The 70,080-nt window shown below is 43.0% G+C and overlaps 4 protein-coding genes across 5 annotated transcripts in view; all 4 read left to right on the forward strand.

Annotated features, from left to right (window-relative positions):
* MALT1 (MALT1 paracaspase) overlaps window positions 1-17,117 on the forward strand; it is an 18,720-nt gene extending 1,603 nt beyond the window's left edge. The window contains exons 3-17 of the mRNA XM_057383468.1: window positions 520-751; window positions 1,153-1,303; window positions 1,425-1,603; window positions 1,845-1,941; window positions 2,626-2,658; window positions 3,050-3,076; window positions 4,181-4,216; window positions 5,058-5,261; window positions 8,460-8,637; window positions 9,207-9,281; window positions 9,667-9,794; window positions 11,018-11,167; window positions 11,840-11,997; window positions 12,193-12,318; window positions 13,066-17,117. Coding sequence (XP_057239451.1) covers window positions 520-751; window positions 1,153-1,303; window positions 1,425-1,603; window positions 1,845-1,941; window positions 2,626-2,658; window positions 3,050-3,076; window positions 4,181-4,216; window positions 5,058-5,261; window positions 8,460-8,637; window positions 9,207-9,281; window positions 9,667-9,794; window positions 11,018-11,167; window positions 11,840-11,997; window positions 12,193-12,318; window positions 13,066-13,524 — 2,233 coding nt within the window. The 3' untranslated portion in view covers window positions 13,525-17,117. The remainder of the gene's footprint in view (window positions 1-519; window positions 752-1,152; window positions 1,304-1,424; window positions 1,604-1,844; window positions 1,942-2,625; window positions 2,659-3,049; window positions 3,077-4,180; window positions 4,217-5,057; window positions 5,262-8,459; window positions 8,638-9,206; window positions 9,282-9,666; window positions 9,795-11,017; window positions 11,168-11,839; window positions 11,998-12,192; window positions 12,319-13,065) is intronic.
* Window positions 17,118-24,312: 7,195 nt separating this feature from the next.
* Window positions 24,313-54,543, forward strand: ZNF532 (zinc finger protein 532). Its single transcript, XM_057383497.1, is given in 10 exon segments — window positions 24,313-24,427; window positions 24,430-24,519; window positions 33,333-35,689; window positions 40,216-40,397; window positions 43,249-43,425; window positions 45,602-45,764; window positions 47,712-47,990; window positions 51,411-51,523; window positions 51,854-52,001; window positions 52,262-54,543. Coding segments are annotated over 10 exon segments (4,119 nt in total). The 3' UTR covers window positions 52,757-54,543.
* Window positions 54,544-61,558: 7,015 nt separating this feature from the next.
* SEC11C (SEC11 homolog C, signal peptidase complex subunit) lies at window positions 61,559-66,653 on the forward strand. The gene is made up of 6 exons (XM_057383489.1): window positions 61,559-61,664; window positions 62,344-62,453; window positions 62,912-63,061; window positions 64,218-64,337; window positions 64,908-64,965; window positions 65,353-66,653. Exons 1-6 carry the CDS (start codon window positions 61,623-61,625, stop codon window positions 65,404-65,406), a joined length of 534 nt encoding a protein of 177 aa, XP_057239472.1. The 5' UTR covers window positions 61,559-61,622; the 3' UTR covers window positions 65,407-66,653.
* A 147-nt stretch (window positions 66,654-66,800) lies between these two features.
* GRP (gastrin releasing peptide) overlaps window positions 66,801-70,080 on the forward strand; it is a 7,268-nt gene continuing 3,988 nt past the window's right edge. For both annotated transcript variants that reach the window (XM_057383486.1, XM_057383488.1), the window contains exon 1: window positions 66,801-69,759. In XM_057383486.1, the coding sequence (XP_057239469.1) occupies window positions 69,621-69,759 (139 nt within the window). In that variant the 5' untranslated portion in view covers window positions 66,801-69,620. The remainder of the gene's footprint in view (window positions 69,760-70,080) is intronic.

Genomic DNA, 70,080 nt, shown 5'->3' on the forward strand with positions numbered 1-70,080 from the left:
AACACTCAAATTACTCCTTCTCTACAGTAGCTAAAAACATCTTCAGTGCTTGAATTCTGGTAGTTGGGATCCAGATGATTACCGTGGTAATTGGCTTATCTRATTCCAAGGTTAAAAGTCAGCGAAGCCTTTGTGCAGTATTGTTGCAGACTTGGACTTTCCTGCATGGGTATGCTGGGTGTTGTCATTCCATCAGCTGACTGGGGTTTGGTGTCACCCTGTACCTTTAAATCCCATGATACTTACAGGGAGTGACAGTTTAGTGCTGAATAAACTGCAGGAAAATAAATGAAACTGAAGAAATTACGGATTGGATTTCTTAGAACTCGTTTGGAATGCTTCCTAGGAATACTTTAAATTTAAAATATCTGAATGATCTGTTTTAAATCTTTTATGAACTCGATYAAGTACTTTGAGCATGGATTTTGTATAATGGAAGACAATTTTKAATGTCTGAGAGGAATATAACTAATTGGAGCTGTGTATATATATATACAGTACAAACAAGTTATTTTCAAGTATATTTAGTGACAGAAATGTTCTTTGCTCCAAGGACAATTTAAATGCAAATATAAATTACAGACTTGTATTTTTTCATGACTTTCSTATGTATAAATTCTGTTTTAAAGGTATAAAGATTGTTATACAGCCAGATTCTCAAGCAGTGCTCTCTGGTCAGGTCATCAAGCTGTGTTGCTGGRCAACAGGACACCCATTCGTGCACTACCAGTGGTTCAAGCAGGAAAAAGAGGTAAGAGTTCAGTGAGAATGCAGAATTTCTAAATACTGAAAATTACACATAGTGATTTTAGATCATCCTTTTTTTAAGACTCATTCACAGTGAGAGAAGATTGCTATATATACTCATAAAACAAAAARTTTAAGAAATGCTGGATAATGATCCTATGAATGTGTTAAAACAATATGGTGATTCCTTATATTAAGACCATTTCATTCCTGGGGGCTGTGAATGTGGAATGGGACAGAAAGGAAGCTGTAAGTTCAGTTGTCTCTCAGCCTGCCAGTAACTTTTGAGTAAGTGAAGGAGTTGAGGACCGTGTTATGGACTTGGAAATAAATATTATAATGCTTGATCCTGGTTTAGATTAAACCAATTGAAATTGAAATATTTTTGRTTCATCTGTGATGCAGGTTCCTCATGGTAATTCTCCAGAGCTGGTTCTGGGTCCAGTGAGTGTAAAGGATTCTGGTTTTTACATCTGCCGAGTGAACAGTGAATCTTCTTTCACGTTCAGTCGTTGGGCACGCCTTGAAGTTCGTGAACTTCAGGATACATCTCATGGTGAGTAACAAAAATACCTTCTGAAAGTGCTTTCCTGCTTCCTAGAGGCACTTGGGTCCCTGTTGCTGTGCTTAGGTTGTCTCACTTCCTTTTCTTTTTACTTCCTTTTAATTTTTTTAAGGGAGCTTAATGGRTTTGCCCGAAAACAAGTTGTGCATTTGTATTCAGCCTCAGCCACAAAACCTGACAGTGGGGGATGCCTTGGTACTAGAATGTGGAGCTGTTGGAAACCCAATTCCTCATTACCARTGGTTCAGAAATGGATTTCCCTTGGCAAGTGGGAGCAAAAATGTCTACACAGTAAGTTATTGCAATGGGCCAGTCTTGGGAGCTGATGTGTAACTGTCTTGAACTTACCACAGAAAGTTTCCTTGAAGAAAGTAAATTCTCCAGAGCCTTGATATCCTCTAATGAAGTGCTCACTCCAAGTGCTTCTTTTAGTTTTTACTCTTTCTTGCCTGTGGGCTTAGATACAAGGCTTAAATATCTGATATAGGTATTTTTGAGGTCTTTTGGGATGATTGTGACGGTGTTTGCATAGGTAACTTACGTGGATGTGGAACATCAAGGAACATAYTGGTGTCACGTATTCAATGACCAGGAAGACCAGGACAGCAGGAAGGTTGAAGTTGTTATAGGTAAGAAGTTTTTCTTACACGTCAGCTCCTTTGTCCATTTTCCCACATCATTAACATTTATTTTTGAAGCTTTCAATATTAAGCCAAGCACATGCCTTCTATATTTTCAGTTTATCCATTTGTTAAAACATCTGTGTTTGCTTCCAGCAAATGGAATTTTAGGGCTTTGGGGTTTTACKGTAACCACCACAGAAATGTTACCACTTTTTGGTACTGCCAGCATATATGTGGCTTGTTAGCAGACTGCAAGCTGATTTATGCTTTTTGACAGCTAAAAACCACTTTAGCTCTTGCTGGGGACAAGAACTCTGTTACATGGAGTCCTTCAGCAATCAGGACAGGTGAGGTTGTTCATTTCAAGTAGAATGAATCAATAGAACACGTTTCATTGCATGTGTATTTGCAGTGAACTGAAGAGGAGCAGATCTGTTTGCATAGCTTCCAGATCTGTCTGGGAATACTATTATGTAATTTCCTAACCTAAGTAASATCATAGTTTAGAACTCCTGAGTTTCAGGAATAATTACTGTACAGGGTTRTGATCAATTCAGTTTTATACTGCTGTAAAGTAAAGAGCCAGATTGCAAAGCAGCTTGACAGTGACCTTTGTCTTCCACCTCATGTGTTAACCYTAGTAACTGAGAGCACTTGTCTTCCAATTTTTCCCCTTCTTTAAAATACAAGGAAGGAAWGCTATGGCGGTGGAGTGCACAGAAGGTAAAGTAAACCTTTAGTTGTGAATCAATTTTAAAAATCAGTGATTGGGGTGATGGGTTGTTGACCATGTTGCTGGAAGGCATTTGTGGGTTAAGAGCTTTGGTCTAGTGATGTTTGATGCAGCAATCCTTCTGCATGTGCTTCTCTCTCCTTTGGCTGGACACCATAATCTAGAGCACACTTTTTTTGCTTATCTTCTCTCTTCTCTTCTTGGAATAAACACAAAAGATTTGACTTGCAGAAATGCAAAGCCAAAGGTATTTTAGAAAGGTAGTTTGTTTTCTGTGCTCAGCTATGTTTAATAATGGCATGACACTTACATTTGGACTAATAAAGATGGAGTTTCAGCTTCTTGTTTAAACTATGCTTTTGTTGRTGTATTTTTTCACAGAAGATTTAAGTGATCTTCAGGAATCGGGTAAGTGATAAGTTTTGAAAAACTTTAATTTCGAATCTCCATTTTATGTTACAAGTCACTGAAGCCTARCAAGGTTGCAGTATAAACTTTACAGTATTTGCATGTATCTGTAACTGAGAATTGAATAGGACCAGGTGTCATCTTAAGAGCAAGCTTTCTAGTTCCAAAAGATTTAAATTGAAGTATATAGAGAATTGTAAGGGTGCTGTTATCTTTGTAAAGTCATCCAAGGCTAGTCTTCTACATTGCATGCATTGCACACAAATACAAAGGGAATTATCTTTGTTGTCTGTGGTTTCTTGGGAGTCTTAGTTTTAGCATGTTGCTGCTTTCTCACATGATTAAAGTGAAAAAGATGTAAGGTGTCTGGCTGTCACTCATGATATGACGGATGACRCATTTCTTAAAGTCATGTTGAAGTCAGCCAATGTCATGTGAAATGTGTTTAGTGTTTATTTTAGAGGTGTAGATCTGGAGTGTTGCTCCATAAGGGATTATGAGTGATACAGTTTTCCCAAAATCTCAAGTCCCAAAGATCATATAGTTTCCTGTGTTAGATTTGTTTATTCTTGCCCAGCCTTAATTTCAGTCACTGAAGGGGTTCTGTACTACTGTGTGATGTTATCCAGGTGTACCACTTGGGCACACTGCTTACCATTCCTCTTGGCACAGCATTGGCTCTGCCACTCCTCTGTGAAGTACAAAATAAAAGAATTAGCCAGATGATAATCCCTGCTGAGCATTCCCCACCTTGCATGTCTGCATTTTGTTTGGAGAGGATGAGCTGTTCAGATGTCACTGAAAATGCCAATGTGCAGTTTGTGAGGTTCAGAATTTTCTGTGAGCATCTATTCTTTCTTAATCCATAGAACTAGCTATTCACATGCTGTCAGGCTGTGTTTGCTGGAAGAGGGTGAAGGAAATCAGATAAACAACAACATTAACAAAACACCCCCAAGCCCCACCAAAACAAAAAAGAGGGCTTTGTCTTGCATTAAACTAGTAAAGTAGTAGACAAAGCAGTGCCACTAGACCATGGCTAAGGGGAACTTGCAGTGCATTTTCTGTAGTCACTGACATGCTGCTSTTTTTATCTGTTTCAAGCAGACCCTCAAGAAGAGTCGAGCGACAGGCCTGTAGGTAAGTAGTTTTGTACTGGAATGACTGTRTGTATTTGCCATCTAGGAAGCACTTTTTGCTGCTTCTGGATATTGATACTACTGACTCTGCCAGTGCAAGTGGGGCAAATAGAGAGCTGCAGGGAGGGAGATCTGTGGCTGTTTGTGTGGTCCTTTACAATGCTTGCTTGCCCTTTCAGGAGTAAGCTGGGCTGAGGGCACAAGTATTTTTAGTGGCTCTGTGAAACGTCTGCAGTTTCTCATGTGTTTCAGTTTACTGCTCCAGATTCCTGTGGCCAGCCCTTAGCCAGTGAGATACTGCATTCCTCTGAACACTTGGAGGCAGTAGGATTGGGATGATGTGATAGAAAGGATTGCTCTCGTGTCTGCTGAGGGAATGCTGTCCCTGCAAGCTTAGCTCTCCCCGTTCCCATTGCGTGGATGCYTTGATGCTGAGCTGAAGCTCGTTAGGAGACGGAGAGCACATACGCTATGGAGAATACTTGCTAGATTTGTTAAYCACATTCCTAAATTTGCACTGTGGACTTGAGTGGTCAGGCATGTCCTGTCATTGCTAAACCAGGTGGAAAGGCTGCTGGCCTCTGTCAGAATTTCATGGCTCTTTCTGGTTCATCAGTGTGAGGGGGACTGTAAGTGCTCCCCTCTCATGTGGGTAAGCCGTTTTCTTCGGGCTGAAAAGAGAGTTGAGCTGTTAGTRTGGGATGACTTCTAAAATCACATAAAATACTGTTGCTGAAGTGAGATTGGATGCTCTTTCCACTTTGGAAAACCTTAACTTTAATGGTGTTGAACCCATGGAATATATAAACATGACATGTTTTTTTCTCTCTGTGCCTTGGCAGCCACAGACAAGGTGGCTCTGCTAATAGGAAACATGAGCTACTGGAATCACCCCCAGCTCAAGGCTCCAATGGCAGATGTCTATGAATTGACCAATTTGCTAAGGCAGCTGGATTTCAAAGTTGTTTCTTTGCTGGATCTTACTGAGTCTGAGATGCGAAATGCAGTGGATGAATTTTTACTTCTCCTGGATGAAGGCGTTTATGGTAAGAGAACGTGAAATCCCTTCTGAAGTAGGTCAGTTTTGTATGTATCAAGTAGCAAGCATCTGGTGTTTGCCTCTGCTAAACAAGCTTCAGGGTAAATTTTATGTATGCACCCACTAGCATATCCTTTGACTTCAGTTAAAATGGTAGTTCCTTTACTTTTAGAACAGATCAAATGTTAGATTTTTTTTTTTTCTTTAACCACGCCTAAAACTGCAGTGCAGGCTTTTGTTTTGTTTGATAGTACTGATGTGTTTGTCTAGATTTGATTTTGGGGAACAAAGCACAAGCCAGAAGTGGGGAACAGAATGATGGAATTGATGAATGGAGCAAAAGCCTTCCTGTCTTGCATGGAAAAGGCCAAGAGTGACCTGGTTTGGAGTGTAAGAAAAGTGCTTAACATGGGCTTTGAGTTTTCAGTTGATTGCCATTATTTTGTCATTTTTCTAAAAGCTAAGATTGTGTAAAAAACTCCCGAAATTGTTTAGGACAGAGAGCAAAAAATTTTGCCAGGTCCCCTATTTAGATTGCAGAATCCCTGTAGTAAAAGTCCATTTGAGAAAAGATTATTTGGTCCCTTTTTTGGAACACAAGGTCAGCTTATTCCTTAGCATGACTTTTTGTATGGGTGTGTTACCTGATGCTCTGTCTGTGCAGAACTGGCTGCTCTGACATTTGGGCATTTATATCTGTGCCAAAACCTGCCTGACATGAAACCTCAGTCTGGCAAGAACTTTGAGGCTTTTGGAGAGCAGTTTGCTTTTTTTTTATTGCCTGAGAAACAGATGGGCTTGTCTGTGGGGTGAGCTTYGAGATTATTACACCTTCACAATTTTTCCCTATAATTGTGGACATGAATGTAGGAAATAAAGTACTGAAAGGCTTTAATGGGTTTCTCAGCAGCACCATATGAAAACTCTTATATGGCATATTTTTGCAGTTGTACGTTTTCAGACAGTTSATATAAAACGTAAGCAGAAGAGTTTTTCASTGCTGTCTGGCAATAACTACTTCAGTTTAAAAGTTCACCTTATTATTTCTGCAGAGTGACTACTAATGGATTAAAGCCTATAAGAGATGTTGCCAATGCACAAATAGGTAATGATTTATTGCCTTTCTAGTGGGCATAGCTTCARATAGAAGAGGCATACTGACTACTGCTTTTTAGCCCCTGCTACATATAAACCTGCTTCCTAATAGGTTGTGTAATTCTGGGTTACTGCCAGGAAAGTGGCATTTCAGATACTGGTCCTTAAGGGCAGGAGTAGTAAACAAAGTGACGATGATTGTCTCCTCTGAGGTCTCTGTTTGTGCTGCTCTAAATATAGGTTGCAATTAACATTGTATTCCTCACAGGGTAAAAGCACAGACCTGTATGTTTGAAAGGCTAAAAATATTTAGGCTGCTTTCTTTTTAAATGAGAGGGAGGGAGGCAGAYACCACTTAAATGCTGACGTCTCTGAGGAACTTGAGCCTACTTAAAATTGTTGTGTGCAAGTCTCCGTTGAGGCCCTCCAAACATGTTTACTCCACTTACCCCAGGTATGTGCAGATTTATTTCTGATCTTGAGCTCAACACATTAACTGTTGCAGGTACTAGGCACACACCATAGCCCAGTCATCTGCCAAGGATAGAAAAGGAATGTAGTCAGTCAGTCCAATTACTCATGGAATATACACTAAAAGAATCTCAAATATACATAGAATATACATAGAATCTCAAATAYAACCCTGGTTTAGATTGATTTCCAAGCTCTGGAAATCACATTGAGACTTTCCTATTAACTCAGGACCTGACACRAGCTCATGCAGTTGCACTTCATACCACTTTTAGCTCTCCTGACACTCGCTAGTCTCAGGTAGCCAGTGGAATCTTAGAAAGAGCCCACTAACACCTTTATTTGTTCAGGCTTCATTTGAAGGGCCAGAGTATCAGCTCGGTATTCCTTCCCAAGAAGTGCAGGGCTGGGATAGAAGTGTTTTCATTTCTTGCAGCTGTGTGTAGTGAAAAGGTGAAAACATCTAGCATGCCAACCTCCACAAGCCAAATTAACAGTAGRTCATCTTAGTATGTTAGGGTGAGGCTTATTTTGGGTTTTCCCTGAATATGCCACTGTTGGAGTAACTTCAATTTCTCAGCAATTTTTAGTAAGAGTAACAACGTAAGAATATAATGTCTCCAGCCAGCATAAATTGTCAGATTTCTGTTGACTTTTATTCAGCTGAGCACAACATTCTAATTGCAGATTTGACCACAGGCTACTTTGACTAAATAAATAAAAATTCTTTTCCAAAGATGGAATTTGCATCATTAAGGATAACTGACACTGGGAACAGGCARCAGGAAAATTCATCTAAATCATAGAAGCCTCTGGTAACAGCATTTTATGGCAGTAGAGATTATTAATTCTAAGATCATCTAATCTTCATGCAAATTTATATGWCTATAATACTGGAAATTTTTATTCATGTAAGGAAAAGCTAAGCCCTAGCTTGCAGTTCCCTTTTTCAGGGTTGAGAAAAGCTGTCTTTAATTCCATGATAGGGTTATTTTTTCTCCAAAAATATTGCATGTTTTGTTGAAGATTTTAAGTCTTAAAATGTTGTAGACTGTTGTGTAGTGACACGAGGGAGATATGTCTTGGTAAGTATGCAAAGTGTTTGCTTGTTTAGTAGACACAGAAGAGTCATGAGTCTKTTATAGGAGATATAGCTGCAATCAACTGAATGTGAGCTGTTGGTAATTTRGTAATGGAGATGTGTTCTGGAGTCCTACCAAACTCTTCAGCGTTTTTATTTTCTGTCTATAAACTCTGCAGAGTTACTGCTGCTCAGAGCTTTGTTACTGAACATGTGGAGAAAATGTTTTATAGTTGGCACATTTCCTTGTTCCCATCTGTGAGTTACGCATCATACATAACAGACTCTTTCTGTTAGAGGTCATAACTACTTAGAGCATGTTAAGAGTGTTTCACTTGGTCTGTYGATGCAATTATCTAACTGGTTCTATTGCATGTGTGATTTTTGCTTCTTTTAATTTATTGTGTTTGTRTATTGTGGAGTTGATGTTGAATGGCTTGGAGTGGCTTCAGTGAACTCCCTGTCCCACAGCCACGTGCTGTGCCTGAAACTTCTGACATGCTCAGTGCTCCAATGCACTGCTCACTGTGCTTTCAGTCACACCTGTTTCAAACTCAGGTTTGTTATACTATGCTGGCCACGGCTATGAAAACTATGGGAACAGTTTCATGGTTCCTATTGATGCTCCAAATCCCTACCGCTCAGCAAACTGCCTGTGTGTGCAGAGCATCCTCCGGCTGATGCAGGAGAAGCAGACGGGACTCAACGTCTTCCTGCTGGAYATGTGTCGCAAAAGGTATCCCCTAATTCCTGGGTGCTGAGAGCTGACAGCAGCTCTGGGATCTGAACAGAAACTGGGCTCCTGCTGAGGAGAAGGCTTTAGGCTGAGAACTCACTGTACTGCAAAGTTCATGGTTCWGAGAATTCACAGCCTGCACCTGAGTGCTTTTAGCAGCAGTAGGATTCATCCACAGCCTTCCTCTGCCTGTGGCTTTGAATGGAGATGTGAACCTGGTGGCTGGACTCTGTCCCTATGGCTGCATACATACCCGCCTCGTGATTTGAATGACATTTATTTCTTACTTCATTGTTATTGTTGTCTTTCAAAAGTTATAAACACACTGATCAGATAGAAGTGAAATTGGGCATCTTGAAGAAGAAACCCTTTCTCCTGGCATCATTATCTATCTTCTTCATTGCAGGGAGAGAGGAGAATCCTTGTGATCAAAGGCATGTTAATTTAGCAGACTTGTAGGAGTGAAACAAATTACTGGTTCTGAACTYCGCTTTTTTTTATTTTGAATTTGTTACTATTATTAGTTCTCAAATTATTATTTAGCTTTCTTGTGTTTCCATTCATTACAGAAATGAATATGATGACACARTTGTTATCTTGGATGCTCTGAAGGTTACGGCCAACATTGTTTTTGGATATGCAACGTAAGGAAATCTTTATTCTGTGCCACAGAAATGACTGAGATTGTATAGCCAATCTTTCCAGAACAGTGCTGTGGGCCAGCTGTTGCTCACTTTTCAAGTGTAAAAACTGCTGAACAGCAGTAGTCAGGAGCTTTACTAAAGTCTTCTATAATAAATTTAAGCTCCTTACATAAGCAGTTTGCTGAACAGRTCTGGTTTGTGATGTCATTGTAAAAGAAGGCTCCCCTGAGCTGCTTGCAAGAGAACACAAAGAGCAGGCTGGCCTTGGACCACAACCTAGTTTTCAAATTGTAGGGTTTCTTTCCCCTGTTCYCAACATAAATTTAGTCCTAATCATTTAGATTTTTCAGTGGTTTTTCCTTATCTGATGCTGATGATCTCACAGGTGCCAAGGAGCAGAAGCTTTTGAAATTCAGCAGTCGGGGTTGGACAATGGAATCTTCATGAAGTTCCTGAAGGACCGTTTGTTAGAAAACAAGAAAATCACTGTTCTGCTTGATGAAGTTGCAGAAGGTGAACTCCAGCTTACTGCACTAAGTCTCCTCAGCCTGCATTACTGAAAGCAACTGTGCTTCCATGTTCTTCCTCTTGTGGAGAATGTGCTACACTACTTAAAGCTCTTTCTTGTGTTTTGTTCAAATAGCAGCTTTTATCAAGAAGTGGGTGCTACTGGGCAGCATATTGACATGATTCTAAGCTTCTTTAACAGTGTTCAATTTTATACTTTCCTCTGCTTTGAACCCTATTTGTCCTGAGTATCTTTCTGCATGGAGCTTTGAATTGTCTATCCACAATGGACAATTCTGCTCTTCTGCCCCATGGTGCAAGCTGCTTGTGGTGGTCCAGTCATCTGTATGTTCATTTAAACAATTAACAGAGTCCTACCTGCCTCAGAGTGCTATAGCAATGACAATGATTTGCTCTCTGGCAAGAACTATAAGTTCTCAAAGTGCACTAAAAAGGGACAATGCACTATGTTAATATGCCTTGTTCAGTGATTGTATTTTTGAATTGATAGGAGAAGCACTTAAGTGAAAAAAGTGTGGAGGGAAAGCACTGTGCTTCTGTGCAAACATCTGCTCCAAGCACAGAACTGTRTGTGTAGGTGCATCAGCCCAGCTCKCCCCTGGGYTCAGCAGCCTGGGGCAGCTGCAGGTTGCAGAGGTTTGTCTTCTGTTCAGGATTGCAGAGAAAAATGTACTTGTCAGGCATCATGATAAGGACACTGTGAGTATTGCTAGGTGCTGGGTGGCAGGGAGCACAGCCATGCAGTGCAGACACTGCCAGAGGAATGTCCCCACTAAGTGTTCCATGAAACAGCTCCTGTGAAAAGGCTGCAGCCTGKTGGCACCATGGTTCCTGCGAGCTGCCTTTGCCACAAGAGTGCAGTGCTGGCTCATGGTCAGCTTGGTGGCTGCCAGCTCCCCTRGGTCCTTCCCTGCAAGCTGCATCCCAGTGAGTCAGGCCCTTCTGGACCTGTGCAGGGGATTATCCTGCCTGGGAACAGAACTTGGTGTTCCYTGGTACTGGCCTACTCTGCCCAATTCCACAGCCGTCCAGGACCCTCTGAAGAGCAGTAGATTCTTGTGGGGTAGTAGCTATTCCTTTCAGTTTTTAATCATCTGGATGTGCTGGCATAACCACAGCAACCACACAGCACTGCAGGGAGGTACTTAATTCACTTGGAATTGCAGCAGCATTGATTTTGAAAGAAYTTCTCTGCCTCTTGTTTTTAGATATGGGCAAGTGTCCCCTTACCCAAGGCAAGCAAGCCCTGGAGATCCGCAGCAGCTTGTCAGAGAAAAGGGCACTGACTGATCCCATTCAACAGAGCACATCTTCTGCAGAGTCCCTGGCACGGAACCTGCAGTGGGCCAAAGCTCATGGTACGGTACAGTCTGATGTTAGATGATCCTACTGCCCTGATGGAAGAAAGGAGAGCATGTACTATTGAMTAGAAATGGAAGAAATTCAAGGTTATAGCTGCATTTTCATTACTGTGTTCAGTTGGAAATGTTTGTGTTGGSGTTTACAAGGTGACATATAGAATTCATGTACATCCAGTATATTTAAGACCACTCAGACACTGGAGAGGAGACTTACAGGTTGTCTGCCTTCTGGGACAGTAGCATGTGTGTCGGCCAGTGACAGTTGTAAGATATCACTGATCTCATTCTGAAGTCATCACCTAAAATAGCCACGTCAACTGTGTGGWAAATGTGCATGATGAAAAAGAGATTTCAATGTAGACAGCTAAGAAAAATAAAATAAAAGTGTGATGAGTTCTAGGCTTTTTTTAAGAAGGGCAGTGGTGTTTAAGACCTTTTACCTTTTTCACCTAAACTCGCTGGAGTACATCTTCAAATTTCTTTGACAGATGGGGCAGAGGGTCAGGGGTAGCATTTCTAAGACCACTCATCATATAAGAAGACTCTTTCACAGATGCAGATGTTTATTTGTGATACCAAGTGCTTGATTCTTGTTTGTTAAATGATTGGAAGAGAGAAATGCATATGCTAACTTAGATTTGACTCTAACGATGTGTTATTTATTCCCAGAGCTCCCAGAAAGTATGTACCTTGAATTCCAGTGTGGTGTTCAGATTCAGTTGGGGTTTGCAGCTGAGTTCTCCAATGTCATGATAATCTATACACGGATAGTAAAGAACCCCCCTGAAATTGCAGCTTGCAGAGCCCATGTCACAGACTTCCCACTCGTAAGTGCTTACTGCTGCTGTCTTGTGATCTCACTCCACTGAAGTGGAAAATTTTCTGTTCCATCCATATCAAGCTGCATCTTCTATAATAAAATGGGCCTAAACTGTTGAAACTTCTCAAACTGAAAGAAGTACTATTTTATGATCYACAAATTCCATATCATTAATTAAGTTCTCATTTCTTTCTTGCAACAGGACCTCGATGTAGATCCTAAAGAGGCCAATAAAGGAACTCCTGAGGAAACTGGAAGCTATTTAGTATCAAAGGACCTTCCCAAACACTGCCTCTACACCAGGCTGAGTTCACTGCAAAAACTAAGGGTTTGTGTATGCAATTTGTTACACGTTTGCCCAGATAATTGACACTAAGCATGTTSCTTTGCAGTTCTGTTGAGGCAGCTGGGTATTGCCTGTATAGTAAGTTCTTTGGAGGGAAAACAATGGTAATAACATCGTTTGGTGAATTACATTTCATAGGTTAAAAGGTAAATGCATAGGTAAATGCAGGGAATTGATGCATATGTGATTCTGAAACAGGTGTGCCAGGCCCTTTGTATTTTTCAGGCCCATGCTGAACTTGATCCAGATGGTTATTTTTGCGTGATCACCTGTTGCATGCTCTGAGGGTGTTCCTATGCTGTTTAGGAAGAACATGACCTGAAGCAGAGCTGCCTCTTACAAAGGCATGAGTAGGAGATGAAAATGTTGTGTATCATCAGCCTGTGCTCCTGGGCACACAGTTTTTGAAAGGTTCTCACTTCAGCAGAGTGGGGCACTGTTAAGTGTCTCTTTGTGTCATGAGCATCTGTGCTAGACACAGCCTGGCATCTCTTCAGTGCTTTTGGCAGTTGAAGTAACACAAGTGCTTCTGGAAATAGCGACTGTTCAGTGAACAAGTAGCAACCAAAAGAGGACCTCGGTATACAAGGCTTGCCCAGCCTGTGTCTTTAGCTCCTAAAAAGGTCACTCCCATTCTCCAGGAGATCAGAATCTATCTCAGGGTTTCCTGAAGTGTTTATTTGGAGAGGAAGTATAACTTCTTCTCTCCCCCACTTTCCTCTTTTACAGGAACACTTGATCTTCACTGTTTGCTTGCACTATGAGCATTCAGAAATAGAAGATGCAATGGATGAAAGGAAAGAAGTTAATGTTGGGAAGCCCCTTATTGCTAAATTAGGTCTTCATCATGGATTCAAAACCAAGAACTGTCCTCAGACCTGTTGCATGCCTGGTTATCCTTTTCATAATGCAGTAGAATCGAGTCCAGAGGCAGCTAAATACTACATCCCTAGTCATTGCCAACCCAGTTCCTGTCCACGTGTTTACCATCCAAACCATACTTGCTCAGCCAGCATCACACAACCAGAGGCATCTTCTTGCAATAGGACTTCCAGGATACTGGCTTCAAGAAATGAAGTACAGAATTATTCACCTGCTGTGGAAAGGAGTAATGTACCAGTAGAGACCACTGATGACTCTGTTGAACTGGAATTCTTCACCTCTGACAGCCTCAGCTTCTCTGAATAGCAGGAACTGGGATGTTTTTGGAATAGACATCTGTGAACAGAGGGGCTTCCACACTGCTTCTCCATCTTCTGGAGTTTGGAGGCTTCTTGACAAGGCACTGGAGAGTCCAGAGCAGATGCTGGGAATGAGGCTGGGATGAAAATTTTTCAGAACCAAAGAGACAAAATTGGACTGATAGATTTAGGAATGAAAAACACATGTTGTTTTGGTTGGTTTTTTTTTTCCACCTACTGTTTGTTGCTTGATACAGGGAAAAATCTCAGCTCAGAGTTTCCTATTCCTTTCTCTGGCCATCRTATGTTAGGATCAGTCACTGTGCCTTGGATGTAGTCAATAACTGGCTCTGACTGCATTCTCTTCTCTGATGGTCCAGTGTCCAGTGTCTCAGATGGCAGCATCTGAGATGGATTAAGATCTGTGCAAGAAACCCAAAACCTGGTTCTTCGGGCAAGCTACAAGTGACAGCCATTTCCTTAGGCCCAGGTCCAGGAAAGCACTTTAAAAGTTCAACATGCATAAATTAAGTTAACATTTAAATCTCAGTGAAATTGGTGGGATTAWAAGACAAGCCTAAACCTAGGCAAATGTTAAAGCTCTCTTTGGCTTGTGGTGCCCTTTCTGAATTGAAGCCTCAGGGTTTGTTATTTTCTTGCGGYGCAGTTATTTGGAGATAATTATTTTTTCGAAGTATCTGGCAGGCCAAGTAACTTTGCCCTCTGCTTTAGCATTACTGTGTGGTTTTGTGTAACTCAGGTGTTTGTTACCCGGGTTTGGCWGTTGAATAGGTTTAGAAAAAAAGGTTTAAGGTAATCCAAATAAACTCAGGCTTCTCTGGCAAAAGAAGAGTTCATATGCTTGAGAAAGTCCAAGACACTTCTTCCRTTGTCCCTCACCATACTGCAGTAAGGTGGGAGTGACTTTACTTTCTGTACCTCCATGGAGCTCTGATGGCAGACTCTTCTTGTTGTCCTGACAGTCCTGAAACTGCCTCTGGCTCCAGAAAACCATCTGTACCTTGGAACGGTTAAGCAGAACATTTCAGCACTGATGTTGCAGTCTCTGCAGTTACTGCTTTGGTTCAGCATCAACTACTTTTCCTCATTCTGTCAGCTAATTAGGAACTTTGGCAGCTCATATGCAGTGAGCTCTTGGGCTATGTTCACCTTGACATAAACTTCTCACTTATGTGGGTGTGTTTCAGTRTTGCTTCCTCCTTGCACAGAATTTTACTTTAGGCACAGTAAGATCTGCTCTCTTTTTTAGAGTGTAGCATTTTGAGCTACACGGTTTTTGCTGGGAATTGGAGAGAGGTTTAAAGTATCAGGTGGAGAAAACCAGGTTGGGAATTTCAGGGAGTTTGGTTTGGTGTTTTTAAAGATTGATCATTTATTCATGATTTATTATTTATTCATTGCAGCAGTCTAGAAATTGAGAGAGGACACCTCCAYGTTCTGGAAATTAGGCAGTTACTAATTTCAAAGGCATTGCTGCAGCAGTTTAGTCATCCCAAGCTTATTTTAAGAGCTAATGAGAAGAAATGCTGTCTCCCATCCTTACTGTTGGCACGCAGCGAGCAGGAGCCCAGGATCCCTGTGGAGGTGTGTTACCACAGCGACAGCCTTCATCTCTGGTGGATGCGGGAGCAAGGGGCCAGGACTTCCCCATCTGCCCTTCAGATAGAAGCTGCTGGCATTCTGCTTTCAGCTTTCAAAGTCACTTGCAGTTAGGATGAAAACTCTTCAACCTGTTACACAAATTTCTTCACTACACATAAGATGTAGTGAAGATGCTTCTTGGGCTCTCTGATGRCTTAATGTGGTGGTTAATAGTATGCATGACACCTGCCTTGCAGGACCAGGATTAGTCCAGAAATTTTTCAGGACTGCTTTGAGATACTAATAATGTACCAAATCCAGTATTTYTTGGTATGTAAGAAGCATGACAGTTTTTTAAGAAGGTACAAAGTCACTAAAATACCGGTTTGCTGATTCTCAAAGCTTTGGAGTCTTTGTTTCATGCCTGCTTTAAGGATACACAGAAAACTGCTGCAGATTCTGGTTCGGTATTGCAGCTGCAAGAAAACAYGTTCTTGAAACACCCATTGGATTATCAACTCTGATTTTAGTGGAAATGGGGGTTCATTTTAACCAGAAAATAGCTGTGCTTCATGCCAAGCGCCATTTACCTTTGCTGGCAGGTAGAGAACTCCAGCTGCAGTTTGCACCTCAGTGCATCCCAGCACAGAAATCAGAGGTGGGACTCATTACCACTGCAGAGCCTCCTTGCTAGTTTCTTTCATGCTGTGTGCATTGGGATAATGCAGGTTTTAACACGGGTACAACATGCATTCCTTTGGTGGGATGCATGGGGGCACGCTGCATGCCAGCTGGGTGCAATASGAGTGAGTTTTACTTGGAATGAGGTGTTTTACCCTCTTCTCTGTTGTTCCCTTGCCACCAGAATTCCTTCTCCTTTCTAATCTGCTGAGAAGAGCCACATGCCCAGGAGGCCCTTAGTAGCCTGTGTATGCTGGGACACCTTTACACCTACCAACATCCTGGTTCTATAAAAKAAATCCATGGGAACTCTACATCTCTGCTCCTGGCAACCCAGTAATCTCTTTGTTTCTTTWTAAGCTCTGATAAACAAAAACCTTTTGTTTTGTGGAGACTGTAGGTTTCCACAACTGGAAAAGCTCTGTCAGATGTCATGTAACAGTTCTTAACAGAATATGGTATCTAAGAAGGATTAAACTCAGGTTTGTTACTTAAAGATTCCCAAGAGAAATAACTGCCTTTTCTCAACTAATTCTATTTACAGTTATTTTCCTCTTAGACTCATTAGTTACGGTATTTTCTTATTGCTATAGTCTTGGTACTAGCCAACAGTCACAATACAGTTAATATATAATATATAGTTAATAATAGGGCTGTCTTGAGAATGGTATTAGTAATGTTTTCCTYATACAAGTGATCCTGAGTCATTGGTGACAGCAGCTTGTCAAGCTGGCAGATGGTGCCTCTGTAAGAAAACATGTTTTCTTGCCTTGCTCCTTAGTTCATTCCCAGACTGAGCAAAGAGAACTCTGTAGTAGCATCTGTTGATGGAATAGTTCCTGTTAAACTCCATCTGCCTTCCAGCTCTAGGATGTTCAAACTGTGGTGTATATGCAAGGTACAAAAGGTGTAATTATGATTCTGATATATCACAAGCTGGAGTGGGTTTAGTTTTGTGAGATGTATATTTGTGGACAGTTCTAAGAAGTAATGCAAAATCTCATGAATAGAGAGATGATGCTCAGCAGCTGCCTTTACAGCCTGCATTGTTATTTGCACCCATGCAGTGCAAGATGGAGATTTTGCCTGATCTGAAGCCAAGCCAGTTCTTGCATGGTGGGTGCGGTGGGAGCCTAACTTCTGAGGCAGAGGTTCCAGGGGGGCAGGGACAAAGAGAAAAAATCCCTAGGGCTATAAGGGAGGATGAGTGCCCCAGCCAATGTGAGCCTGTAATCTGGCCAAGCAGGCACAGGCATCCCCCAGCACTGCCAGCAGTGACAGCAGTGGGTGCCCTGCCAGTGGCTCCTGGTGGCCACCACACTGCCGTGAGAAAGCCGTGCTCAGTTTTCTGGGGTAACAGCAGATCAGCTGGAGGAACACATGCCTCAACACTTCCCMTGTGCTCCCACGGGGAGCAGTGCTCTGTCACTGGGGGACCCTTCCAGGCAGGTAACACTGCTGTAGCTGTTCCTTCCACAGGAAACAAGCCAAGAGCCTGCCTATGAGCCCTTTCATACTGCAGAGGGGAAAGCCATCTGGGACTGCTRATCTGGCTGATGAAACTGAGCACTCAGGCAATGCTGAGCCATGAAACCCTYGGGGCTGGAGCTGGATACTCCCCTGGTGCTTCTCCCCTCCTCTGTACCCAGGAGATCGTCCTAGTCTCCTGCCTCCCTTTGYGAATGGGTTGTCCCCAGTGCTGGCACATGCGAGGAGCAGTGTGGCATGCCACAGGGTGATGTGGTATGCCTGCACAAGTGTTTTCCTAACTCCCAGAATATTTCTGGTGGTGTAGGTTGTTGGGTACTTTTAACACTTCTGTGGGGTAGCAGAGCACTCACCAGCTGGAGGGTCAGAGCAGCTTCCCTRCCTCTCACCATGCTGACACAGGCAAAGTCATCACGGATGGAGCATGTGGAAGYGGGTAATGCCAAAGCAAGCCCAGTAAGGATTTAGTGAACTGGCAAGGACAGGATATGTACCCTGGCCTAGGGGGACTGCCTACAGTAGACCCTGGGGGTCAGGCYGGCAGTAGAGGGAAACTGCCAACAAGCTGTTTGAGCTGCAGCCAAKAGACAGCTCAGTTGTTATAAAATTCTGTCTGGTGGGAGAATCACTGCAGAGGCAGCAGTATCTGCAACTTGAAAGAAATGTAAATGTTGATAACAACCCTTGTCTGTCCTAGGGAGGGACAAAAAGCCAGGTCACACCAGCCACCAGCCCCTGCTGGGGGCATCTCTTGCTGATGACTGCGCATGTAGGGATTTGTTCAGTAGACTTTTATGGCAGCCAACAGGGTTTGTTGGCTTGTTTGTTACACAGAAAGTAGTGTTGTTACGCAAACTAAATGGAATTTGTATAATCCTGACTCATYTTCGGTAGGTGGGGATGAATCAGATGTCCTTCCTCCAGCAGGAGATGCCAAGGACCAGCATGCAAAGTCTGAGTGCTTGAAAGACTCCCCAGCCATGCTGGCCACAAATCAGCAAGGTGCCTTGATTTTACCTTTACTTCTATTGTAGGAAGATCACCACAGGCAGCTTGGAATCAGCAAGCACAGCCAGGCTGAGCTGCTGCTGCCACCTTAATCTGTGAGGATAGTGTTTCCTGAAATAAATAGAGAAAAAGTAGCAGAAAAGTCACTCTTGGGTTCCTCCTTTTATTATGTGCTTATTCCGTGTTCAGCTATGGGTTGGCTATGGAAAGGCAGAAGTGCAAGCACGGCTGCTGCTGGTCCCGACTGCCTGTGTGCCCATTCCCTGTCACATCCATGGTCCCCAGTGCCCCTCTCCCCAGCTGTCCAGGTGCCAGTCCCGAGGGACCAGCAGGAACTCCACCACCAAGCTGTGTCATTTGGGTTGGATTTCTCAAGCTCATTGACAYCTGGAGCTATGCAGTGTCTCCCACTTCCAAGAGCCTCCCAAAGCAAGGATGTGCCKGTGCCTGCTGTGCCTGTTCTCCACCCACTTGGGCTCTGGAATACAGTGTCTTCTCTCACTTCTTGGTCTCCTCTTCTGAGAAGGAAATGCCTGGAGCACACAGATGGTGTCTGCCCCTGCTAAGACCTGTGAGTCATGGCAGCATGACCACACCTTGCAGGACACAGCCGTTTGGCAAGAGGATGTATATATAAACTGCTGGTAATTTCTGTCTTTCATTGCTTGAAGTGATGTATTGAGTGGTTTGGTAGGATATATACTCAGTTACACAAAGATTTCCTGAGAAAATGGTATTAGCATCGAGAACAAAAAGGATGTTTTGCAGCAACACTTGCTCTCCTTGTGTGGTTTGTAGGATCACTGCATGGGTGTTACAGTATCGACTCATCTCCGGCCCTGTGTTCAGGTTCAGCATTCTCCTTTTGCTGTGTAAATGCAGGGAACACACAGCACAGGAGCTGTTGATGGCACCATCTGCAAAAGCCTAATGGCTCATTCATTAAGCAATGGGAGCCAGCACCACCACAGTCGAATCAGATATTGTATGATGAATAATTCAGAAATAATCCTGGTATACTTGAATAAATATCAGAAGAAGGAAGGAAAAAGCCCCATACATATGGCACATTAAGGGAACAAAACAGGCATTCTTCAATGTGCCAGGCTGCTGAGCTCTGGATGTTAATCATGCAGGTGGCTAATGCCTGACAAGGAGCTGACTGAGGGGTTCTGGCCCAGCACTCGCAAGGTGTTTGTAAGCAGAAAAAAGCACAGTGCTCATGGGAAGATCCATCAGCCTTGCACTCTGCAATATGCCTGTGGTTGTGTTGTCTRACCGGGGGCTGTGGCAGCATTGAGCTGGGGAGGTGATGGCTGGGCCTGGGGCTGTGCTCCTYGGGCTGTTGGGAACACGGCAGTGATGAGCTGTGTGCTGTTCTCAGCACCTCCTGCCTGCACACCTTGAGCTGCTGCTCTGGCTGCAGGACTGCTSTGGTACACTCACAGCACTAAGTGGACAGTGCTTACGAGAACTCTGGGCTGGTAAGATGCCCTATAAATGGTGTATACAAACATAAGGTATTRCGATGGATGGATGGAAGGGATGACAGTTTTAAATTGACACAGGGCAAGACTGGATTGGAAATAAGGAACAAATTCTTCCTTATGGGGGGAGTGAGGCACTGGCACAGATTGCTCAGAGGAGCTGTGACTGCCCCACCTCTGGGAGTATTCAATTTCTCCAAAAACGGTACTCTGTTGCAGAAGAAATGCCTTTCCAGGTTTTGACAATCGTCAAGTCACACAAGTTTTCTATTCCATGTCTAGAAGTGCCTGGGCTTAAAGGCATCCTTTTGCCAAGATGTAACCTTGTGACAGTTCTTGCAGCCATCTGCCATGAACACCAGTCCCACCGCTTGGCAGCTCGAGGATGAGSCAGCGAGTGCTGCAAGCATATGGCCTGTGTACCAGGTCTGCTGCATGTGCAACACTGAGTCTCATTTATGTGTGTATTTTGAGCAAGGCCCTTTTTTCCCACTGGGAATACAGTCAGGACTTCATCCTGTAGTGCATATGTAGGTGAGAGTGCCTGAGGTGTGTGTGCACTGCTCTTGCCTGTTCAGAGGAGCTGTGACCTCTCCAGCACGGCACAGCTCCCGTTACGTGTGGAAAAACTGAGATAATGACTGTCACTCCTCACAAACAGAATTGTTTTAAGCCCATGATCCTCATTAACCAACTCTGATTCCTTTGGATAATGCTTAGTTTGCTCTGGTTTGTTAAAAGCTGGAAAAAAAAAAGCATTATTAAGCCCTGACAAATCTTCCTGGCATTGTATTGTATCTGAATCGGCATCTCTTCTACCATTGATCAGAAATGGGAGTCTGTTGTTGTTCAAGACATAGCAGTATTTGTGCTTTTACAGCATTTAATATCCTGAGGGTTGTTACAGTTTCTCACTCTTCATGCTACTTGGGCATTGCAAATGYTCACTCTGTAGTTAAAGATTCTTTCCTGCAGACAGATAACAAGAGTTGCCAACTTCTGTGAACACAGTCTTTACATCTGGGGGAAACTGCCTGTTTGTGGAGATGTTCCACAGCTCTGGGCAGTGTCAGTGCATTTCTCCCCACCAAAGTCCTTCATCTTATCTCCTGTGAGATCACCTTCTTTTAATAAATAYCATCTTTCTAAAAGCAATCCTGGAAGTTTTAATCCAAAATGTAATAGGAGACTTATTTTAATAACCAAGAAAGGATATAGATTTTTTTTCCCCAAGAAAATACCTAGAGATTAGTGGTAGGAGCATCTGAAAAGGTGAATTTTAATTGTAAGGTTTTTTGAAAATACTGATTGAAGTTAAAAGAAAAGTACCACTAATGTTAAAGAAAATACCACTACATTCTAAACAGTGGTAAAAAGAAAAATAGAAGCATTCTAAAACAAGAAATGCAAGCTTCTGCTCTGCACTTGTTGATCATATGCTACAAGAGATTTTATGGTGAAAAAAAGYACTGGAAGTAACAGACAGAATTAACTATTTGCCAAAAGCTGTAAAGCTATTACTCTTAAAGAGAAATAGGATTGGAAATATGGAATCTGTATTTCRCCCTTCTTGTTTAAGSTAAACATGTTTTGATAGCCGGAAAGGAAATGCTTTGTTATTTTCCTCACCAAAAGTAGGGAAGGACAAAAAAGGCAGCATTTATTCTGACATAGAAAAATATTAAATGTAAATTTACTTTAGTTTTGATTGTGTCAATCCACTTGCAAAATCTTCTTTGGCTCCAGCACATCTTTAATGCACAGAAGCCCTGTTTGTAGCTACATGTGATGCAGTTAAAATTGATCTCTGTACAGAAGGCAGAGGATAAATACACCACTGTTTGGAGTTCTGAATTTCAAGAGCCTTAAAATCCTTAGAAGTTAAATAATTAAGGAGTTATTGCACACATGTTCAGCGTTCACTGCAGCATCAAAGGGAAAGTGGTCTGACTTGGCAGCACTCCTTGCTGRCTGCTCAGAAGAAACAGCAGGCTGCACGGGAGGGAAAGAAAWTTCTTCAGGGATAGAAAAGGAGGGGCTTAAGATTTACCTGGTTTCTGGAGAAAGAAGCATGAGCTCCACAGCTTCATCAGCAAAAGTGACCATGAGATCCCATCTCAGAGCTGGAGTCCAGCTGGAAGGATTCACTGATGGTTGTTTCATTGGTTGGGATGGAGACTGTCCACACAAGGACAGCGGTGTGGGGGACTTGGATCCTCATTGCTGCAAAGCCAAGGGAGAAAACTGGACAACCTAAACAAGGAGAATTCCTTCCAACACTGGTTCAAAGGATTATGTGGCATAGCATCTGGGGGAGTGAATGAGACCTCTGGTCTAAGAATTCACAGCTAAGAGCAACTAAAAAACCCCCGAAAGCCTCCCAGTGCAGAAGGGACACTGCAGGGACACTCATGGTGCAATTGCCTGTTCTTTTGTGTGCTTGAATTAAAAAAAAAYATTGGAGAAATGCTATCAGCCTGGCACAGCTTGTAAAAGTTAGTTAAAATTCTCATCATTTTATATTTTCTAAGTCAAATACTTAGGGTGACAGACTTTTTCTGCTATGGAGATGTCAAGGATACCTGGCTGGCAGGAAAATAGATCTATGTGAAAGGCAGCATGCACAAGGACCTTTGTGCCATGTATAAACTGTGAAATCGATTAACATTTCAGATATTAATAGCTGCCATCKTCTTTATGGTATTATGCAAGCTGACCACAGAGATGGAATGTAAGGAGTGTGCAGTTTTCACTTCTTTAATCAAATCAGTTTACTGGTCAACTGTGAGGAAACAGGGTATTGTAAATACCATAGCCTATTTCTACCAATCACTGGCAGGATGAGCCCTAGGCTTGTGCAAGCTGAATTGCATGGCCCTTCTTGCATATTAAAACTAGAGCACAAATCCATTTTCATATAAACAAATCGATTTATTATATTCAAATTATACAAACTTGTGAGACTCGCTGATTGCTRCAGCTGACCATCAGTAGAACCCGTGTTCTGCTGCTGTTTTGATWACATGAAAGAAGTTAGAATTTTTCCGTGGCAGCTGGACGAGAGCAACCAGGGTAGGGCCCGATGGATAATTTCCTGCCCGACCGATACCTGCGGGCACAGCTTCAGTAGCAGCTTCCCAGAAGGAGCTGTGCTTGTGCAGGCCGCCTTTAGAACACTGCTGCCTCACTAACAGGCTCCTAGGAGACGTTAATACAGCAGCATTATTTCCACTAGAATTTGTATTATACTGTACGCCCACAGCATGAATCTGAGACGAGTGTCACCTATTTAAAGCCTCTAATACGGTACAATATAGCGATTCGCGTGCAAAACTTTACATTCTGAAAATGGTGCTGCACAGCGGTAGCAGAGGGAGGGATCTCGTCCTGCCATTCCYAGCAATGGCGATGCCGCCTTGGATGCTGCGCAGCCAACAAAGGCGGCTGGTCAGAAGCAGCGCACGGGCCGCAGGCGCTGTGCAGCCGGGCCCGGCAGTGCCCGCGTAACGGGGTGTGGAGGGCAGGGCAACATCACTGCGGGACACGGTTCCCAGCCGGGACCCGGGACCCGGGGGGTGACCCCGGCCCGGCCCGGCCCGGGGCACAACGGCCTCAGTGCCGGCGGAGGGGCTGAACCGCCAGAGCTGGCAGCGCGTGGCTCCTCCCGTCCTTTGTTGCCCTGGAACCGGAGCAGCGGCCGGGGGCTCTTTCCCCGGCTGCCCTTGGAGGCCTGAGGCGCTGGGGCACGGGGAGCGCCCGGCGAAGCCCAGGCGGCGTCTCCTGCGGCACGCGGGCGGCGCTGGCCTCGGCGCGGGGGAGATCGGCCCCGGCTGCCGGCGCGGTGCTGCCGGCCCGCACCGAGCGGAGCCCCCCCCCGACTCCCCGGGCTGCGGGAGGCCGCGACCCGGCCTCGGCCCCGCGGCGCTCGGCGGCCCCGCAGCCTCCCCGCCCCCGGCACTCTCCAGGGATCCGTTCCACACGGAATCACACGGGAGCGTCTCCCCATCTGTGCCGCCGAGCACCCCCACCCCCAGCGCCCAGCCCCGCAGCCTCCTGCCATTATGTTCCTCCGTCGCGGGGCCGGGCCGCGCCGCGGGCCGTAGCCCTGCCCGAGCCCGCCGGCTCTGGCCGCAGCAGGTGTGTCGCATGGGGACCGGAGGTTGCATGCTGTGGGGTCGCTTCCTCCCGGCCCGGCGGCGGCCGGAGCCCCGCGGGCACCCGTGCAGGGATGGCTCGGGCCGGCGGGGCGGGGGCGGACCGTTCTCCCCGCCGCCGGAGGGGCCAGGGCCTCCGATCCCCGGCCGTCCCCGGGGCTCCCAGGGCCCGTTCGGACAGGGCCAAACCCGGGCCGGGAGCGCGCAGACCCGCGGGGAGGTGCCCGGGGCCGCGGCGGCCCGGAGGAGGGAGCGGCCCCCCGGACCGAGGGGCCGAGGGAGGGCCGGCCGCGGTTGCGGCCGCAACAGCCTGTGCGGGGAAAACGGGCCGAGGCAGCGGAAGAACATGGTGGTTCTCCCCAGAACGGGGTGGGGATGAGGGATGCGGAGAAGGTGTCTCCGCAGGGAGGGGTGCAGGGTTGTGCCCGAGACCTCTGTTCAGTTGCAGGTGCAGCCAGGGGCAGAGGGGCTTTCCGGGGTCGCCCGTCCGTCCGAGGGAGCCCTGCAGAGCAGCATCTCCCGCAGCCCCCAAGAGGAGGGGGTTTCAGCGCGTAGGCGGTTACTGGTGTTCCCAGAGCAAGGGTGAGTAGCCAAGAGGAGCGGGGTGGCTGCTGTCTCGGTCTGGGTGCCTGTCAGCCMTGCAGGAGGAAGGCCCTGTGTGGCCGAGGTGAAGGGGAGCGGGCAGGAGGAGAGCGGCTACGGGCACAGGTGGGTGCGGACCCCCGGAGCGGCCTGGGCACCGCAGGGTGCCGAGAGCCTGGGCAGCCATCGCCTGAGAGATGCMAGGCCGGGCAGGCGGTCGGTCCGCACAATTTCTGCGGGGTGGGAGCTGCGCAGAGCCTGACCGGGCCTCCCCAGCCGGCGGCTGCCAGCCGGGGGGGACTGCCCAGCCGTGGGGTTGCAGCTCGCTGCTTCTCAAGGCCTCCAGCACAGTCGAATAGCAAAAGAAAAAAAAAAAAAAAATAAATCAGCGTAGCAGTCAAATCGGTTCTGCGAGCTGGGGGCAAAGGAACTATTTTGCAGGCATCTTGCTGTTGCGGAAATGGATTTCTTGAGGGGAGGGAGGCGCGTTTGTGGGTACTCTGCAGTAATGCTACTCAGAGCAGAGAAAATGCCACTCGGAGCGGCCCCAGATGGAACGAGCGGTGGGGAGGGCGTAAGGGAGAAACCCTCGATCGGGCACCCCATGGCAGTGGGCATGAGGGGGCAGATGTGACGTGTGTGAGCAGCCACCCCTCATCTGTGGGAACAGAGGGGGAGCAGCCCGGGTTAGCAGTCTGTCTCCCAGGGCTGTGGCCGAGCCTGCCTGGTGCTGCAAGAGAGATCCTGTGAGGATTTTTATTGCGGTCTCTTTGTTAGCTACAGACAGGCACGCACACACAGCTCTCAGCCAGGTTGTGGGAGGTAAGTGGGGGAGGCGAGGAAGGGAGCGTGCGGGGGGCTCTGGGGAGCAGGGGCTGCGTGGGCCGGGCACGAGGGGAGCCGGGGTACAGGGCTGTGCCGGCTCCACGCCACACAAAAAAACAGCCCCTGCGATTTTCAGGACTTGTTGGCAACTCAGCGAGGGTTGCCATAGCTTTTTATGTAGGGTGACCAGAACCGGCTGGAACTGGTTTGAGGCAGATCAGCTCCTGAACACAATGCAGTCACTGAGCTACTACACTGGGATAGCTTCCTCCCTTCATGGCAGCCAAAAGCAGAGGAGCTTGCAGAAAGATACCATCCCAAAACAGTATGTGAATGCACACTTTAGACACACAGCACTGGTATGTGGCTAACGTAGTCATAAAGGGTTCTGTATGTAAATGTACATATTTGCAGTAACTGAGATTACTTTGACTTTTCGTGCCTTTTTATGCTTAAGGAATGGGCAAGAGCTGAGATTTATGACCCTTATTAAAATAGTTTTGCTTTGCAAGGGTGGGACACTGCTTATGCAGTCTATTTTAAAACTAAACTAAATAAAATTGATTGAATGATTTGTAATTGTAGTTATGCTTGTGACTGAGGATGCTTTGCATGCTGTTTTATTTACAGGGTGCTGTCTTGTGGTTTGCTTCTTTAGGATGCACTAAGGGGGGTTTGCTGTGCCTTTCTCTAAGGCCAAAAGGAGACAATATTGTTGTAGAATTGCGCATAAAAGCGTGGAAAAGATGCTGTAAGGCAACTTGTTTTCCCTTTTTTTTTTTCCTTGTAGGCCTATTGATTTGGGCTGCCTTTAACCCTTTGGTGTTTGCGGAGGTAATGCGGCTGTGGCAGTAACTGAGCACTGGCTAAAAAAATCTCTCAAAGGTCAAGGTTCACAAGGTGAGACGTGGTGGTTTGGGCCGAGTATAACAATAATGTGGAGGTACATCCTGATTGCACACTTGGCACATTAGGAAGGAGACAATTGTTTAAGTGTTACTGAAGAAATGCTATTAAGGTCCTCCAGTTTTAATAGGATTGAAGCTATTATTTGTAAAGACTTACTGATATCTTGTCTAAATACAGTATTTTCATTGAAATATATCCAKATGTATGTTTCTTTCCCCCAATGAAGTGATGAGGAATAGGCCTCTGAATGACAGTCATGAATTGTGGACCAGCTGTGGCAAGGGAGCTCTTCTGTGCTGCATTAGAGAGTCACACATGCAGAATTTGCTGTCCGATTATTTACAGGTTATTGTTTGGCCACTTCTCAGTGACCCAATACTTGGTTCTGGATTAAGGTCTTCAGTGTTAAACATGCACTTAGTATCGCTTACAGAGAAAAAAAACGGTGCAAAAGAAATTGGACAGCTTTTATTAAATTACTGTGACCTGGGGAGGATTTTGCAGCAGCCAAGTGGGAAAGATGTATTTTGGAGGGCTGGATGGAGCTCCAGTTCATTTTCAGTGGCATGAATTACAATATTGTGCAGTAATGAAATCAGCAGAGGAAACCGGATGGGCAGTGCAGCAGCTGCAGAGGGGTGACTGCTTTTAACTCAAAGCAATGGATAATGGATAGGATTCTTATTTTATCTTTCTCAACTGAAAAATAAAAAATACGTACTTAGATTTGAGCTGACGTTATTATAGTGAAATCTGAAGGATTCAGAGAGAGGGAGAGGGGCAGAGAGAAGGAAGCAGTAATGAATCTAGCATAGGGAAGAACAAAGGCTGTTAGAGCTTATACAGTGGATCACTAAGCATTTTGCCTGGGGGATTCTTTTGCTAGAACTGTTACTTCCTATAACAGGAAATCAGCAACTCTARAATCCTAACCAGCGTGATTTTTAAAAAGTTTTCCCAGTCCTGGCTGCATTAGCTGGTTTGGTAATCTACAATCAACATAACATGGAGGCAGAACATTGGAAATACTCTATTGTGGTATGAAATGAGGGTCCTTTCCTCTGTGCTCAGCAGACTAGTCAGTCCTAAAAGCCTTGAGAGGTTGTGGATACTGGGTAAGTTGTGTGCTAGCTGATGAGGCAGGGTGACAATACAAGGGAACCTTTTTGTTTCTGACTGCAGTCAATTGCATAAGGCATTGAGCTATTAATTGTAGAAAAGTGAAAATAGCATGCTAACATTTGGCCTGAAATTCTGGGTTTGTGGGCTTTACTGCAGCTGTGATGTGTTGTTTTTCAGGTTTGATAGGGCAGTGAATAGCTTGTGGTGGAGCAAAATGATGCCTGACAGATTACTGTGCTGATTTCTGCTCTTCAGCATCGGGATGCAGAGGGTCTATATTTGACTGTAGATGTCTGTAGCAGAATCATGCTTGCAAACAGGAATTCTTTTTGCCTGATAGGAATGGGATCTCTTCCTGATGAGGATGCATTTTCTTTCCCAAGTGTCAGCTAAAATTAATATATTACAAAAGAGCACCTTTTAGGTGTCTTAGGGATAGGGTTTTTTTTCCTTCTGCCAGAATAGTAAGCAGTTTTAATATTGTAAGTTCTTGGATTGTGACAAAATTTCTTGTACCTGTTTTGTTTGGGTTTCCTCAGAATGCTATCTGTATTATGAATTTTTATTTTTAGCAAAGGAGATTTTGAATTTGCAGGGATTTTTGTTGGCTGTAAGATGAGAAGCCTGAATAGATGGAGTCTGCGGTGTTCTTGGTGAGTTGTCTTTTCTCAGTCGAGTAATATCTGTAAATGCTTTTCATCAGGAGATTTGGATTGTGCACACAGGCCAGCATTCCCGCAACAAATGCTAATGCTGGAGGGCTGGTCCTCTGTATCAGCACCCAGGATCTCATTTTGCAGTGATCTCAGTTATTTGATCTCCAGAATGAGGGTAAGAATTTATCACATTCCAAGCCCCTTTGGAATGAATTGACTAACTTGTTTTCTTAGCCATGTGTCTGTATGTTAAAATACAAGTACGCCACAGAGTACYAGGAATGTATGTTCAAAAAAACCCAAACTTGACCCTAATGTTTTTGGGCCTGGTTGTTGCCCTGATGGGCCCTGCCTGGCTGGGAGAGCTCTCTGGGAGGCTGCAGCTGCTCATGCTGTGCTTGGGCCACAATTGCCATTCACTTCAAAAAAAAGTACCTTAAAGGAAAGAGGTGGCAAGCTTGTGCCATTTATAATGTAATTAGAATCTGTGCTAGTTTGGGAATCTCAATACTCTGTCCTTTATTGTTGTACATCTGAATTATTCATGGGTTACCGTCCTAGCCGGTTGTACATACAGAAGTACAAAATTAAGCCATGTTGGTAATTAATTCTTAARTAGAGTACAAAAAGAATGGTATGTAGATTTCCCTGCTTTTCAGGARCTCATTTCTTTTTTAGGAGGGATTTGGGAAGTGGCTAGTTCCAAACCGTAGCYTGAATCTCTTGATAATACAGGTGGTTTTCCTGTGGTCAGCTGTAGCTGGGGATGGCCTGTTCAGCTCCATGTTGAGCATRAGGAGATTCCTTGTTCCTGTGCTGAAACGTTCCTGTTCTTTTGCCAGCCAAAGGCTGATTGTGCTGAACTTTGAACCAGTTATGTGTAGTTCTCTTTAAGCTGTGCTGAAGAGATGGTTCAGACTCTGGAAGATTCCCCTTCTCTCCCTTCTTGTTTTGTCCTGCCCAAAGAGAACTTGAGATACCCAGTTCAAAAACTGGTATGTTGGACTACAGGCTGAGGTTCCTAAGGAGTCATAAACTACAAGTAATACTATTCTGGCTGTCAGAATGGTGGATTAAGTCTTTTACCCATTGAGTCTTGTGCATGGAAACAAATTAGATTTTCCCCTTTTTTGAAGGCAGAGAGATATGGTGTACAATACAGACAAAGTAGGTTGCTTGGTATGAATTTCAACTGTGAAACACCCCATACTTCACAAAGACATTTASATTAGGACTGGCATGACCTTACGGATGCTGTGGATGGGGACCTTTACCCTAAGAAATACAAATTTCTTAGGGTAAGAATTACTTTGCCTGTTGTGAAAGGAACTGCTGTGATTTGTGGAAGTGGGTGTTTATCTGGCTTTTGCAGTAGTAGCAAGCCATGGGCCCTTTTATATTGAAAAGGAACCTGTATTTTTTGTTTATGAGCATGAGAGCCATTGCTGACTGTGGTTGAAGTGGCCTCTTGCACATCCCACTCGGCTGCTGAGTGTGTCATAGCAGGCAAGGCTGTGATTTGAGATGTGGTTCCCATTTCCTGAAGAAGGTTTTGTGGTTAGATTAGCATATTGCTTTGTCTGTCTTTACAATGCTTGGCTTTCAGAATAAATSACTGGAAGTATAAGTCAGTCATAATTACTGATAACTAATGAACTGCTCATATTCTGTGTATTAGGATGAAGTTTGCCTAATGTTATGTTATACTTTATTGTAATTATGATTTRATCCCTTTAGACTTCTCTACCTGATGAAATTTCTTGTCACAACAATACAGAAACCAAAAAACAAAAAAGTATGGTTTTATGCTGGTTAGGCTGGTATTGCTCCCTGTGTAGGCATTTTCTTCCAGAATCAGCCTGATGGTACTTAGGCGTCATTATTAATATTTGAAGGTGGAGTAATTATTCCAGATACGCTCTGGAGTAGTGTGTCTACCTGGGAATCCTTAGAAGTAACAGAATGATTGCTGTATGTGGCTATACTAGAACCAAGATACTGTCAYGTGCCAGACCCTGAAAAGAGGTGTTTCAATGTTCTCATTTCACAAAACTGGAAAGAATGCTGGTGTTCTTGGAACAATGTGCAAAAGAAAAGGTCTCTACCCTAAAGAATGTGCAGCCCACAAATGTATCTTGTACAAACAGAAGTAAAAGCAAGGGTTTAGAGAAGGTAAAGGAATGTAGTCACAAGAATGTGAATGTTACCGGTAGATGAAGATTAAAGTAGGGGATTTTCCTACTTCCTTCAATAACAAATGGACTTGCTGCTGAGGGAAGCTGAAGTTTAGTATTTGTCTGAACAGAAGCAAGGAGTAAGATATTTTAAGTATAGACATTTACATGGGACTTGAAGGTAAAGGGTAGGAATTCAGTAAACTTGGAAAATTTTTAAAAAGAAAAGAAAAGATGGTCTGGTCCTGTTGAAGCTATTGTATAAAGTTATTAGACTTGTGGTTTAACTATTTGGAAGATTTAGATGAACAGGAGAGTGAGTGTCAAGGAGGAAATGTTGGTTGGTTCTTCAAAGGTTAAGGACTAAATCGAAGAGTAAGAATTAAGCATGACTAAATGGAAGAGTAAGAATAAGACCATGTTTGTGATCCAGAAATGACAGAAGCTTCCATGCATAAATKATATAAATTGGAAAATTATTGTGAAGGGAGGAGGATTAATTGCCATTGCTGGAAAGCTTGAGGCTGTTCTTGTACCTTAGACAAAAATTAGGAGGTTGAGCAGTTTGGAGATAGGACCTGTCTGGGAGCTGCCAGGTTATTCTATTTTCTTCAGTGTTCATTAGGCTGTTGCAGTTTCCCAGAACGATTCTGATTTGAGTGTTTACAATTGCTTAGCTTTACCCCAAAAAATACCTTTTAGTCTCAGCAACAACTCTAGGCAACTTGGTCTTTCTGTGGAGAATGCTAGGCCAAATCTGCAGGTGTCCGGAAGCCAGAGCTCAAAGATAAATCTGACTTAGGAAGTAAGAAAAAGTTTCTGTGTTTCTCTGGTTTGTCCCCCCATCTTGCCTAGGTACATGAAAGGGCAGGTTTGTTTCTCCTCATATGGCTAGAGTCTTTCGGCCAGGAACAGGTACAGATACAGTGGTTGAGGAGTACTGACAACAATTGCGTGCAGTAAAACAAAAAGTCAGTTCTTCAGAAGCAGTTATTTACTTCTAAGCCCTGCTTGTCCTGCTTGTTTTTCCACTGTCAGAACAGAGTTCTCATGGTCTGTTCTTGTTTTGACATAAGTCTCCAAGTGAGTGCTTCACTGGAATGTGGTACCAGGTGAATTGGATAGAAAGTCTGACTGGGGGAAGCAAGGCAGCGGAACAGACAAGGAATACCTTGCTTTGGCTAAAATCTGTGCCATTTTCTTCATGCTGTTCATAAGAAACACTTGAGRAGAACAATGTTGGAAGTCACGCACACGTGCTTTCAGAAAGCCTGAACACAAATTAACTTCTCCTGGTTTGCCCCCAGAGCTTAGTGWCAGTAAGATGCTGATGAACAGGCACAGGGGTAGGTGTTGTCACTGAAAAGGTTCTTGGAAACTATGAAGTAAGAGTATATTCAGAGTGTGTTATCTTTTTAAGACTTGTAATCTTTCCGTAAGTTCTCTCAACTACCATCAAAAAAGTAGAACCCAGAAGCATTTCACCTCACTGTTTTGTGGCTCCCTACATTTGTAATTCCTATTGGCCATATCCAATCTTTTTCCTTGTTACTTTTATCATTGAATGATTAGTAAGCGCAGTAATGCTTGAATTTTTAAATAAACTGATTCTCTGTGTAACTTTCCTCAAGCATTCTCAGAGCACTTTTCAGAGAAAATCCAGTTCCTGGAAAACCATGATTTCCTAAGGAAGTAGGAGCTTGCCTTATTTCCTCTTCTGAATATTTACAGGCATCATCTTGGGCCAGAGAAGGAATAGACTCACAGCTTGTCTGGCAGCCAAGGTGTCAGTTGATTTTGATCTTGGATAAAAGGCAGAGTTTCATCCTTAAGAGAAGGAGTTACTCAAAGGTTTGTGGAGAAAAAAAAATAAACAAAAAACCTGGGAGGAATATGGCTGCAGAGTCCTGACAGTTGTGGTAGAAACATAGTTTATATACTGGATTTCAAGATTGGTGCCCTAGAATAGTGAGGAAGAGATTAATAAAATGGCGAGCTTAGAACTTCTCTTCCTTGAACTGACCATGTTCGTCTCCCTTTTTATTTAACTTTGATTTCTTGAAAAGTTTGAAGAATAAGAGAGATTTTTGATAAGGGCAGCAGTAATTCTCAGTCAGYTCTCAGTCAAAGACAGATGTGTCTCCTCTGCTGGGCAGTTCTCATCTTAAACATACTTGGAGGAAATAGCATGTAAGCAGGTCTTAATTCATTACTACTGGTAAATGTTAATTAAACTCCAGGATATGTAATTAGAGGAAGTTGCAGACTAGGGGGGCTGTCTAGTTCTTCTTGAGTGTGTGCACCTACTGAAAAAAGACACCTATGGACATATGTATAACCAGAATGCAACTAATTAATATCCCAGAGAAACTGTGTCAAAGCTTTCTGTGGTTTTACATGGATTTGATATGCTTTGGTCTCTGCAGTCTTTTCCATTTAATTCTCATAGGAACTTGCTTTGTAATTTGATAATATGTGTGCATCTATTTTTATATTAAGGACTTCATAAGTTAGAGGGCCCAAAACCATTAAGTGAACTGTGTAAACAATTCTCAAACCCCTTCTATATTTGCTTGAAGGTATCACATGAAATGTCTGTGTTTATTCCAATATCCTTGAAAAAATTTCCGCAGTTGTGTTCTCAGAGTCCACAGTGACTTCCAGGTAGACAATGTTAATAAACACCTAAGTCTTATAGATTTTTATTACCATCTTCAAGAAGACTCCTCACAGTGCAACTGTTGRGGAAGATCAAGACTTAGGAGAAACTGCAAGTGTCTCATGTTATTTTCATGAGTGTCCACATATTTTGCTGTAATCTGAGTCTGTGTGGGTGAGACTAGGAGGGAGTGTAGGAGAGGGGACAGGAAGAAAGTTACTGCAGTTTGAGCCCAGAATGAAATTACCAGGTTAGCATCTGTGAAGTTTATCAATTGCTATAGTTTTTGGTGTAATAATTCAACTGTACACTTGGACTGGAACACTGTTCTGTCATGTAAAACCTCTGAAAATATGACTTCAGAAGTGAAATAACGTATTTTTTGGATGGCAGATGTGAACAAACCCTTGTTCTGTACAAGACTGTGCTGCTAGAGCTTAAAGGGATCACTTTCTGTTTATTTTACAGATTTGCTTGCAATCAAATACCTGGCCATGGGGGATATGAAGACCCCAGATTTCGATGACCTTCTTGCAGCGTTTGACATACCAGACATGGTAGATCCCAAAGCAGCTATTGAATCTGGACATGATGACCACGAAAGCCACATAAAACAAAATTCTCACGCAGATGAAGATTCCCATGTCCCATCATCATCTGATGTTGGTGTGAGCGTCATTGTGAAAAATGTGCGTACTATTGATTCTTCCGAAGGTGTGGATAAGGATGGCCACCATTCCACAGGCAACGGCTTGCACAATGGCTTCCTAACGTCATCAGCTCTTGAGAGTTACGATAAAGATGAAGGGAAGTCACATAAAGATGATAGGTCAGCTTCTGAGACTACACTGAAAGATTCAGCTTTCAACCAGTTCAGCCCAATATCAAGTGCAGAAGAATTTGATGATGATGAGAGAATTGAGGTGGATGACCCCCCGGATAAAGAGGAGATGCGTGCAAATTTCAGAGCAAATGTCTTGGCAGGATCTCTGTCTCAGCAGGAATATGACAAACTCAAGGCACTTGGAGGGGAGAACTTAATTAAATCTGGAATCACTGTTTCAAGTAGTATAGATAAAAATAAAGCTGCTAAACGAGAGACAGAGACCAACGCCACAAATTTAGGTGTCTATGAGCCTTTTAAAACTCGAAAAACAGAGGACAAATTACTAAAAGACAACTCTGAGAAGCTTCTGGAAAACAGAGTACTTGATGGAAAACTGAGTACTGAAAARAGTGACCCAAATCTTGCCAGCATTTCCCAGTCCAAAGCAAAGTCATCAGCAAAGCTTTCTTCCTGCATTGCTGCAATCGCAGCACTGAGTGCTAAAAAGGCAGCTACAGATAGCAGTAAAGATTTACAGTCTAATTCAGGGGAGTCTTCTCCGTTACCAAAAGACATGAGTGAAAGTCCCCGGGCTATTGAAAAATCTCCTGAGTCTCAGAGTCTCATTGATGGTGCTAAGAAGCTTTCTTTCAAACCACCCGACAGTCCCAGAAGTGTCTCAAGTGAGAACAGCAGCAAAGGATCTCCATCTTCTCCCGCAGGGTCGACACCAGCAATTCCTAAGGTTCGCATAAAAACCATCAAGACTTCTTCTGGGGAGATCAAGAGAACTGTTACTAGAGTGTTGCCAGAAGTTGATTTGGACTCTGTTAAAAAGGCAGAGCAGTGTGCTTCCATGGTAACTTCCATGACATCTCTCCTGTCCTCACCAACTTCTGCTGTTCTCTCCTCTCCTCCCAGAGCTCCTCTCCAGTCCTCAGTTGTCACCAATGCGGTCGGATCTGCAGATCTCGCTCCCAAACAGGTCACTATCAAACCTGTGGCTACTGCCTTCCTGCCTGTTTCGGCAGTGAAAACAGCAGGCTCCCAGGTGATCAATCTGAAGCTGGCTAACAACACCACAGTGAAAGCCACTGTCATCTCTGCCGCGTCCGTGCAGAGCGCCAGCAGCGCTATTATCAAAGCTGCTAATGCCATCCAGCAGCAGACAGTAGTGGTGCCAGCATCGAGCCTTGCGAGTGCCAAACTTGTGCCAAAGACAGTCCATCTTGCCAACCTTAACCTTTTGCCTCAGGGTGCTCAAAGCACCTCTGAACTGCGGCAAGTGCTAACAAAACCCCAGCAGCAAATCAAGCAGGCAATAATTTCTGCAGCAGCCTCACAGCCTTCGAAGAAAGTGTCTCGAGTGCAGGTGGTGTCATCTCTACAGAGCTCTGTAGTGGAAGCATTCAATAAGGTGCTGAGCAGTGTCAATCCCGTACCAATTTACATCCCAAACCTTAGCCCCCCAGCCAATGCCGGAATCATGCTACCAACACGAGGTTACAAGTGTTTGGAGTGTGGCGATTCATTTGCTCTTGAGAAGAGCCTGACCCAGCATTATGACAGGAGGAGTGTGCGAATTGAAGTGACTTGTAATCATTGTACAAAGAATTTAGTTTTCTACAATAAGTGCAGCCTCTTGTCCCATGCTCGTGGGCACAAGGAGAAAGGCGTCGTTATGCAGTGTTCCCACCTGATCCTAAAACCAGTCCCAGCAGATCAAATGATAGCATCTCCTTCCAGCAATACGGCTGCAGCCATGCTCCAGAGCCCGGGGGGAGCTGGCGTGCACTCCATAACAAAGATCCAGTCTGGCTTAACTGGGACAGTGATCTCGGCCCCCACGAGCTCTCCTGTCATTCCAGCTATGCCGCTAGATGAAGATCCATCGAGACTCTGTAGACATAGTCTAAAGTGTTTGGAGTGCAATGAAGTTTTCCAAGATGAGACATCTCTTGCAACTCATTTCCAGCAGGCCGCAGACACAAGTGGACAAGTAGAGTATCCTATGTTTACATTCCAATGTTTCATCTATAAGCCTAGGAGACTTTGGATATGTTTTTTACTTTCATTTAGCTGTTAATTATCTGAATCTCTGTGATTAAAATGATAACCAAAGAACACAAAAAGTCTTGCAAGCACTTAMATAGTGAATTTCAACGCTTTGAGAAAGATATTTCTTAGAATCTTTTTAGGCCCTTAGAATCTTTTTAGGAAATCTGAAATTGGCACTGTATATTTTTGCTAAAATTAACTTTCATTTTCAAGTTAACTAGCATTAACTTGCTCACAGTTGAACATTATAATACAGAAATTAATAATGGGTTTACAAATAATGTCTTAATGCTTCTTTCTGTGCTTTGGAATTTGACTAGCCTGTGGAATCCACTTAATTGGCACCCTCATTAACAGCCTGTCTATTCAACCTGAATGATAGCTTTAAGTTATTCATTCTTGATTGGTCTTCAGGTTTTAGAATTTTCACCAAGTGCCCTAAGTGAGCGAGGCATTCCACTCACATGCAGGGAGGGACTCAGGTAGTGACAAGTGGCACACTGACTACTGACAGGAGTGCCTGCTGTTTGCCTCAGCTCCTCCTCAGAAAGTGCAAAGCACTGTTCTCACTGGCACGCGTTCCTTTCTGTGTGACCATTGGTTTAGTTGGTTGGGTTTCCTTTCCTCTTACGAGTGCTAATGAGTTCAACTTAAAAACCATTTGAAAATTCTTTACTAATGTATGTGGCCTGACCTGAAAGAAATACGTCATTAAATAAAACTTAATATTGATCAGTGTGCGATGTATTTTATAATCCTGGAAGAGTGAAGGTGGTTAATTAAATGATATGGTTGGATCTCTGTTGGGGTGTGCCAATTAAAAGGGATTCTGGTGTGTTTCAAAGCATTCAGTTGAGCTTGGTGCTCCAGCTTCTTGCTGCGGGGGAAGCTGAAAATCCGCAAGACAAGAATGTCCCAGGAATATTCCTGGGGATCACACAGCAGTGTACAGACTAAAGATTTTTAAGTCCTGCAGTTAGGAAAAAAATGCACTAGTCCTAGGAGCACAGGCACGTTCCTGTCAGGAGTAATTCACTACATGTAGGACCTATTCTGTACCACGAAGCAGCTGCAGCTGCACTGCACTGCCACTACAGGCAGTAATGTAAAGAGAATGCACATGGAAATAACCTTGATTATGTGGCTCTGCCTTAACTCCTCCCTTTTACTGGCTAGCAGAATTAGACTGAAATAGCCTGGATTCCCAGTGGAATGCCATGCAAGTGAATTTATTTATGGAAGATACTACAGGTGTGCCTACCTGTGGCAGTCTCCTTCAGCAGAAACGTTCCACCCTTAGATGTTGCTGCAGTTCTGCACAGGATCTAATGGCTGACCATGAGTATATTCTGCACCAGCTTGAGCTACTTCATACTCGGTACCTTGGGGTTTTAGCTAACTGATTTGCTGGTGCTTGTTGGTTGTAGAAAGAGTTTTTTCCCATAATAAGTTCGTCAGGTAACATTCCATTTAAGCTCCAGTAGTCCTTGTGAAAACCTGCTAGTTTTGGTACTGGAAAATAAGGCAACTAAGAAGGCCTCAAGATAAAGCAAGTGGATAAGAGACAGAAGAGGCTGGGAGGATGAGACTAAAATAGAAATGGAAAAAGATAACAAAGATAAAACGATGGGGGGGACTTTTTAGGGCAGGGAAACTAACGTTTTGCCCTTCCCTTTCTCCCTCTGGCCCTTTTTCCCTGTTGCTTCTGAGTTTGTTCTCCATACATGTCCTGTTAAGTACTGTTTGTGCTGGTGATTTACTGCAGGAAAGCAACCTTGACGTTCACAGAATGACAAAATGCAGCTGCGGGGAGGTGGATAGAGAAGTGTGGGTTCTCAGGTACTTCTGTTCAAGGAGAGCAGCCCCTGGGGGTGCAGGAGCAGCCAGAATTGCCTGCTGCCTGGCAGTGTTTGTGTCTCCTTATGGAAACTTGCTCTGCTTTAAGAGTTGCTGGATGAACAAGGCATTAATTCCTGCTTACCAGGCCCTGGAGTGGCAGGTTTTGAAAAAAAAAACCAACCTGCAAAGCACTGGAAAAAAAAGCTGTTTTCATGTTCTTCCATTTGAAAAGAACACTCTTAATAAATGTAGTCTTAAATATTCTTTGTTGAAATATCCTTTTAAATATTARTTAAACATTTTTCTTAGTCCTTTTCAATGTCAAGCAGCAGCTGTTTTTTTACCTGTGGTTGCTTCCTGTAGGGGTAGTGTTTACTGAAGAAAGACTCTGTATAGGCATTTATTAACAAGTAGTTTGCTACAGTTTCATTAGATGTTACCTCTAGAGAAGCTTGGATGAKAAATACTCTGTTTTCTTTCTTAGTGCTTGGCACTGTCTTTTGCTGTAAAACTGCCATTTGTGGGGAGAAGACAGGGAAGTTAGATGAGATTGGTATTTTTTCTTTGGAAGGAAGGAAGAAAGAAAAAAACTAAACAGTTAAATTTTGAAAACAAATAATAGGAAAAAAGGTTATTTGCAGCTTTATATTCTTTCTAATGCCCATCTCATTGCTCCTGAAATGGAAAATGTATAGTTTTGTGTTTTCAAAGACTAAGTAGTCAGTAGCTGCTCTTGTTCTTCTGAAACTCCCATTACTAAGGTAGAATGTTTTGATTAAAATAAGCAATGGTWGAACAGCCCCAGCAGTGAAAAGATCCCTATAAAGTTGTTACCTTTCTGCAATGTTTTATTGCCATTAATATTCCTGCTGAAGGAATATTACTACTTACTGACAAGTTTTGTGGCTGAACAAAACCCGCATCTGCTTGCTGGGGGGAAAAGGTATCACATCTGGGCTAATAAATGTTAGTATTTATCTTAGTTAMAGATAGGAGTATACAGCTCCCATGGAAAGTGCATAGCTCATTTCCCTTCATACTCAGCATTCTTATGTACCTTTAATTTCTACCTCCACCATTTTTCCTTCTAACTTTTTTTTTTCCTGAAACTTTGACTTTAAATGCAGGCAGGTGATGATTGTCACTGTATTTTATTTTGGTGTGGGTTGGAATGAGAGAACTGGAAGTTAATGCCACCCTAAGACCAAAATAAAATGGTAAGCAAATGTGCTGAATGTTAGAATTTCGCAGTAGAGRCTTCTTATTCTACTGTAATCAGTTACAATTAAACATTCTCTGTACTCATTGAAAYAGCAGAGCAGGGGCTTTAACTAAGAGCATTATTGGCATGTTGGGTCAGCAGATGAGTCTGGCAGCTTGCTGCAAAATCTGGGAGATCACTGAGCTGGGGCTGGAATGTTGTATGGCTTTTCTTCGGCATYACATCCCCATTTCCTTTTGTAGTCCTGCAAGCTGAAGGCTTCCAAATGTTTCTGTTACTAGAAAAAGAAATTCTGGTTTGCTKTTTGCTTACTTCATCAAATAATGCCCCAGCTTCTCCAGCATTGTATTGCAGCTTGTTAATACAGGAGCACCCAAAGAGAGATTTGGGGAATGGTACTGAAGCCCAGYACATGTGGCACTTACGCCTGGTGCCTTTTAAGCTGAACTTAAGACAAAGTTAACACCCCCAAACAGTTCTGGTCAGCCTGTGGCTGTGAGTYCCCCACTGCTGGCCACAGCTGTTTRGTCAATGAAAGCCAAATATTTGGCATTTCAGAGTGAGTAATTCAGTGTGTCTGAATGCAGCCTTACTGTGTCCCAAGGGCTCCGAGCGTGGTGCCAGTTTGAAGTCCCTGTAGTTAGCTGAACTCAGGCAGAGCCTTGCAGGAGAGCAGTAGTGTACCTATGTGAACACTATTGTAGGAGTGCCAGGTGAACTTGCATTGCAGAGATGGCAGGTTTTCTTTGCTTAACATGCTGTATATTTAATGATTTGCATTTTGCCACCTCGCTGTGTCAGGACATCAGAGACTGTGTTCAAACACACCAGGCCACAGTGCCCCCAGAGCATTTACTTCAGCATTTCTTCATGCATATGTTAGTAAATAATTTATAGTGCAGTTCTGGAGATCTTTTTTCTGGTCGATATTCTTGCAGACCATACACATTACTGTACATGCCAGACTCTTMGAGAGAACATTCCTAAAAATATGCAAATACTTGTTAAAAAAATAACCTTGTCATGAAGGAGTCTTGGTTTTTATTTTAAATTTTCATAAGTTACTGGAGGTCCTAAGTCATAATGGTAATAATTTGATTGTGGAGTTGTACGTAGGCCCCTTGCACTATCAAGGTAATCTGGGGAGGCACCTGAGTAATATTTCTGTAAACCCATGTGCCTCTTCCAAGGTCAGTGATATATGAAGGAGCTTTGTGGTCCAGAATGCCAGTTGGTCTGGCTGCCAGCTCTCTCAACAGGGCTTGTGTTTGTACTTGCCTATTCCTTTGGGTCCCATCCCAGTTATGACATTTAACCGTTATTTGCTATATTGAAGTGTTTGACACGAGACGTTACATAGAACTGAACCAAACCTTTTGTCTCATCTATTCTGGTTTGTTGTTTAGAAGACTTGCAATATCTGCCAGATGCTGCTTCCTAACCAGTGCAGTTTTGCATCACACCAGAGAATTCATCAACATAAATCTCCATACACGTGTCCTGAATGTGGAGCAATCTGCAGATCTGTCCACTTCCAGACCCATGTCACTAAGAACTGCCTGCATTATACCCGAAGAGTTGGGTTTCGGTCAGTATAATGATTCCTTTTGTTGTCAATTTATGTGTAACTTATGATTTTAAAAGTGATTTTCCATTTTCATAAGCATTGATTGGAGTATACAGCTTCATGGGTTTAAGGTTGTCATGGAAACAGTACTGTTACTACTACAAATTTTGGAATAAATACATTAGGATTCTGCTTTGTTTTGGGCATCCACTTATGTGTGGGATTAAATCAGAATATTAGCTAGTGTCACACAGATTCAGGACTTCACAATYTATAAAGTCCAGAGAATTCAGATGCACTTTCTTACTTTCAGTCTTTTAAAAAAACATATTGAGTTTTTTCAAAACATTGAATTTTAGATTGTTCTCTCTGTTAGAACAGTAATTTTCACTGTTTACTTCTAGAATGTATGGTTGAGATGTTGATGGGCATACTGCACCTGCCTGGTTGTTCTCTTTTCTATGGGAAGTCAAGAGGCTTGGCTTTACATCCCTTGGAAATTACCTTTCCCACTCAAAACAGCTTTGTCTTTTGGTTTTCCTTTGTTACATTTCTGTATTCCTTTGATTTTTATATTTCGTTGTAATGGCCACTCAGTGAGAAAATGGGAAGCAGAGACATTTCATAGAAATTGAAGTTTTTAAAGACTTGAAAAATGTTTTCTTTTTCTATTTTCCTTGCACTGAATTGCAGCAGCACAGCAAGAGATCAGAAGAGCCACCCAGACCCTGAGCTTTGCTCAGCACTCCTGAAACTTCACCCTGTCTAGCTGGTAAAAGGCCATTTTAAATCTTAGAGCAGGTAGCTCCTTAACCCCTTAAGGTGCCACAGTTCATTTACTGAGATGGTTGTGCAATCCTCCTTTAAAGGAAGAAAGCATTTTTACTGCATCGAGTCTCTTGTTTTCAGCCTGAATGCATGTCCTGACACAACTCAGCTCTTTTCATTTCTTTGGGTTTTTTTTCTTTTACTCTATTTTCTCAAGCAGTAGGCTCTCTTTTTCTGCCTTTCCTACATCTGCTTCCTGCACTCCACTGCCCTTCCCTCTAAYCTGTGTCTCTTGGGTTTGTGCACAGAATCACCTCTAGGGCCTCCTGGCCTGCCTGGGTAACACTGGCAGAATGCCAGATCCTCCACTGGAAATCTAAGTCCCTAAACTTTTCAAGATGTCTCATAAACATCCCGTGTCCCACYGAGGCAGGATTTCCAGATCTGGTGAGAGTAAGCTGAAGTCACCCAGGCAAGCAAAAGCAGTCTCTGGCAATGTTACTGTCACCCTCCTTAGACTCCTCACCCTCTCCGCAGAACTGCAGTGCATTGTCCTGACTTTCCAAAGGGCCTCTGCCAAGAAATTCCATTTGATTCCAGTGATTTAGACAGCACTAAATCACCTGAAAACTTCAGCCTGAAGTTTTACTGCATCCTGCCGAGGTAAAAGCAAGAAGCTGTTAGAGCAGTCCCCAAGAGGAAGGCTTGGTCCTTAGGAACTATGTAATATACAATGGTGGATGCTGAGCATCAGTTATTGTGTCACATCACAGAGAATAAAGCTAAGCCATGGAATGGGAAGGTGAAAATGCCACCCAGCTCTCTGGAGGTAACAGCTGAGGAGTAGATGTGTTATTGAGAGCGTCACACTGTGTATGGCTGTGAAGGACTGCTCAGCTCTGTATGACCACAGAAGATCTTAACAGACCCAAAAAAGACCAGGAGAATCTGCTTTAGAGAATGCATTGGTAAGCAGAGACTAGATGGCTATAAATTCAATGAATAGCATTAAGAGTATAAMTTAGGTGCCGAGAAAAAGGAAGGATGGCATTTCATAAAATTCAAGGGTGGTAAATTTAAAAAGGAAAACAGGATTTTTGAATGCAATGTAGCACTGTATTTCCTGCTTTATTGCCTTCATCAGGGCACTAAAACAATCAAAAAATTAATTTGACATTTATATGACATTCATATAAAAGCCCTGATAGATGCTAAAATTAAAATCCTGGAAGGGTTGAGGCCATCTATGTTTGAAGAGTTTGTCTTACTGCAAAATACTGATCAACAAGAAATTGTCTCATTTGATAGGAAATTGCTGATTGCAATATGTTCTTGGCTGATTTGTAAGCATTTAGTACTAAAGATGTAGGGCATTAAAAGGGACTGTTTTGTATAAAAATTCCTTTGTTCTAATATTAATTCAGTTTTCTAATCGTTTCATTTTAGAATAGATGCGGAAAGGTCACAAATTTTCGACACAGCAGAAGTATGTCTTTGGAAAATACTTTCCGAATTCCAGTATGATATATTGATCTGATAGTAGGGATTTGGTTTAGTTTTCCTGAGTTTCAATCTGAGTGCTGATTTGATTACATGTACAAAAAATCATTACCAGTATATCTTCATTAAATCTAAACAAGGGAAATGGTGAAAATATTTTCCTTACTGGTTTTCCTTTTGGTGATAGTCTCTAAATTGCTATGGTGTACCTTAAGCAATACCCTGCATGTGATGAAAATGCATTCTGGAAAATCTCTGTCCAAATTTGCAGAGGATTTAAGCATTCTTTCTGCAATGAATAGAATATTTGTCTGTCAACCCTTCTATCTATCTGTTTTAATGTAATAAAATAAAAACATGTTCAGACCTTGTATCTCTTAGACTTTGAAATGAAAACGTGACATTTCTTTCCCCTTACTTTGTGATTCACAAATCGGTGTTTATGTTGATTCTTACGTGGTTGTTTAAATTGACAGAGTAATGTCATTTTTTCCAGTTGTTACCCATCTGTGTTTCTCTCTTCCTGTTGCTTGAAAATCCATGTTGATTGTGTCCAGCACTACTCGGGCAGGGCTGCACTGACTCTCCTCCACTCTCTCCGCAGCTGCCTGCACTGCAATGTCGTGTACTCTGACGTGGCGGCACTCAAGTCTCATATTCAAGGTTGTCACTGTGAAGTCTTTTACAAGTGTCCTATCTGTCCCATGGCATTTAAATCTGCTCCCAGCACACACTCCCATGCCTACACACAACACCCAGGTATCAAGATAGGCGAACCAAAGTAAGCAAAATTCTTCTTCTACTGCACTTGCCTGCATTTGAATGACCTGTGAAATTGCATTCTGTCCTGTGCTTGCAGTCATAAGTCACCTCTGACAGCCACCAGTTTGTCAGCCTGCTGATAATGTGGGTTTTGTGTAATGCTTTCATGAGTTTTCATCTGGTAGTTCATTGGGCAAAGGTGGCATTTCCCTGAACGTAGCAGTAGAAGGTCTTTAAACACTGCATGCTACAAGAGAGTGATTGGAAAATGTAATTACACARATGATTTGGACAGGTGGCCAGACTGTTGCTCGTTCTCATGTTTTAATCTGCTTAGCTCATCTGCATTTTTGCTGTGAATTAAGATAATGTGATTCCAAAAAGAGCTGCTAAGACTCATCAGTGCTTACGTGGTGATTTTCATAACATCTGGTTGAAAAGTTGAGAAAAAGCAATTTTATCTCTTTATATAAGCTTTTTTATTTTCCAGTAGGTAATCTCTTTCTGGCTTAAAGCGGAAATGGGTGTGTTCTAGAGCTAGGACAGTTGGCCATAAAGGCGGTAGTTTGCTGAACGTGGTGACACGGGGCACAGGTGTGAATGGGGCCTTTGTTTAAAGCTGTTGCACACGGATGGGCTCTGCTGAAGGCAGCAGGTGCCACTGTTTGTGCAAACTCGTGCCCTCGGGTCTGAGCGTCTCACAGCACCCCTCTCTTCTGTGTGCTTCTTCCTCGCTGCTATGAGAGCCCAGTTCAGAACAAACACTCAGGAAATTTTCCAGGTGTGAATTGTCACAACTCACGCCATGAGGTGTGCTTGTACAAATTTAAGTGAGTACAGCCTTTGCCTAGAGACCTGTCTGAAATTTGGATCTTTACTGGATAGTTCTGCTACTGTGAAAGCAGAGTAAAGTACTTAAGCTACCATGGAAAAGAGATATATTCAGCTCTTGGTGGTTTTAGAGAGTTACAATTTTTGTATGTGATAAATTCATAAATGCTGGAATTTTTTTGCAGCAGATTCGCTACAGATCTGCAGCAAAAGCTTCGCCACAGAAAGCAGGACAATAGCACATTGATCATCAGAGGATGCTGTGTAAATAAAACATTTAAGCACGTGTGAGAAACTGGGACCACTTGATACCACAAAAAATGTGTCTTTCCAGTTAATATGAAGAAGTGTACTGTTTTTCATTTGAAATTACAGGACAGCTTAGACATGGAAGCAATGTTCTCAAAACATAGTGCAGAGTGATCCCTAGAGCTCTGGAACAATGCACAATCAGTGATAATTACGTAGGGGGATATGGAAAGGACTGGGAACATTCATAAGGCTAATGAGAAGATTTAGCACTTTAGGAGGCAGGAGATTTTGTGGCTTGATTTTTAAATGGAAAGTTACACTTTAGGGCAGGGGAAGCGACTTTTGCTGTACTGAGCACCTGTGGTCAGGTTTGTTTCATTTTAGAGAAACTTTTCTGCAGCACTACAGATTAGATGGCTTAGATTTCTCTCGTCCGATGATCTGTGGTTAGAACAGATCTGCCCCTCAGAACAGGAGGCTGATGGACCTAAGTTCACAAGTCACATGTATTCCAAGAGACGAAGAGTTTGGTGGTGTCTCTATATTGCTATGACAGATTCATAAAGGCTTGGAATGGCAGACCAGGGAAATCCTGTCCTGTGCTGTTGGAGCTTCAAGGCATTGACAGAGTACAGCCTTGGCATTCAGGAGTCTCAAAGGCATGGATATTGCTGAAAATATATTTATCTTAAAGTATGTTACTAACTACAATTGAATGAATCACTCCCTTAAAACATACTGCTTTTGTAACCTGGAGTAGGGCTATTGTCCTTTAACTACAGTGTGAGTTCAGAAACTGAAGATGTTGAACTTTGAAAGTATCCTGAGCAGATGTTGGTGTTACAAATGTAACTGGCACATGCTGTCGATTTCTGGCTTCTTGTTTGCACTTTGTAGTTTTTTTTTTAATTTTTCTGTTTCTTGTACTGCTCCCATATTTTGAAATTGGAAGATGTTTCGAATTAATTTAATTTTAACTCTTTTCAGGCAGTGTGAAACAATTGCTTAAACATGTCAGATCTTATATGTGGTGAGAAAAAAGTTAACATCATGATTCTTGCAAATAGATAATCAACGTGACTGACGTTGTTTTATTGTACTTCTGTTTTTAGAATAATATATAAATGCTCTATGTGTGACACTGTGTTTACTCTACAACCTTTGCTCTATCGCCACTTTGATCAGCACATTGAAAACCAGAAGGTGTCTGTTTTCAAGTGTCCAGATTGTTCTCTTCTATATGCACAGAAACAGCTTATGATGGATCATATCAAGGTATGTAGGCATCTTCTCTTGTTTCCTTCATAGATACCATTTGTCTTGCAATATAAGCTGTGAAAACATGCTGTGAAAAGGCACGGAATAACAAGAGGGCTGCTGAGAGAGACGTTAGTAATTCTGAGGGGGTAATCTGTGAATATTGTTCTCAGATGTTAAAATGTTGTATTTTGTCTGGTCTTCACCATAACTGTGATCACTCAGTCAGCTTTTCTGTGAGAATGTTGGTTTTGGTATACTGGGAATATTTGAGCTAGTTTGATACTAACAAGTATTGAGCTTTATTTACAGTATTCCACGTATTATTCCAATTGTTAGGAACTGAGATGCTGAATACATCATAAAATCAAACCTTGGATGTTAGAATTCACCAGGAAGCAGTAAGTTGCTAGATGCAGAGGTTACTTGTGTGTATTCACATATGCATATGAACACATATGATACCTTGATAAAACTTACAAGTRGATTTTCTCATAAACACCGTTATAGCTAAAGATTCACAGTGATCCTTGGAAGTCCTGGTTTTAAGGATCAGCAGCCCCCTGGCTATCATTTGTTAGCTATGTTTGAAACATTTCCTCATGTCATACAGACCAAAGCTGATTTTTTTATGCCTCCTCCTTTACTACACACCTGCACTTCACTCTTAGTTGTTGGTCTTCTGCACTGTACTTTCTGCTAACAATTGAAGGGGGTTAATTACTGGCTTTTCTTCTCCTTAAAAGCTGTTAAATCAAAGAACATGTTCTACACTTGAGGTTGATACTTGCTCTAGGGCCAGTGGGTAGTCGCAAGAGCCAAAGTATTTATGAGAGAACTTGTTGCTGGAGTATCAAAATGATACTCCTATATTCTCAGAATCAAGAGTGTATTGAATGGGTTTTACCTGAAGGAAAAATAATTCCATTTGGGCTGGTTAAACATATCCTCTGRAAGAGTTACAGTAAGGGTCAGTAGTTGACGGGACCAGAATGCTGTCACAGTAAAGGATGAGTCTTTCAGCCATGGCAGACTTTGATTGTGAGTCCCTGTTCAGCAGTGGATTAGCTCTGGGCTCAGTCATCCCTGCTGGCCCACAACCCTCCTCATTTCTGCTGTGTCCACATCCATATGTGGAATTTGGATGCACAGCTGAAGCCCACCAGCTCTTCCTGAACAAGTCACCTTGTTGGAAGGCTCGGGTGTCACACCAGCATCCCACACTGGTTTGGAAATGGGGGAAGGAGTTCTTTCCTTCTTACTGATTATTGACATAAAGTGCAGACATAAGTCCCTGAGGAAAGCTTCCCACCAAAGAGCTTCAGGGGCTGAAGAACAGCTGGTCAGATCCCTCTGAGCTGCCTTGGGGACGTCAGCCCCACACACCTTGGATTCTAAGGGTAGCATGGTAGCCCTAAATGAGGGTGCTTATAACCTGACCATGGAGTAAGGCAGGGCTTAACCTAGCCTCAACATAAAATAATGATACATAATTATACTAAATAATTATACATAATAATGATACTAAATTACATAGTTGTGTGATGTTTCATACCAAGTCAACGTTTGGTCAGTAAAAAGGCCTTTCCTTCTTGGAGAACTTTAGTCACATAGTCTGAAATGAGGGTGCTCAATGAATATGTCAGGTAAAGTAGTAAAGCAAGAAATTAAACTTAAGATAAAGTAAACTTAAAGTACTTCTTGAGCCCTTTCCCCCTCCCTGTTAAACTGCAACTTAAACTTAACCTACAAAGTTAGTCTCTTATTTTTTTGTGAAAATACCTACAGATGGTGTCTCTTACTGGTTTTTGTTAGGTCATGCTAGGTCTTGCCTTTACTTAATCCTGCTTCTTTAAGAATGTGATCTGATGATAATCGTATGCCAGGGTAACTGAAGGCTTCTKTTTGAGTACAAATGTGTATTTCTGTTAGTTTTGTACCTTTTTTTTTCTTCTTTTACTGTAGTCAATGCATGGAACTTTGAAGAGTGTTGAGGGGCCACCAAATCTGGGGATAAATCTGCCTCTCAGTACTAAACCCACAACTCAGAACTTAGCAAGTCACAACAAGGAGGACACGAAATCTGTCAACGGAACAGAAAAGCTGGAGAAGAAATCTCCTTCTCCTATAAAGAAAGATGAACCTAAAAAAGTCATTAATCCTGGCTGGACATGTTGGGAGTGTGACAGGCTGTTCACTCAGAGAGACGTTTACATCTCCCACATGAGGAAAGAACATGGAAAGGTAAAGGAATATATTCAATTATAAAAAAGTGAATTAAACCTGAAATGTGAAGTATTTGTTTCTAAATTTTGTTTATGYTTTTGCAAATAAAGTCCCATCATTATTATTCTCTGTTCTTAGATCTACTTCTTTTTTTTTTTAGCTTTGGCTGCTGACTTTTTTTCCATTTCTACACAATGAGAAAATGTACTTAATTGTAGGCTTGTCAATTCAGTACCAATTTTTTTTGAGGATGTAAAGAGTGAGAGGTATTGCTGTATTTCATCCAAGCCATCTAATCTGATCCAGGTTCTTATTTCTTCTTTGTGCCTTCTCAGTTCTCTTTCTTTAAGGTGGTGTGGTGAACGTGGCAGTGCTGGGGTAACAGTCRGGCCCAGTCTTAAAGGTCTTTTCCAACTGAAACRATTTGATTCTGTTCTACTCTGAAGTTCAGTGCCTGGTTAGTCTCAGGGAATGGAGACTTGTCTTGTTTTACTGGTGCAGTGAGCACCATTTAAAGGCAGACACATTCTACAGTTGAGCTGTTGCTCTAATCTTACAGTTGTAGGTTCAGCTGAGTTAACAAGTTGCATGTTGTATTTAAAACAGCTGTATTTGAGCTATCTGACTTGTGAAATATGGGAATGTTGCATCCTCAAGTCAGCAGAGATTGATGTTCTTCCTGCATTCAATAGCATTTGCAGTTAAATGAAATTAAAAAGACTGGCAGGCTCCAAGGTAGTAGTGACCCTGCTTAGCTGTGTTTGAGACAGGCTGTGGCAGGCTCCAGCCCTTGCTGACCTGTGGCAGCCACCTGCCAGTCAGTCTTCACCTTCTCTGGCTGCTGGTGGCAATGCTCTGACTCTTTCCCCAGCTGGCAACCAGGAATTAAATTAACGTACTGTGCTGCACTGCAGCAAAAGAGCAGGACTGAGAGGCTTAACAGGCTTATTTCGTCTAAGTGAAGGAGAATCACCCCAATTCAGCCCATCGTTTTCAGGATGCTAATGTGCTACAATAAATGCTAGCACATTTCCAGAGGTTTCTGTTACAGTTATTATCTCTAAAACTGTTCTGCAAATGATTTTATTCTGTTTATAAACGTTTTATGGAAAAGCTGAAAATGCTGAACTACTGAGTGTCATCTTCAATTTTCTTAGGAAAACTTCAAGCAAATAGCACCCCAGAATTTTTGCCTGCAGTAACTCCCACACCATTCCTTTAGCTTCCTGCTGCCCAAATATTAATTCAGCAGTGCTTTTAGTGGCAAGCAGAAATTAGTTTAAGACCAGATGCATTGCACATTTATGCGATTCTTAAAAACAAAGCAGCACAACCTCCCAATGAAACTGTCACTTGAGAGTGAACTAGAGAGCRATACTCAGCCTGATTCCATCCCCAGCAAAGTAGCCAAAGGCTGCTGGCATGTTAAATAAGGTTAGTAACACATCGATAATGCTTTTTAAATATTAGCTTTAAATCCCTGTCTTTCTCTCTCGGCTGTTTATGTGCAATGTTACCTCAAGAACAGCCATGATTATGAAATATTAGGTAATTGTTGCACTCAAATCCTGGCCTRAAGGCCTTTTTCATGCTTATATTCCGGGGCTATTTTTTATCCTCATTCAAGGGGTTCCTTGAATAACTCAAAAGGCAGATATATATTAAAATGAACAGAGATCCAACTCCATGTCTTTCAGAAATGGGGGATGCAAACCAGGTGCCACCCTGGTACCTTCCCAACCTGTCCAAATTTGCAGTGGTTGTTAACTGTCAAAAAGACTGTTGAAAAACTAAACTTTTGTGAATCTATTTTATTATAGAAAAGACTAGAAATGTGCACAAGATAACCAAGTATGTGATATTGGTCTAATAAATAGAATAATTAATTTATAGTCTMATTTTCTTAAGAATGATAGGTATGGGTTAAATGCTCCCATGATTTTAAATGATCCTTGAAGAATGATTGTTTAAAACTGTAACTAAGCAATTCATGAGCTATTAACAAAATCCATTGTCATGCAGGGTAATTGAAAATAATTAGTTTAAAACTTCTAATTGCTGCTTTTGCAGGACTTGAGTGAAAGAGCTGTAACCCCTAGCTGATCGTTGCTGGATTATGCAGAGGTATTCACAGGAGAGGTATTGCCATGTCTATCCTCTTTGGACAGATCCTTGAGTTTCCAGCCAGCCCTTACTGGGAACTGTCTACACAGACAGACTGATTCACAGATTTTCTGTATCCTCTTCCTGAGGATCCTGAATGAAGGTGAGCCAGCTGTAGGGTAGGAAATTTTGTAGGTACTTTAGTGTGACTCTCTGCCTGATTGTAAAAAAAAAAAAAAAAAAAGTTACCAGCCCAGACAAGGGCTCTTTCAAAAAAGCCTGTACAACTCCTGTCTGAAACTGGATCATCAGAAACCTGTCTGCCATCCAACAGGCAGGCATATGCTGAGCTTCCTAGGACTTGTGTGCAGATGTGTTTCTACGAGAGGGCACATTTTCTAAGCATTTCTAAGTGAATTCCAACTTGCTCRTTGATCATCCTCTTCCTATCAGGGCAAGATGCTGTACAATAGATCATGCTGCACTTAATTACAGAACTAGTTTTTCAGTTCTTTTGAGTTTGGCTGCCATCGCAGAAACTAATGCATCCAAAATCGTATTTGAGTCTCTGGAGTCTCTCCAAGGAATTTAGAACAAGTGTGGTGTCACAGATGGCTATCCCAGGCTATGCCCCAGTGCTCTGAGAGGATCGGGTCGTGCTGAGCACCATCCTCATCCTGCTTTTCTGATCACAAGCATGATGTCTTTGCTCAGTGCCACACAGCTATGACGTGTGACTGCTCCATCCTTCTCAGCTTCTTCCTTTCCTTTYTCCTTCCACTTCACAAACTGCTACATACACCCCACAGAATTTCCCAAAGAGATGGCCCTCAAGTTGGCATCAGATCATACCTCTCATTTTATCATGACTTTTTGGAGCCCTGTTAGTGTGTCAGTGTCTGTGCGGGTCAATTTTGGTCTTTCTTCTGTGCTCTTCACCCGTGCCTGTATGTGGCTGAGAAGCTCCTAGTCAGCAGCTGAGGACATGGTTTGGTGATGGGAGGGGAAAGCAAATCTCTCATCCTACTGCCTTTACTAATGCAGAAATAGTCCACTGATCTTCCCTTCTTTAGTGAAGGAAATTCTCTTCACCCATGACACCAGTTTACAACAGGGGACATGGTGTGTGTGTAGCTCATGGTGGCTGCACTGCTTTGAAAGAGTTTCAACTCTGACTTGTACAGTGTTGCTGAAAGGGGGGGGGCACCGTGTACATGAAGTACGGGCTCAAAAATGGGTAAGTGATGTTTATTTCCTATTATCAAAAAGGTTCAACACATGCACCACTTTTGCTGAGCCTTTTTAATGAAAGTCTCTCTCTTGTTTTTTTTTAAGCAAATGAAGAAGCATCCTTGTCGACAATGTGACAAATCTTTCAGTTCATCCCATAGTTTATGTCGGCACAATCGTATCAAGCACAAAGGCATTAGGAAGGTTTATACATGCTCGTAAGTTCTGCTTTTATTTATTTAGAAATGGAATACAAAAGCCATTGTCARTTAAACATATTTTCTTGACTATGTAAGAGCCAGTGTCCCATTCATTTAGATGCTCAGGACAGGCCAAACTAATTAGCTGTCCTACCTGTAGAAATGTATCTGGCTCCTGAGAGGGCGTGTAAAGTCTATAAGCACATCTGAAACTTGGTTGAGCTGAGCATTTGCAGTTCCACCTTGGGGAACCTGGTTTTCAGGAGTCTCTCAAATATACAACCACTCTTCTAACCTACAAAAGGCACTTGTTAAGCAKGACACTTGAATGTGCGTGTGTGTCTGCAGGCACTGCCCAGATTCAAGACGTACTTTTACCAAGAGGTTGATGCTGGAAAAACATATTCAGTTGATGCATGGCATTAAAGACCCTGATGTGAAAGAAATGACTGAATCTACCCATATGGAAGAAAGGGAAGTAAAAGAAGACACAAAGGTAATAAATTAGAAGAGTCATTCAGTCACTGGGAGTGATTTTTTTTTGTGGGTATATGTTCAGGATCTTTAAATAACTGCAGGTATTTTGATGCCATAAATGTCTCATCTTCTGTGAAGCAGAGCCCCAAAAGTAYTATCTATCAGAGTTGTTCTAGAATCTGCCAAGGAAAAGGTTCTGACATTTGCAAGTCACAAGTACTTWTGAAAAGAATTGCATATTTATGCTTCCATGATACACCATTTCTGTCTTTTGGTTAGGTTCCTAGTCCAAAGCGTAAATTGGAAGAACCTGTAATGGAGTTCAGACCTCCACGAGGTGCAATCACTCAGCCATTAAAGAAGCTGAAGATTAATGTTTTCAAAGTTCACAAGTGTGCTGTTTGTGGCTTTACAACAGAAAATCTTCTCCAGTTTCACGAACATATTCCTCAGCATAAATCAGATGGCTCTTCATACCAATGCAGGGAATGTGGACTCTGCTACACATCTCACGTGTCCCTTTCCAGACACCTGTTCATCGTACATAAGCTGAAGGAGCCTCAGCCAGTATCAAAACAGAATGGATCTGGGGAGGATAATCAGCAAGAAAACAAACCCAATCATGAGGATGATTCGTCTGACAGTGTGGCATCGGACCGAAGATGCAAAGTGTGCGCAAAGACTTTCGAAACGGAAGCGGCCTTAAACACTCACATGAGAACACATGGCATGGCCTTCATCAAATCCAAAAGAATGAGTTCAGCTGAAAAGTGATCAGATTATTTGGCATGCAGAAATCTCGCTCCACATTGGAATACTAATGACATTTTTGCTACAGAAAGTTCAAGGTATAATAGTGTTAACAGTACTGTTCAGGCTGTTGCAATATATTCTGCATAAAAGTGTCTCCTTCACCTCATTGTCTATWCCCTCAGAACCATTGAAGATGTATTTGAATTGAAAAGAGTTTGTATATATTTAACTAATAATTTTTATACTCTTTTGTTGTATGTTTGTATCAGTATCTAGTGGAAAAAAATTGCCTTTTTTCTGTTTTGGTTCTGTTCTTTTGAAGTAAGTTTCTTTAAAACACAGTTCTGAGTGCTGGGGCAGTTCCTTAGGTTCTCTTAAACTGTTTTTTGAATGCTTCTGAAACAAAGTTTAGCTAATGGAAGTGCATCAGAAGAACGTGCTAGGAGGGAAAAGGAGAGAGGAAGCAAGGTAAGGGGAGATTTTAAATTCTAAAGAACTTGGGCTTCCAGATGTCTAAGGGAGCTTTTAAACTTTCTCTTACAAAATATATTATTTAAAAAAATAGAAGTACCACTGCATGGGTAAAATGAAGTGCTGATTTTTAGGTGGCAACACCAGAACATGTGCACATCCCCTAGAGTGGTAAAGTACTTTTGAAGAATACAATTGCACAACTGTATGTATCATGAAGTGATTTTTTTAGGTTATCAGGTGATTGTGATCAAAGCTCAAATTGTTACAAAAGGGCTGGGCTGCTCTGGATTGAATAAATAAGATGTAATTAGAGGAACAGGTTTATAATGATGATGTTTTTTGTCATGTAATTTATTAAACATATAGAAGTGAGTACACAGCATTATGTATTTTCCTTGCTGGTTATTGAAAGAAAATCATTAACCCTTGCTACAGTGTTTGGGATTTACCAGCTCCACATGCTCATGCCAAATGTTCTGGTGCTCAGTGTCATACACAGCCACAGCTGGGAAGGAGCCAGCCCCAGCCAGGAGCATGACTGGGGCTTGCAGCTTTAGCAYAGGCCCTGCAGAAAACTCCTGTTTCAAACTCCTGTCCAGCACCACTACTTTAGCTTGCACAAGTTCAAAAAGGTACCATACTATCCCTTGCAGATAAAGAGTTCTCTGTGAGAGTATATTTTTAGTTTGTTTTTGCATTTTATACCTTATATGTATCCCTACAAAAAAAGAATTTTGTACTTTTTTTTAAAACAAAATGTGTATATATAGATAGCTGCATGATAAACAGTAGTAATTGTTGGGTTCCTTAAAAGTCTTGCTGCTGTCAGATGTTACTATACACTATGTCCATTACGGCTGTATTAAACACATTTCATATGTAAATAAATGTGGAGCATTTTGCCCTGAAAGATTTGTGAGATTCTGTTATTTATCATTAAATTCTGAAAGTTTTAAAATTTGAAGTGTTTCAAGGAATGTGGATCCTCTCAGCCACTTCTGTAAMACTTCTTAATCGTTCTGGAAATTGTGTATCAGATACATTAGTTGTGCTCTCCTCATCCTCATTCCTAATTTGGCTTCTGGGTAGATGCGTGTTAGCCCATTTATATTACTGGCACATCGAGTGCTTATGAGGTAGCTCATCCTACAACACGCAGTGGGCACAGCACCTCAGTGTGTGCTGGCCACTGCCACCACTGCCCTTCCCATTTAGTGGATGCCTCTGAACACTTGTTTGTTGATGTGCACTGTCAACTGTACAACAAATGAGTTATCACTATGCAGAATGGTGTTTTGTATACAGTGAAGAGATAATAAAAGTTCAATTTTCACAGCCAGAACTAATACTTTTCTTTTTTCTTTTTTTTTCACTGTCTCACACCTGCAAGTAATCCAACAATGTAAATGACATCATGGACCCAGGCCACATGCCAGTGTGTCACACTGCCACTCTGCCACATGCATGTTCCCACAGGAGTTGCCTGCACAGCCATGGAGTGCAGCCCAGCTGCTTGCCTGTGGGCTCTTTTCAGGTCTAACTGGAAGATCGATTTAACTCTCCTGCCAGTAATCTCTTGATAGGTTTAAGGGACAGAGGGTCTTGAACTGCCCCATAAGCTCCAGACACAATTCTGTGTCAGAACTGACATACCTCCTAACAGGAGGATGATGTCATGAGAACCAGGAGGTGAACAGGATGGTTTAAAGGAATGTTCTTTAAAATACAGTGGAAAAGGCACACATCTCAGTAGACATGCCTACAGGAATTCTTTCCTCTTGTAAACTGTAGAAAAAATGCTTAAACTTATTTTTGCCTAAGATCTGACATTTGAGTTGTTTTGCCTTTAATTAACATTGTGATACTGACAGTCCATTACAATGATGACAGAAATGCTCCTCTTTTTAACCCCTTTCCTTTGAGAATTAAACAGTAATGGATTAAACCTCATAAAACCTCACAGTGAGTTAAGGAAAGGATAGTTTAGACTCCACCAGTTTACAGGCGCCCTTGGGGTTGGAAAAAGAAGTGGCCTAACAGTGCACCTTAACTGCAGCAAGCAGATTGCAACAGAAACTAAGCCTTATATATAATCTCCTGTTGTGTGCCTTCCCATCCAATCCCTTCTGCTCTTCAGGGAGGCAGGGAGCACACTGAGACAGGTGCCCAACTATCCAGCTGCACACCACTGCACAACCRGGACTGTACCAAGGCTCAGGCCCACCTACCAACATAGCCTCAATCAAACTGATTTTTCACCTGCTAATATCGGTTAACACGTCACCTCGGCATGTGGGCAGTGCCTGACTCCCAGTCACCTAGCTTGGGCTGTCCCTAGGCTGTATGAATGTGAGGTCTTTAAGAAATGGCACCAAAATAAGTCAATGAGGGTCTAGTAAGCGGCAGGAGCGGGGAGGAACCCAAAAACCATGGAGACATGCACTCACCTATCAGCGGGTGTTCACAAGTAGAGAAGTTCACAATAGCCCAGCAASGCAGAGTGGAGCTGGCCCTCGTCATTGAGCACAGGGCCGTACCAAGACACTTTCYAAAATGTGCAATTTGACACAACAAAGATGCCCTTTAGAAAGGCTGTGAGACTGGACAGAAGAAACAATGAGGGGTAGAGGGACAATGTGTCAGCCAGAGACACCTCACTCTGTGCAATCAACCTCAGAGGAAGCAAAATGCTCTGCCACAAGAGCGATGGGGACAGGGGAGAGTCAAGCATGATTCTAGACCYTTCCCAGGACAAGAAGCGAGGGAACAGCCTGAAGTTGCGTCAGGGGAGGCTTAGGTTGGATACTGGAGAAAGGTTCTTGACCCAGAGTGGGGTTGGGCACTGGAACAGGCTCCCCTGGGAAGTGATCACAGCACAARCCTAACAGAGTTCATAAAATATTGGAGCAATACTCGGGCACATCTTGGAGATGGTGCCATGCAGGGCCAGGAGTCGGACTGGATGACCCTTGTGAGCCCCTTCCAACTCAGGAGATTCTGTGATCTGTGTTCCCCTATGCAGGGTGGGTTCTCAGCCTGCCACCCACTATCTCAGTCAAGTATGCCCCAATCCTTCATGCCCTGCCAAACACGTCGGAGCTATCYGCCTTGCTGTACCTCTAAGTGCAGCGAGAAATAAACCTAATTAAATCCATGCACTTGTATTGTCCAGTGCATGATCCCTTTAATGACTCTCATGTGCATCTGCTTTCCTTACTCCTGGGGTGCCTGGGCATGACCCAGATGCGCTGTGCCCACCKTGCCCCAGGAACCTCCCCGGGGAGCTGTTGAGCCTTGGTCTGCTTGCCTGTAGGTACAGCTGGAGCTAAATACAGGCACAGCTGGAGCTAATCTGGCTGACCACAATCACATTACCTCTACCTACATTCACCTGGGGTTTCTATTTCTAGAGGGCATTTATAGATGCACAGCTTGACCTGCCRAAAGTCCAAATGTTCTCAGTTCCCMACCTMTGTCTGCTTGCAGGGTATTCAGTTTGGCAAGCCTATTTACCTTTAAAAGGATTTTTATATAACTCTGACCTTTTCATTTTGTTAATATTACCTTTCTCAGTACACTTAGTGTACATACGCAGCTGCCAGGCCAATAATGGCACACAAAAAAAACCCCTATTTTAATTTAAAACCTTTCTCAAATATTAGGGTAGTTCAGTAGTCAACTCTTTGAATTTCAGATTACTACTCAAAGGTTATTTGTACAGGCTCCCTGAAGGGTGACTAGGGTGGAAAATGGATTGACAAGAGAAATAAGTAGAGAATATGACAAATATAGAAGGCAYGAGAGTTCCTGACCTATGTGCCCAGCTTCTGTGTACAAAGTAGATTCTGCAGCCAGAAGTGGATGCAGAAGGAGTGTGAAAGAAGAAGCCACTTCTTGTCTCAGCCCTGGGCATTTCTTTCCTTGGGGAAAAAAAAAAAAAAAAATGTCTTTGCTCCTCAACCGTGACTGTAGAAAAACTGAGTTTGATGTTATTTCTTTCATAGTTGGGAAAACAGACAGCTTTCCTCCCTGGGGACCAAATGGCCCATTTGAGGGCATCACTGTGAGACACTACACTGGGAATGACTCAGATCCACCTGGAAAATGAACTGGAGGCACTACAGTGCTCTCTCTCTAACCCCCAGGTTTCTATTTTGAAGGAAGAAATGCATTTGGAGCAATAATGTGACTATTAGCCAAATAAGCTGAGTATTGTATCCTCTCAGATACATCCCCCTTATATGATCTGGTGAACGACTTTATGCAGYTCATTTATTTTCTATTCTCAAATTCTGATATTTTGTATTCAATACTGTAACGTGATGTAGGGGAAATGGATGCAGTGAATTATAAGCATTGCCCTCACTTGGCTAACAGTGCCATAACTCTGCGGACCAGACCAATATTGCAGGTCAATCACAACAATATTTCCAGCTTTAAGTGACTGTCACTTATCAGTTAAAATGGAGAACAGTCCCTGATGAATGCAATCAGGCTGGAGGAGCTACAGTCTCAACATATTACTTGGTCATTACATTTCCATACTGGTGCTGTTAGCAAAATGAGCAGAACCCTTTCTGTGCAGAGAAATATCCCCCCATGGAGCAGCAAGCAACAGTGCCCCAGCACTTCACCTCCATGAGCTGTTTCCCACACAACATGTGCCCTCCCATGCAATGCCAGCCCTTTCCTAACACTCAGCAAAGTCAAGGCAGAAGCATAAAACAGCAGCAGCCTCTAACAGCCAGAAGCCACATTACCATTTGCTCTTGGACAGTTTTAAAAATCAAACTTTTTTCACTTGGAAAAATGTAAATGTATTTTTTCAGGTTGTTTCTGTTTTTTGGTTGGTTTTTTTTTTTTTCTCTGTTCCATGGGGAAAGGGGAAGGAAAAGAGAATATTATTTGCTAAATTCAATTGATTGTTCAGATAGTTGGAGCCTTCCCTCTCCTTACCCTTTTCCCCAAGAAAAATGAATTATTTTCACAAATAAGCGATTCCCTGAAACAAATCCACTCAGCTGAAATCCAATTAGGTCTCCAGACAATGGGTAGCAGAGCAGACTAAAACGTCGACTCATACGCTTAGAAAGGGACACTGGGGTTGCAAACTGTGCCTGTGAACAGGTCCTTGCCAGCTCCCAAGGCACATGACAACACTCAGGAGAGAAGTGATGCCAAGCCAAAAGCCACACATGCTCCCAAGAAGTGGCCTCCAAAGTGGGGGTGCGCATGCAAGAGCATGTGGGAAGCAAATATTCTTTGTACTGTTACAAAAATGCAATACAATGAAATACAACTATTCAAAGTATACAGAAGAGGGGTGAGTTCTGTGCCCATGACCAATCCCCTGGAACACAAAGATCTGGACTTCAATTTCATATATACAGGTAGCACTAATGCCTGGCYGTTTGCAAAGGTCTGGCAAATCTGCTAGAATGTCAAGAGCTACACTATCTGTGTATTGAAAAACTAGTATTATTTTCTAGCTGCAGAGCTCCCAAGGATCTACAGTACAAATATTGAAGTCAAACTTCCAGCGTACAGGAAGATTCCAAAACACATGTAACCTTTAATAATCTAAATCATGCAGATGGTAAAATAACAAAGCCACCAACAGAAGTGTGGGTGATTCCCAGCATCTCTGGGAAAGGAACAAAAGCAGATTCTTCATATGTTTCTCTCACGTCACCATAAGCAATGGGGGAGTACAAGTGTTTTCTGAGCTGTCAAACACCAAGAACAATCAAACCAGCAGGCAAAGAAACTGCAGTCTCACACTTAAATGGGGGTTCATGCCCTGGACAAAAGTAAGTCTCATCTATGGGAACAACAAAACACGCAGCTTCAATCCTCAACACAAAGCTGCCTTCTTGCTTTCCTAAATTCTCCATACACTGGCTCTGCTTCTTCCCTCTGCTTGTTACAGAATTAGATTTTATCACCTGAACTTCCACTTTTAGTTCTCCTCATCAGGAATGACAGCAAGGCATTGTTCTAATAGTGACTAGGCTTTGTCATTTGCATTCTCTCAGCTGCTGCCATCTCCCTGCTGAGTGGCTTGTCTTTTGGCTCCAAAATTTATATTCCTACTTCACAATAGGCATGAATAATTTTCTGCCTGTTTTCTGAATTAAAGCACTACCCAAAAACAACACTTAGAGATAATTCTTCTATCACAGCCATTTGTCTTAGTTCTGTGTTGCAGCATTGCAACTCTATTCTAGGACGGAAATTCATCCTTTTATGTTCAGCCATTCCTTGGGTGACTCAATAATAGAAAAGTGTCAAATACTTACTGTTAAATACAAACACATGATTAAATGCAAAGTAAGGACGATTAAATCTATTCTACTTTAGTAGGAATTTCAGTGTGATACATAGTTTTGGAACAAAAGTTGGTTTCTCATTATTTTTTTTCATATTGATGCAGATATGATAGCCTGCATTAATATAATGAATTATTAGCTAAAGCAGAATTTACAGTTATAAACACAAGAAATAATATAAATATTTCCTTCCAATAGAAAAAACAAATTTAACAAAGATGTTTTTGGCAGATTGTTTCTAATTGCCTATGAATTACCATGGTCTGAACCCTACTGTAAATTAGTGGTATGTCAATGAGGTTTTTAGAGACTGAGATTTGGTAGTACCCCTTATGATACATTGTATATTATATCCCTTATGTACAATTGTACAGGAGTCATACTTTTTTTTCCAATCATCATTTTTTAATCTCTCAATTGTCAGGATTTTTTATGAAAATAAAGACAAGCAGATTTGTACACAAGGGTGAAAACCTCTATTCGAAAAAAAAAAAAAATATAAGTAGCATGGTATAAAAAAATCTGCTCAGAGGAATTGCAGAAAACCTTTTGCTGGACAAGGGTCTATCCAACATATCAGTGGGCAGATCCCGCTCGTGCACAACACATAACTTTGTTAAACAGCTTTTCAATTAAACTCTTAATTGCACAAAGAAAATTGAGACTCTTTTCACCACCTTTGAGATTGCTCTTGTGTATTTTCCTTCTGTCTTAGTAATTACTTCTGAATATTGCATCTGCTCAAAGGGGATAGTAACAAATGCTTTTCTCTGAGTAGTTAAAAGATAGCAGAGAGAACTTATCTAAAATCACATAAACTTAGAGGAACTCCTGTGTAGTAAGTCAAAGAATACTGGTGTCACTGGTAGAATAAGCAGCTGGGAAGGTGAAGGATCTTACCTGGATCATGCCTAGCTGGTGTGCTTGGAGCTTTCTTTCCAATTTGCTATTTCTGTTCATTCCTGAAAGCATTACACCTTCCCCCGTGATCTAATGCCAGTTCTGCTCTCTTAGCCCTGGTCTGTCTTGCTCAACTGTTTCCCAGTATAAAGTCTTGATCAATTGCTGATAAATTACAAAAACACCGCTCCAGTCAGACAAACTGTTTCAATTTATTGGAATAGCATTTCCATGTGTGCTCTGCACTCCCGTTCTCAGTCGTCAGGGGCTAATTCTTACGTGAGGAAAAATCTGACTGCGTTTGGTCCATTTAATTCGCAGGAAATCAGGCTCTTAGCTACGACCTGTATCCGTGCGGCTGCTAACTGCTTCAGGCTCATGCAATCACTCAGTGATGAACTGGAAGTGGCTGTGAAGTCTCCCTGTGCTGCTCGGGGCTCTGAACAACTACCGGCCCGCTCTGAGCAGCGCGGCCCATCCTCGCCGGCACAGGACAGCACCGAGGGGCTGCCACACACGGATGGGGCTTTTCCGGGCCCCTGTGCTCTACTCTGACCGTGTCGCGGTCCCTGAGCAACCACTGAGGTCACAGCAGGCTGCTGACATGAAGCGATTCCGTTCACAGCTGCTGAGGAGGAGATGGACGCGCCTCCGGGGATCCCTTCCCAGCGCTGCGCCCTCAGGCGTTCCCGCGCTCAGCACAGCGCCCCCTGCCGGCCGCCACTGCCCACCCCTCACAACGCCGCTTTCCCGCGCGCGCCCGCCCTCCTCGGCCCGCCAATCAGCTGCGCACACGCAGCGGCGGCCCCGGGATGCCGGCGGCAGTTGCCTGACCCAAAACACGCCGCCCGGGAGAGCGGTGCAGCCGTCCCGCTGCTTCTAGGGCGGGAGCGGCTCGTCGCGCAGAGCCGGAGGGTCTGAGCGCCCACCGACGGTCCCTTGGAACGGCCAGCAGCTCAGGCGCCTCCAAAGGCAAGAGGCAAGGGGCCTGGTCGAAAGGCCCTTTTGCCGCGGTGCATGCTGGGAATTGTAGTTTCCCGGCAGCGGTTGCCCTCTGAGCACTGGCGGGGAGGGACAGGAGGGAGACTACAAGTTCCAGAGAGCAGCGCGGGCCCCGCTGTCATCCCGGGCGCTGGGCGCGGGGCGCAGGTCCGGCCGGCCCCAGCGGCGGCGGCGGGGCCGCCATGGATCTSTTCGGGGACCTGCGGCGCATGAACAAGCGGCAGGTATCGGAGCCGGGTCTCACTCCTCAGCGGGGAGCGGGGGTTTTCAAACGTGCGGGGTCGTTCCCACCACACTCCCCGTGTTCTGCCGAGAAAAGGAACAAAAACACGAAGGAGTGTGGGTAAAGCGCGTCCGCTGCTGGAAGGGCTAGCGGAGCAGGAGAATTTGGGAGCAGAAAATCAAATCAGTGATTTTCTAGTTCGGAAATTTCCCTATGACAGTGGCAGGAAATGAGCCTTTGTCGCCTCTCGTCTCCCACAGCTCCTGTTTTTAAACATAAGTCAATCTCATAATACAGCGCCAGCATTTACTGATGGTCCGATGTTCCATAGGTCCCTTCGGGATATTTCTGGGCTGGGGTTGCAGTCAGGGTCGTGTGACCGAACCGGGCTTGSTGGTTTGCCAAGTGGCTTCCTCAGGTGAAGGAGCCTTTGCCGCCGTGTTCACGGCCTCTGCCACTGACAGGGAGTGCATGAACCCGGGACTAAGGCCCGCTCTGCATTCCAGCCTTACACTGCGCTTTGGGGGTTCCAACATGATCATCTGTGCTACCAGACTTGTGTTGGAATAGGATTTTAGCCTAAAAGCCTAGAATCTGTGATGCACTTGGGTTGAAGTTCTGTGTTGTGCTTTTAAATACAATACAGTAACTTTGAAAACCAATTTTCTTGTTTCACACAGCTGTATTACCAAGTCTTAAATTTTGCTATGATTGTGTCTTCTGCCCTAATGATCTGGAAAGGGCTGATTGTGGTCACTGGCAGTGAGAGCCCAATTGTCGTGGTGCTCAGGTGAGTCAGTGTAAAGGCTTTCTGATTCACATCCAGGTATTGTTTTCTCCTTTGTCTTCTCCCTCTTCCTCTTGGATACATTTGGAATTTGAAATCTCACCTACTTAAGGTGAGATTAAGGAAGGACTCAAACACTTGCTTTCTTGTAACTGTTTTTGGCTTTGAGCAAAGGCCATACTGTCAGTAGCATGGCCCGGTTTCCGTGCAGGTTTGTAGGAGCAGTTAATATATGAGTTACCTTTTAAAATCCAAGTTCCTTCACTTAAAGGGTAAACTCCTGCAGATTGCTTTCTGCAGTTTGGATTGTGTTCGTGGTCTGAGCAATGCTACTGAATGGGTGAAGGCACAGGTTTCAGTTAAAATTGTGGGTTTATCGGTAAGAATTGAATGTTCTTTGATTTCATGTTTCTTTCATTTGCTKCGATGCCAACAAACTCTCTCTTTCTTCTTGTTTGTAGTGGCAGCATGGAACCAGCTTTTCACAGAGGAGACCTGCTGTTCCTAACAAATTTCCATGATGACCCAATCAGAGCTGGTGAAATAGTTGTTTTTAAAGTTGAAGGCAGAGACATTCCGATAGTTCACAGAGTTATCAAAGTACATGAAAAGTAATGCAATTTAGCATTTTCCTTGTTTGTAAGGATCCTTTCCTTCCCCATGGCTTTCAGTTAAAGTGACACTTCAGTTGTGGTTTAGTGTGTGAGAAAGGCAGGTGAGGATAAGAAGGGAGAGAAAGCTCAGCTGTAGGATGTGATCCACTGCTGTCTCCAGTTCTGTACCACACTACTCGAGGGTCTGAGTGCTTTCCCTCAACGAAGCTGCTCAGGGTTGGAGCAGGTAAAGCTGGGCCCAAGAGGAATCTTGGCAGCAGTAATGTGTGTGAGAGCAGAGTCCACTTCTGTCCTGATGGTGGTACAGGTGGGATTTTGGTTCTAAGCAAATCTGTGACAGAAGGTGAAGATTCAGAATCGGGGTGCAGCCTGAAAGTATGTGAGCTTTGCTAATTGAAGTTTTTCCAGATTTGACTGAGGATAAAAGATGATGATGATGATTATTATTATTATTATTRTTGTTGTGTTTATTGGTAACACTGCCCACAGCCATTCTTGCTGAAAAGCAGCAGGGAGAGGGCTCAATTTGGCCTTGGTGGCAGATGCCTGCTCTGATAAACAGTTCTTCCAGAACACAGGAGAGGCAATTCTGCTCCTAGTTCAGTGAAAAGCTAAGCTGGGGATGGCAAGCACTGGCATATTTGCTCCATGAAATGAAGGTGTTTCCTTCTTGAGTAATACCTGTTGTTCCATGTTTTTTTGAAGCAAATATGAATCACCTATATTTTCTTATTACATAATTTGTCTTTATGAGACCCCTTATTTCTTGATGTCAGTACTTGAGCAAAATTCATTTGAAGACTACAAACTTAATAACTTTATTTTGGTTTGTGTTCTGTTGAAGATGCAGATAGGCACATATGGCTTTAGTGCCTGGATGGACAATATCCCTTTCTTGTCCATTGTGTAATTGCTTATATCAAATGAAAATCTAGGAGTATTTTAAAAAAACATTTCTTGTTAATATCTGTTGATAGATATATCAGTAAAGTCTGTAATGTTAATGATTTAATGGTGCTTGTTCAATAAGCAGGGCTGAAAGCAAACATTGTTATCTAATGTTATAGCACTTTTCATCCTCATTTGCTCTGTAGATCTTAATTGAGAATTTTAAATTAAGTGCTATTTAGTTTGTCACCTCATTGCCTTCTAGAGGAAATGGGAACATCAAATTTCTGACTAAAGGGGATAATAATGAAGTTGATGATAGAGGCTTATACAAAGAAGGTCAGAACTGGTTAGAGAAGAAAGATGTTGTTGGAAGAGCAAGAGGGTAAGTAAATCAAAATGTACTTTGTAATTAAATAGAAAATTTAGCTGTTAAATTTATTCTACTGTTGGTACAAACTAGATCTGATATATTTTTATAATTTCTTAGATATAATTGTAATTAAAAAGAAAACCTGGAAAAGTTGCTTCCTATATTCCTCCCCCTGATGTGGAGTGTGAGGAAAAAAAGGCACGTTTAACAAATAGTTCACCCAAAAATTCAAAATTAACCAGATTATCCTTGCAATTGCCAGGAATCCCTAGTTTTGGCATTTCACAGGAATTTTGTGTTGTTGTTTTGGCATTTCCCAGAAAGTTTATGTAAGATTTGAGCTTCTGACTTTGTCTCCTGCTCCAGTTGAGATGAAATCTCTTCCRATTTTCTCAGATAACTTTGACTAAGGAAAACTAATGAATTTTACTTCCTTTTCAGATCTTTAGCCATTAGATTCASCATTGGTCCCAGGTGTAAATGATGGGTTTGTTCTGAAGTCTTCCCAAATGAATAACATTAAAATACTTCCATGTAATATTTGAGGGTTAATTTTACATTCACCTGTTTTATCAATTACAGGTTTTTGCCCTATGTAGGAATGGTAACTATAATAATGAATGACTACCCAAAATTTAAGGTATGTATCCTGACATTTTGAATACTCGAATCGCTAAAATAACAAGTACAGACAATAAGCACGCATGTTAATAAATTTGTGTCTGTGGTTTGATACCTGACATAGGCTAAGCTGAGTTTCCTTGAGTAGAATTAGTTATTTGAAATGAGGTGAAAACATGTCATTTGTAAGAATCTTGTTAGTAAAGTGCATCCAGTTTTGATGCCTGCTTGTGATGAATTTGATCATATTAAAATATTCCTGCAATTCTGTAGGACCAGACCTTTGTAATTGTGGGCTGGTCTGGAAGGTGTGATGGTGGAGAGGGCAGCACGCTTTGAACACTTGTGCTTTCAGAGGTCTGTGCAGAGTAATTATAACAAATCTGTGTTCTATGTTTCTTTGCAGTATGCTCTCCTGGCAGTGATGGGAGCATATGTGCTGCTCAAACGGGAATCCTAAACACAAGAACAGAGGGAAATATGCAGGGGGAAAAAAACTAATATATTTCAGATAGTTTCATTTCTGTATACAGTTACAAAACTGTGCAAGCTCTTGTCTAAATAAACTACAACTAATGAGTGAAGCTGTTGGCTGCTGGCTAATTACAAAATGTCATATTTACCACCTTCTACAGACTGTCTCAGCTAGCCTGACTCTTGTTTAGGAGACACCGTCATGTACTAGAACAGCCAAGAGCTCTCTTGCTATTTCACATTGGTTTTTCTTGAGTGGTGCTGCATTTGAATCCACTTTTGCCCTCCTGTTTGTTTTGGGGGTTTTTGCTAGGTTATTTTTAACCTGTCAGTGCCCTCTTTTCTCCACCATACAAACTGTTTTGGTCAGTACTTGGAAGGACACAGAATCTCTAAACAGGCAATGAGTTGTAGTAGTTTAATCAGCCTTATTCCTAAGGAAATTTTGCTGGATGTGGCTGACAAAAATAGCCAAGAAGGGGAGTTTCACTCTGACTTGATACGGAGCAGTGGGAGCTCAGCTTTTCCCCTGAATTTAAAACTTGCTCCTTCATGGGCTAGGGAAAAAAGCCCAGATGGCCTGATTCTTAGAGGCCTGGTTTTTAAGGACTGTTGCTAGAATTCAGGCTGTTGACCATTCTGCCTTTTGTGTTCCTTGTTATTAAACAAACCTAACAAGAAGTTTTTGTGGGGCTTTAATAACACTTGTAAATTACTGAATGAATAGCACAGTTAGAATAGTACACTTCAGGGATATTGCCAAGAAGGGGAAACCAGAGCTCTTGTGCCAGTTTGAAGAATGTATTATTCTCTCCTATCATATAACACCTGAATAGTGTTAAACATAAAATTGATTTTTTTCGTTTAAAAACTTACCTGATCACCGTCTTTTATGAAATTTGGTGTTTTTCTTTTCTCTCTAAAAGCCAGTGTTGTACCTTCAACAAAGCAGAACTTGTTTTCCTTGCTGTCTTTGTTTTTGTAGCTTTGATAAGGAACAGTGTGGTGCTTTTATCCTCTGGAGTTCTGTTTCTTCTGTAATCCCTTACCTCTGCAAAAATACTTTATTATACAATAATGACACCTTTTCTGTTGTAACAGCTCATGCTAGCAGACAACTGCTGAATTTTTCCAAGTAATATTACTTCTTTTGTGTCCCACTAAGCAGTTTTCATGTCCAACTGTATTATAAAAATTACTTACTTTGTGTCAAATTGTGTAGAAATAAAATTGAGTATAATAAACGGCATGACAGAATAATGTTTATATCCTTAATGCAGTCTTCCTGGAAGCGTATCATCCTAGTTACGAAAAAATAATGTCATTTTTGGAGACAGTGTCTATGTAGTAAGAATGGTTTTTTCTTTCCTCTGGTATTGCTGAAATCCAGATTTATTCTGTGCACCTACCTCAAAGTGAGCACAGTCAGCTCTGACTTGGAGAGCAATCTGTTGGACATTCTGCACCTGGCAAATTGGACACTGGGAGCCAGGCACAGGAGTGGCTCAGAGCTGTCAGGGGAGGATCAGAGGGGATGTTAGGAAGCATTTCCTTGCTGAGAGAGTGCTCAGAACCTGGAGCAGGCTCCCTGGGGAGAAAGTGGATGCTCGAGGCTCAGCGTTCCAGCATCATTTGCCCCTTGAGCTTCTGGGCAGCCTGGAAGGGCTCAGGCTGTCAGGCTGGATAATTGCTGTAGGCTGTTCTGGTCCACAGGCATGTCCGTAATTGCTTCCCATTTGAATTCTGCAATTACTGAACCCCTCCACCACAGAAATCATAAACCCAAACTTGTGATGGCTGACACAACACCCTGGCACACATTCAGTGTGCAGTGAGTAATCACAGTCGTTAAGCTTCAACTGTCTAGGGCTTCCCAAAATGCAGCCCAAACAGGATCAACTATCTTACACTGGGCTTTATTAAAAAAATGTTATTATTTAATATTATTCAGCCTCTGTAAAGTTGTGGAGCTCTTTTCAGCAAAATGTCTTCAGTTCTTCAGGGAACTGTTGCTGCACAGAGTCGAGGTTGAGGTTATTTGCAGAACACCTGGCCCTGAGTGCAGGTTGGAAATGTTGGAGATTAATCTGTTCACCATCTTCAACATTTACAGAGTATTCCACAATGATCGTGCCTGTTATTACATTGGAGAAATGCTCCAAGCAGTGTTTGTTCTGTACATATATCCTGGCTGTGTCTAACACCAGGGTCACTACAAAGAAAATGATGAAAGGCACGTCATTCTTCTATTATCCCCTTTTATAGCCATCAAATCTGCTTTGCCGATAGGACAATTATGCTTGTCTAAAATGCAAAAGAGGCAGATTAAAGAGTGTTATCATGGTAATGGCTTTTAAAAACCGCAAATGTCTTCCTGCCATGGAGCGCGGCAACATTTTGCTTTGCCATGGGAGGTATGAAAAGGCAAAAGGTATTTTAAAATAAAGAGATCTGTTTCTTGATGTTCAAACACAAATAGATGTTATGAGGTTCTTCTTTAAGAGAGAAAGATTATCTTGAGTGAGTTGAGTCATTCACAGTTTGTAACATCCTTTGGTTGTAACTGGATCCTTTTCATTTGGGAGGGGGTAGAATAATATTTACCTATGTTATCAAATTACTATTTTCCTTGAAAGGTTAATCAAAATAAGAATTTGAGTAAAACCATATTACCTTCTTTTATATTTATGAACAAGTAAATAAATAATACATATACAACAATACCACATATACAACATATGAGGAAGGTTAATTTGTTTGCAAAGTGTTTTTGGTAGAAGAGATTTGGGACTACCGGGCAACAAGGAACTGACTAACAATTCATGTTTGGTTGATTTTAGTTCTGTTTTCTGAACATGGACAGTTCTCTTAATTTTTCTACGGATGGCAATATTTTATTCGATTGGCTGTCACTCAACACGGAGCACATGTTTGTAGCTGTACTGCAGGCTGCATGGTGAAATGTGATTGAGGARTGAGAATACTATTGTAAATTAAATGGAATGCATAATTAATAACCAAAAGAAAAGAATGAATCACATTATTCAGTAAAAGAAGATGAAATAAACCGTGACTAAACAAGGGAACAATCTAGCTCAATACAGGAGGATACATAATCGACTTCAAAAAGGACTGTACGCGAGTTTGCCTGGAAATTATGTTAATTCACATCTGTCGGAGCTTCCAGTGAGGATAGTTCAGTTCCAGTCATGTGGGGCTAGCTGGASGATGTGGCAGGTTCCTTACAGTCAGCTCTGTTCCCTGTGTATACTACCTTCTGCCATAGCTCTCTAGACAGCAAAATCATCACAAAAACTGCACCGATTACACAAGGTTTCATCCTGTTCCTGCTGTTTTCCTGGGTAACAAACGGCACATCAGGACTTCATATCCCGTCACTGCTCACACACCTTCACTCCAGTGAAACCCTTTTAAGTGTTCCACTTCATGGCCTTTCCAGGGATGCACTGCCTCCATCCTTTCTCTGCACTGCGTCTTCAGGCTGGAATCCTTTTCATCCAGTAACTAGTACAGTTTGCCAGTTCCAGTTGCCTCAGGGTGCTGAAAAATTTACAGGCTCCCTGTGCAAGGAAAGCAGAAAGTCCTCTAAATCCTTATCCACTTTACTGTCATTTGTGACAGGAAATTTAGGTGATGTTGGAAATGAAAATAAGTGCTTTGCACAAGATTTTCTGTTTTATAGTGAGGGGTAAGGAGACTTTGCCGCAAGTGCAGCCGAACTGAAGCACCCACGATGCGGCCCCGCCAGGCGGGGGTGACCTCTGCCGCTGCCGGCTCTCCWCAGGAGCTGCCGGTGCCCCGGGCACCGCCGGCAGCACCGCCCCGAGGTGCTCGGGCTGCCCTCAGCGCTGAACCCGGCGAGCGCAGCGCGGGGAACACGACTCGCGGGACGCGTCGGTGTTGCGGAGGGAACCGAGAGAGAGAACGCGGCGCCTCGGCTCCCCCCGTTGGCGGCCGGCGGGGCGGGGAGCGGGCGGGGACTGGGGCTGCCGCGGGCCCGTCAGGAGGCGGCGGCCGCGGGGTCTCCGCTCGCGTCGGGCCCGGCTCCGGATAAATGAGGGGCTGTGACGGCGGCGGCAGCAGTGGTGCTTTGGAGCCCTGCCGGAGCCGGAGCCGGAGCGGGGCTCGGAGCCGGAGCGGGGCTCGGAGCAGCATCGGCAAGACGGGCAGGAGGGCAGGATGGGGGGCGGGCGGCCCACGGCGCTGCCGCTGCTGGCGCTGGCGCTGCTGGCGGCGCAGGGCGGAGCGGCGCCCCTCAAGTCCGGCGCGACCCCCGCCCTCACCAAGATCTACCCCCGTGGCAGCCACTGGGCTGTGGGTAAGTGCGGTTTAACTCCTAGAAAGGCACTGGAACGCGCAGTTCTCGCGTCCCGTGTCGAGGCAGGGGAAGTTTAAAACCTATAGCTTCTCCGTCCACTTTTATTCCAGCCAATCTTGCAAAGCCACTCTCTCTAGCTCCAGGTAAAGTGCTTTGTTATCGCTGCCCCGTTCTCAGCCACGTTTTCTCTGTCAATGTAGCACAAGAGACACAAGAAATTAATTGTGTGTATGACACTGACAAAATCTTCAGTCCCAGTAGTGCTTCAATTTTGACATTATCTAGCCCCTTCCCTTCCCTTCCCTTCCCTTCCCTTCCCTT

Source organism: Malurus melanocephalus, unplaced genomic scaffold (genome assembly GCF_030028575.1).
Source record: "Malurus melanocephalus ecotype Western Australia unplaced genomic scaffold, MMel_1.1 scaffold_636, whole genome shotgun sequence".
Lineage (NCBI taxonomy): Eukaryota > Metazoa > Chordata > Aves > Passeriformes > Maluridae > Malurus > Malurus melanocephalus.